Source organism: Canis lupus, chromosome 18, assembly GCF_011100685.1.
Source record: "Canis lupus familiaris isolate Mischka breed German Shepherd chromosome 18, alternate assembly UU_Cfam_GSD_1.0, whole genome shotgun sequence".
Taxonomy (NCBI): Eukaryota; Metazoa; Chordata; class Mammalia; order Carnivora; family Canidae; genus Canis; species Canis lupus.
In genome coordinates, this window is record NC_049239.1 from 10742 (window position 1) to 82830 (window position 72089).

General features: G+C 44.0%; 1 long non-coding RNA gene across 2 annotated transcripts; it reads right to left on the bottom strand.

The window, feature by feature from the left end:
* Positions 1-31005: 31005 nt before the first annotated feature.
* LOC119877212 lies at positions 31006-49628 on the bottom strand. 2 transcript variants are annotated; one of them, XR_005372878.1, is made up of 3 exons: positions 48521-49628; positions 32562-34526; positions 31006-31686 (listed from the first exon to the last, which is right to left on the bottom strand). It is a non-coding gene; the product is annotated as an uncharacterized LOC119877212 (long non-coding RNA). The 2 variants fall into 2 exon arrangements; XR_005372877.1 differs by lacking the exon at positions 48521-49628 and adding an exon at positions 35565-35726.
* Between the last annotated feature and the right edge of the window lie 22461 nt (positions 49629-72089).

Genomic DNA, 72089 nt, shown 5'->3' on the forward strand with positions numbered 1-72089 from the left:
ATCGAAAAAATCGATTTGAATGGAATAAAAAAGAATCAAATCGAATCAAATCGATTTGAAAAGAAAGGAATTTGAATCGAAAAGACTCGAATCGAAAAGAATCGAATTGAATAGAAAAAAATCGAATCGAATTGCACCGAATCAAAAGAATCGAATCGAATGGAAGTGAAAAGAATTGAATCGAAAAAATTGAATTGAATCGAATCTAAAAGAATCCAATCGAAAAAATCGATTTGAATGGAATAAAAAAGAATCCAATCGAATCAAATCGATTTGAAAAGAAAGGAATTTGAATCGAAAAGACTCGAATCGAAAGGAATCGAATCGAATAGAAAAAAATCGAATCGAATTGCACCGAATCAAAAGAATCGAATCGAATGGAAGTGAAAAGAATCGAATCGAATCAAATCAAATCGAATTGAATCGATTTGAAAAGAAGCGAATTGAATCAAATTGAATCAAAAAGAATCGAATCCAAATGTGTCGAATCGAAAAGGGTCAAATCAAAAAGAATCAAATCGATTCGAAAAACAAACGAATCAAAGGGAATCGAATTGAAAATAATCGCATCGAATTGAATCGAAAAGAATAGAAAAGTATCGATTCGAATCGAAAAGAATTGACTCGAATCGAATCGAAAAAAATCGAATTGAATCATATTGATCGAAAAGAATTGAATCGAAAAGAATCGAATCGAATCGGAAATAATCGAATCGAATCGAAAAGAATCAAATCGAATCGAATCAAAAATAACTAAATCGAATCAAATAAAAAAGAATCGAATTGAAAATAATCGAAGAGAATAGATTCATATCGAATCGAATCGAAAAGAATCAAATCGAATCGAATCGAAAAGAACTGAATCGAAAAAATAGAAAAGAATAGAATTGTAAAGAATCGAATAGAATAGATTCAAATCGAATCGAATCGAATCAAAAAGAATGGAATCGAATTGAAAAGGATCGAATCGAATCAAATTGAATATAAAAGAAACGAATCGAATCGAAATTGAATCGAATCGAATCGAAAAGAATCGAAAAAAATCAAATAAAGTATCGAATCGAATCAGAAATATCGATTGAATTGATTCAAATCGAAAAGAATCAAATCGAATCAAATCGAAAATAATTGAACCGAATCGATCGAATTGAATTGAAAATAATCGAATTGAATCGAACCGAATTGAATCGAAAAGAATCGATCAAATCAAAAATAATTGGATCGAATCGAAAATAATCGAATCGAATCAAATGGAAAATAATTGAACTGAATCGATCGAATTGAATTGAAAATAATTGAACCGAATTGAATCGAAAAGAATCGATCGAATCGGGGATCCCTGGGTGGCGCAGCAGTTTAGCGCCTGCCTTTGGCCCAGGGCGCGATCCTGGAGACCCGGGATCGAATCCCACGTCAGGCTCCCGGTGCATGGAGCCTGCTTCTCCCTCTGCCTATGTCTCTGCCTCTCTCTCTCTCTCTCTGTGACTATAATAAATAAATAAAAATTAAAAAAAAGAAACGATCGAATAAAAAATAATTAGATCGAATCGAAAATAATCGAATCGAATCCAATCAAATCGAATTGAAAATAATCAAATTGAATTGAATTGAATTGAAAATAATCAAATTGAATCAAAATTAATTGAATTGAAACGAATCGAAAATAAATCAAATCAAAAATAATCGCATCGAATCGAAATGAATTGAAAATAATCGATTCGCATCGAATCAAATCGAAAATAATCCAATCGAATTGAATCGACAATAATTGAATAGCATCTAAAATAATCCAATCGAATCGAAAAGAATCGAATCTATTCGAATCGAAAATAATCGAATCAAATTGAATCAAATCGAAAATAATCAATTCGCATCGAATGGAATCAAATCGAAAATAATTGAGTCGAATTGAATCGAAAATAATCGAATCGAATCGAATCTAAAAGAATCGAATCGATTCAAATCGAAAAGAATGGAATCGAAAATAATCGAAATGAATTGAACCGAAAATAATCAAATCGAATGGAAAATAATCGAATTGAATTGAAAATAATCGAATCGAAAATAATCGAATCGATTCGAATGGAAAATAATCAAAACGAATCGAAAATAATCGAATCGAATAAAAAATAATCGAATCGAATTGAAAATAATCAAATCGAATGGAATCGAATCGAATCAAATTAAAATGAATCGATTAGAAAATAATCGTTTCACAATGAATCGAATTGAAAATAATCGAATTGAATTGAAAATAATCAAATCGAATCTAAAATAATTGAATCGAATCGAAAATAATCGAATCGAAAAGAATTGAGTCAATTCGAATCACAAATATTGAAACGAATCGAAAAGAATCAAATCAAATTGAAAAGAACTGAATCGAATTGAAAAGAATCGATCGAATCGAATCGAAAATAATCGAATTGATTCGAATGTAATCGTATCGAAAATAAACAATTCACATCAAATCGAATCGGAAATGAATTGAATTGAAAAGAATCGAATCGAATCGAAAATCTCAACTAATCCAATCGAATCAAATCGAAAATAATCGAATCAAATTGAATCAAATCGAAAATAATCGAACCGAATCGAACCGAATTGAATCTAAAATAATCGAATAAAATCGAACCGAATTGAATCGAAAATAATCGAATCGAATCGAACCGAATTGATTCTAAAATAATCTAATCGAATCGAATCGAAATAATCAAATCAAATCGAATCGAATTGAATCGAAACTAATCGAATCGAATCGAATCGAAAATAATCGAACCTAGTCAAATCGAATTGATTCGAAAATAATCGATTCGAATCAAACCGAATTGAATAGAAAATAATCTAATCGAATCGAAAAGAATCGAATCGAATAAAAAATAATTGAATCGAATGTAAATAATTGAATCGAATCCAATCAAATCGAATCAAAAATAATCAAATTGATTTGAATTGAATCGAAAATAATCGCATCGAATCGAATTGAATCGAAAATAATCGATTCGCATCGAATCGAATCGAAAATAATCCAATCGAATAGAATCGAAAATAATAGAATCAAATCGAAAATAATCAAATCGAATCGAAAATAATCCAATCGAAAAGAATCGAATTGGTTCGAATCGAAAATAATCGAATAAAATAAAAAAGAATCGAATCGAATTGAAAATAATCGAATCGAATTGAATCGAAAATAATCGAATCAAAATGAATCGAAAACAATCGAATCGAATCGAAAATAATCGAATCGAATCAAAAAGAATCGAATCGAAAAGAATCAAATCAGGATCCCTGGGTGGCGCAGCGGTTTGGCGCCTGCCTTTGGCCCAGGGCGCGATCCTGGAGACCCGGGATTGAATCCCACATCGGGCTCCCGGTGCATGGAGCCTGCTTCTCCCTCTGCCTGTGTCTCTGCCTCATTCTCTCTCTCTCTCTGTGACTATCACAAATAAATAAAAATTAAAAAAAGTTGAAAAGAATTGAATCGATTCGAAACGAAAATAAACGAATCGAACTACAATGAATCGAATCAAATAAAAAATAATCGAATCGAATTGAATAAAAAATAATCGAATCTAATGCAATCAAATCGAATTGAAAATATTCGAATACAATCTAATTGAATTGAAAATAATCGAATCGAATTAAAAAGAATCGAATCAAATCAAATAGAAAATAATCGAATCAAACCATCGAATTGAGTCGAATCAAAAATAATCGAATCGAATTGAAAAGAATCAAAATGAATCGAATGGAATCGAATCGAGTTGAAAATAATCAATCCAATCAAAAAGAATCGAATTGAATCGAAAAGAATCAAATCGAATAGAATCGAATTGAATCGAAAAGAATCGAATCGAATCGAAAAGAATTGAATCGAATCAAATCAAAAAGAATAGAATCGATTAGAAAAGATTCGAATCGAATTGAATCAAATTGAAAATAATCGAATCTAATCGAAAAAATCTAATCGAATCGAAAAGAATCAAATCGAAACGAAAGATTTGAATCGAATTGAATCAAATCAAAAGGAATCGAATCGAAGAGAAAAAATCAAATCGAATCGAAAAGAATCAAATTGAATCGAATCAAAGAGATTCGAATCGAAAAGAATAGAATTGAATCGTATCGAAAGAATCAAATCAAATCGAAGGAAAAGAATCGATTCAAATCAATTTGAAAAGAAAGCAATTCGAATCGAACAAACTCGAATCGAAAAGAATCGAATTGAATCGAACCTAAAAGAATTGAATTGAAAAAAATCGATTCGAATGGAATCAAAAACAATAGAATCGAATCAAATCGATTCAAAAAGAAAATAATCGAATCGAATTGAAAAGAATAGGAAAGAACCGAATCGAATCAAATCGAAAAGAATCATATCGAATCATAAAGAATCGAATCGAATTAAATTGAAAAGAATCGAATCGAATCGAAAAGAATCGAATCGAATCGAAAAGAATAAAATCCAAAATAATCGAATCGAAGAGTCGAATCGAATAAAATCAAATCGATTCAAAAAAACCAAATCGAAGAGACTCAAAAAGAATCGAGTCGAATCGAATCAAAAATAATCAAATCGAATCAAAAAGAATCGAATCGAATCGAAAAAAATCGAATCAAATCACACCGAATCAAAAGATTCAAATCGAATGGAATTGAAAAGTATCGAATAGAAGAGCATCGATTTGAAAAGAATTGAATCAAATCAAATTGATAGAAAAGAATCGAATCGAATTGAATCGAAAAGAATCGAATCGAATCGGAAAGAATCGAATCGAATCGAAAAGAATCAAATCGAATCGAATCGAAAAGAACTGAATCGCATCAAATCGAAAAGAATCGAATAGAATAGATTCAAATTGAATTGAATCGAATCGTAATAATTGAATTGAATCGAAAAGGATGAATCGAATCAAATCGAAAAGAATCGAATCGAATCGAAATCAAATCAAATCGAATTGAAAAGTATCGAATCTAATAGATTCGAATCGAATCAAATCAAAAAGAATCGAATCGAATCGAAAAGAATTAAATTGAATCGATTCGAATCAAAAAGAATCAAAAGGAATCAAATCGAAAAGAATTGAATCAAATCCAATCAAAAAGTATCGAAACAAATTGAATGAAAAAGAATCGAATGAAATCAGAAAAATCGAATTGAACTGAAAAGAAAAGAATCGAATCGAATCGAAAAGAACCGAATCGAATCAAATCGAAAAGAATCGAATTGAAAGGAATCTAATTGAATAGATTCAAATCGAATCGAATCGAAAAGAATTTAATCGAATCGAAAAGAATCGAATCGAATCGAATCAAAAAGTATCGAATTGAATTGAAAAAAACGAATCGAATCTAATCTAAAAGAATCGAATCGAATCGAAACAAATTGAAAAGATCGTATGGAATCGAATAGAAAAGAATCGAATCAATTCGAATCAAATACATTCGAAAAGAAAGGAATTCGAATTGAAAAGACTCGAATCGAAAAGAATCAAATCGACGCGATTCGAAAAAAATCGAATCGAATCGCACTGGAATAAAAGAATCAAATCGAATGGAAGTAGAAAGAATCGAAAAGAATCGAATCGAATCAAAAAGAATTCAATCGAATCGAATCGAAAGATTCAAATCGAATCAAATTGAAAAGAAACAAATTGAAAACTATCGAATCAAATCAAAACAAATTGAATCGAATCGAATCTCATTGAAAAATATCCAATCGAATCGAATTGAAAAGAATTGAATCGAATCAAATCGAAAAGAATCGAATCGAATCGTTTGGAAAAGAAAGGAATTCAAATCGAAAAGACTCGAATCGTAAGATTCGAATCGAATCGAATCAAAAAGAAACAAATCAAAAACTATCAAATCGAAACGAAAAAAATTGAATCGAATCGAATCGAAAAGAATCAAATCAAATCGAAAAGGATCAAATTGAATCGTATCGAATAAAAAAGAACCAAATCAAATTGAAAAGAATGGAATCGAATTGAATCGAAAAGAATCAAAAAAATCTAATAGAAAAGAATCGAATCGAATCAAAAATATCGAATCGAATGGAAAAGAATCGAATCAAATCGAAGAGAATTGAGTGGAAAAGAATGGAATCGAATTGAATCGAAAGGAATCGAATCGAATCAAAAAGAATCTAATCGAAAAGAATCGAATCGAATAAAAAAAATCAAATCGAAAAGAATCGAATTGAATCGAATGGAATCGAAAAGAATAGAAAACTATCGATTCGAATCGAAAAGAATCAACTCGAATCGAATCGAAAAGAATCGAATTGAATCAAAAAAATCGAATTGAACCTTAAAGAACAGAATTGAATTGAAAAGAATCGAATCGATTCAAAAAGAACCAAATCGAATCAAATCGAAAAGAATCGAATTGAAAAGAATCTAATCAAATAGATTCAAATCGAATTGAATGGAATCGAATAGAATCGAATCAAATCGAAAAGAATCGAATCGAATTGAAAAAAATCGAATTGAATCCAATCTAAAAGAATTGAATCGAAAAAATCGATTCTAAAGGAATCAAAAAGAATCGGATCGAATCAAATCGATTCGAAAAGAAAGGATTTCGAATCGAATTGAATTGAAAAGAATCGAATAGATTGGAATCGAATCGAATCGAAAAAATTCGAAATGAATCTAATCAGATCAAATGGAAAAGAATCGAATCGAATCGAAAAGAATTGAATCGAATCGAACCGAATCGAAAATAATCGAATAGATCAAATCAAAAAGAATTGATCAGTTTGAAATGAATAGAGTAGAATCGAATCAAAGCGAAGTGAAAAGATTAGAATCGAATTGAAAAGAATCGAAATGAATCGAATTGAATCCAAAAGAATTGAATCGATTCGAAGAGTATCGAATCGAATCCAAAGAATCGAATCAAATTGAAAAGAATCGAATCAAAAAGAATCGAATCGAAACGAAAAGAATCCAATTGTATCGAATCAAATCGTAAACAATCAAATCGAATTGAATCAAAAAGAATCAAATTGAATCGAATCGAAAAGAATCGAATGGTATCGAATTGAATCGAAAAGAATCGAATCATATCTAATTGAATTGAAAAGATTCAAATAGAATAGAACCGAAAAGAATCAAATCGTATCGAATCGAATCAAAACGAATCGAATTGAAACAAGATTCGAATCGAATCGAAAAGAATCAAATTGAAAAGAATCTAATCGAATTGAAAAGAATCGAATGGGACCCCTGGGTGGCGCAGCGGTTTGGCGCCTGCCTTTGGCCCAGGGCGTGATCCTGGAGTCCCGGGATCGAATCCCACGTCGGGCTCCCGGTGCATGGAGCCTGCTTCTCCCTCTGCCTGTGTCTCTGCCTCTCTCTCTCTCTCTCTCTCTCTCTCTCTCTCTCTGTGACTATCATAAATAAATAAAAAATTAAAAAAAAAGAAAAGAATCGAATCGAAAAAATCGAATCAAAAAGAATCGAATCGAATCGTATAGAATTGAAAAGGATCGAATCAAATCGAAAAGAATTGAATCGAATGGAATCGAATCAAATAGAATTGAATCAAAAAGAATCAATCGAATCCAATTGAATCGAAAAGAATCAAATAGATTCGAATCGAAACGAATCGAAAAAATCGAAACGAATCGAATCATATCGAATGGAAAAAATCAAATCGAACTGAAAAGAACCGAATCGAACTGAATCAAAAAGAATCATATTGAATCGAATCGAATTGAATCGAAAAGAATCAAATCGATTCCAATCGAATTGAATCGAAAAGAATCGAATCGAACTGTATTGAATCTAATTGAAATGAATCGAATCAAATAATATCGAAAAGAATCGAAACAAAAACAATCGAATCGAATCGAATTGGAAAGAATCGAATCGAATCGAAAAGTATAGAATTGAAGCGAAAAGAATCAAATCGAATCAGAAGGATCAAATCGAATCGAATCAAAAAGAATCGAATTGAATCGAATCGAATCGAAAAGAATCGAATCTAATCAAATCGAATCGAATCGAAAAGAATAGAATTGTATAGAATCTAATTGAAAAGAACCGAATCCTTTTGAATTGAATCAAAAAGAATCGAATCAAATTGAATCGAAAAGAATCGAATCGAATCAAAAAGAATTGAATCGAATCGAATCGAAAAGAATCGAAACGAATCGATTCAAAAAGAATCAAATAGAATGAAATCGAATCGAAAAGATTTGAATCGATTCGAATTGAAAAGATCAAATCGAATTGAATTGAAATGAAAAGAATTGAATCGAACGAATCGAAAATAATTGAATCAAATTGAAGAAAAAATAATCGAATCGAATCGAATCGAAAATCATTGGAACTGAATCGAATCGATAATGGAATCAAATCAAATCAAGTCGAGTCAAATCGAAAATAATCGAATCGAATCAAATAGATTCAAAAACAATCGAATCAAATCGAATCGAATTAAAAATAATCGAATCAAATAATATCGAATCGAATCGAAAAGAATCGAATTGAAAAGAATCGAACCGAATCAAAAAGAATCGAATAGAATCGAATAAAAAAGAATCGAAATGAATCGAATCGAGTAGAATCAAATCGAAGCTAGGTGAAAAGAACCGAATTGAATCAAAAAGTATCAAATCGAATCGAATCGAAAAGAATTGAACCGAAGAGAATCTAATCGAAACGAAAAGAAACAAATCGAATCGGATTGAAAAGAATCGAAACGAAAAGAAACGAATCGAATTGAATTGAAAAGAATCGAATTGAATCGAATCAAAAAGCATTGAATCGAAAAGTATCGAATCGAAGCGAAAAGAATCGAATTGAATCGGAAAGATCAAATTGAATCGAATCGAATCGAAAAGAATCGAATCGAATCGATTCGACAGGAATCGAATCGAATAAAAAATTATCGGAAATAATCCAAGTGAATCCAAAAGAATTGGATCGAATCGAAATGAATAGAAAAGAATTGAATGGAGCATTATCGAATCGAATCCAAAAGAATCGAATCGAGTCAAATCATAAAGACTCGAATCGAATAGAATCGAATCAAAAAGAATCGAATCAAAGAGAGTCTAATCGAAACAAAAAAATCGAATCGAATCAAATCAAAAAGAATCGAATCGAAAAGACAAGAGTCGAATCGAATTGAATCAAAAAGAATCAAATTGAAAAGAATCTAATCGAATTGAAAAGAATCGAATCGAAAAAATCGAATCGAATCGAAAATAATCGAATCGAATCGAATTGAAAAGAATAGAAAAGAATCGAATCGAATCGAAAAGAATCGAAACGAAAAGAATCAAATCGAATCGAAAAGAATCAAGTCAAATTGAATCGAAAAGAATCGAATTGAATTGAAAAGGATCGAATCGAAAAGAATCGAATCGAAGAGTCGCATCGAAAAGAATCGAATCGATTTGAAAAAAAACCGAATTGATTCGAATCGACTCAAAAAGAATCAAATCGAATCGAATCAAATCGAAAAGAATCAAATCAAATCGATTAAAAAAGAAAGAAATTCGAATCGAAGAGACTCGAATCAAAAAGAATCAAATCGAATCGAATCGAAAAGAATCAAATCGAATCGAATCGAAAAGAATTGAATCAAAGAGAATCTAATCAAAACGAAAAGAATCAAATCGAATGGAATTGAAAAGAATCGAATCTAATTGAATCAAATCAAATCAAAAAGAAATGAATCAAATCGATTCGAAAAGAAACTCGAATCGAAGAGACTCGAATCGAAAAGAATCGAATCGAATCGAAAAAAATCGAATCGAATCTAATCGAATCAAAAAGAATTGAATCTAAGAGTTTCGAATCGATTCGAATTGAATTGAAAAGAATCTAATCGAATCAAAAAGATTCGAATAGAATCGAAAAGAAACGAATCAAAAAGAATCGAATTGAATCGAATCAAAAAGAATAGAATCTAATCGAATCGAAAAGAATCGAATCCAAATAAATCGAGTCAAAAGGAGTGGGATCGAAAAGAATTGAATCGATTAGAAAAAAATGAATCGAATTGAATCGAATCTAATCAAATCGAATCGAATTGAAAAGAATAGAAAAGAATCGAATCAAATCGAATCGAAAAGAATCGAATCGAATTGAATTGTAATGAAAAGAATCGAATCGAATCGAAAAGAATCAAATTGAATCGAAAAGCACTGAATTGAATGCAATCAAATCAAAAAGAATCGAATAGAATTGATTGAATCGAAAAGAATTGAATGGAATCGAATCACATCAAATTGAAAATAATTGAATTGAATTGAATAAAAAATAACCGAATCCAATCAAATCGAATCGAGAATAATTGGAATTGAACTGAATCGATAATCGAATCGAATCAAATTGAGTCAAATCAAAATAATCGAATCAAATCGATTCGAAAAAATCAAATCAAATTGCATCGAATCAAAAGTAATCGAATCGAATCATATTGAATCAATTCTAATCGAATCGAATCGAACCAAAAAGAATCAAATCGAATCGAAAAGAATCGAATCGAAAAGAATCAAATCGAAAAAAAAGAAAAGAATCAAATTGAATCGTAAAGAATTGAACCGAAAAGAATCGAATCGAATCAAATCGATTGAAAAGATTGAATCAAAAAATCAAAGAGAATCGAAACAAATCAAAACGAGTCGAATTGAATCAAATTGAAAAGAATTGCCTCAAATCAAATCTAAAAGAATCGAATCGAATCAGAAAGAATCAAATCGAATCTAAAAGAATCGAATCGAATGGAATCGAATCAAATTGAATTGAAAAGAATCAATCGAATCGAATTGAATAGAAAAGAATCGAAAAAAATCAAAACGAATCAAATCATATCGAATCGAAAAGAATCTAATCGAATCAAAAAGAATTGAATCGAACTGAATCGAAAAGAATCGAATCGAACAGAACCGAAAAGATTCGAATTGAAAAGAATCGTATCGAATAGAATCGAATTGAATCGAAAAGAATTGAATCGATTCCAATTGAATTGAATCATAAAGAATCGAATCGAACAGTATTGAATCTAATTGAAATGAATTGAATCAAATAAAATAGAAAAGAATCAAATCGAAACGAAAGGAATCGAATTGAATTGAATTGAAAAGAATCTAATTGAATCGAATCGAAAAGCAACGAATCGAAAAGAATCGAATCGAAATGGAAAGAATCGAATCAAATCGAAAAGATCGAATTGAAAAGAATCGAATTGAATCGAATAGAATCGAAAAGAATCGAATCGTATCGAATCGAAAGGAATCAAATCGAATCGAATCGAAAAGAATTGAATTGTATTGAAAAGAATCGAATCAAATCAAAAAGAATTGAATCGAATAGAAAAGAATTGAATCGAATGCAATAAAATCGAAAAGAATCGAATCGAATAGAAAAGAATCAAATCGTATTGATTGAATCGAAAAGAATCGAATCGAATCGCATTGAATCGAAAATAATTGAATTGAATTGAATAAAAAATAATCAAAACGAATCGAATCGAATCAAGAATAATTGGAATTGAATGGAATCGATAATCGAATTGAATCAAATCGAGTCGAATCGAAAATAATCGAATTGAATCAAATCGAGTTGAATCGAAAATAATCAAATCGAATCAAATCGATTCGAAAAAATCGAATCAAATTGCATCGAATCAAAAGTAATCAAATCGAATCGTATTGAATCGATTCGAATTGAAAAGAATTGAATCGAATTGAAAAGAATCAAATTGAATCGAATAAAAAAGAATCGAATCCAAAGAATCGAATTGTAGAGAATCTAATCGAAACGAAAAGATTCGAATCGAATCGAATCGAATCGAAAAGAATCGAATCTAAACAAAAAGAATCGAATCGAATCGAAAAGAATCAAATCGAATAGAAAAGAATCGAATAGAAAAGAATCAAATCGAATCGAAAAGAATTGAATCAAAAGGAATCCAATCGAATCAAATCAATTGAAAAGATCGAATCAAAAAATTCAGAGAATCAAAACGAATCAAAATGAATCGAATCGAATCGAATTGAAAATAATCGTATTGAATCAAATCTAAAAGAATGAAATCGATTCAAATCAAAAAGAATCGAATCGAATTGATTCACATCGAAAAGAATCGAATCGAATCGTATCGAATTGAAAAGAATCGAATCGAAGCGATAAGAATCAAATCGAATGGAATTGAATCGAATCGAATTGAATCAAAAAGAATCGAATCAAATCGAAAAGAATCGAATAGATTCTAATTGAAACGAATCGAAAAAATCAAAACGAATCAAATCAGATCGAGTGGAAAAGAATTGAATCAAATCGAAAAGCATCGAATTGAATCGAACTGAATCGAAAAGAATCGAATAGATCAAATCAAAAAGAATCGAATCGATTCGAAATGAATCGAGTAGAATCGAATCGAATTGAAAAGAATCTAATCGAATCGAAAAGAATAGAATCTAAACGAAAAGAATCGAATCGAATCGATCGAAAAGATCGAATTGAAAAGAATCGAATTGAATCGAATCAAATCGAAAAGAATCGAATTGAATCGTATTGAATCAAAAAGAATAAAATCGAATTGAAAAGAATAGAATCGTATTTAATTGAATCGAAAAGAATCGAATTGAATTGAATCGAAAAGAATCGAATCAAATCAAAACGAATCAAATCGAATCAAAAAGAATCGTATCGAATCGAATTGAATCGAAAAGAATCCAATCGAACATAATCGAATTGAATTGAAAAGAATCGAATCGAAAAGAATCAAATCGAAACGAAAAGGAATCGAATCAATAAGAATCGAATGGTATCATTGAATCGAAAAGAATCGAATCATATCGAACTGAACTGAAAAGAATCAAATTGAATAGAACCGAAAAGAATCGAATCAAATCGAATCGAAAACAATCGAATTGTATCAAATCGAATCGAAAAGAATCGAATCGAATCAAATCGAAAAGTATCGAGTTGAATCGAAAAGAATCGAATCGAATCAAAAAGAATCGAATTGAATAGCATGGAAATGAATCGAATTGAATCAAAAAAGAATCGAATTGAATAGCATCGAAACGAATCGAATCAAAATGAAAAGAATCGAATCGAATCAAAAAGAATCGAATTGAATAGCATGGAAATGAATCGAATTGAATCAAAAAAGAATCGAATTGAATAGCATCGAAACGAATCGAATCAAAATGAAAAGAATCGAATCGAATCGAATTGAAAAGAATCAAATCGTATCAAATGGAATCAAAAAGAATCGAATCATATGGAGTTGAATCGAAAAGAATCAAATCGAATAGAACCGAAAAGAATCAAATCGAATACAATAGAAAAGAATTGTATCGAATAGAGTAGAATTGAATCGAAAAGACTCGATTCCAGTCGAATTGAATCGAAAAGAATCGAATCGAACAGTACCGAATCGAATTGAAAATAATCGAATCAAATAAAATCGAAAAGAATCTAATTGAAACGAAAAGAATTGAATCGAATCGAATTGAAACGAAAAGAATCAAATCGAAAAGAATTGAATTGAATTGAAAAGAATCAAATCGAAAAATCGAATCGAAAAGAATCGAGTTGAGTTGAATCGAATAGAAAAGAATCGAATCGAATCGTATCGAATCGAAAAAAATCAAATTGAATCGAAAAGAATCGAATCGAATGGAATCGAATCAAATTGAATCAAAAAGAATCAATCGAATCGAATTGAATCGAAAAGAATCGAATAGATTCGAATTGAAACGAATCGAAAAAAATCGAAACGAATCGAATCATATCGAATGGAAAAGAATCGAATCAAATCGAAAAGAATCGAATTGAACTGAATCGAAAAGAATCGAATCGAACAGAATCGAAAAGAATCGAATTGAAATGTAACAAATCGAATCCAAATGATCGAATCGAATCAAATCGAAAAGAATCGAATAGAAACGAAAGAATCGAATAGAATTGAATTGAAAAGAATCGAATAGAATAGAATAGAATCGAACAGAATTGAATCGAACGAAAAGAATCTTATCGAATTGATTCAAAGTGAATTGAATCGAATGGAGAAGAATCAAATCGAATCGAATCAAAAAGAATTGAATCGAAAAGAATCGAATCGAAGAGAATCTAATCGAAACGAAAAGAATCAAATCGAATCGAAAAGAATCGAATTGAAAAGAATAGAATTGAAAAATTTGAATCGAATCGAATCGAAATGAATCGAATCGATTCAAATCGATTGAAAAGATCGAATCAAAAAACATCAAAGAGAATCAAAACAAATCGAAACGAATCAAATCGAATCTAATGGAAAAGAATCATATCAAATCAAATCTAAAAGAATTGAATCGAATCGAATCAAAAAGAATGGAATTGAATTGATTCGTATCAAAAGAATCGATTGAATCGTATTGAATCGAAAAGAATCGAATCGAATCAAAAAGAATTGAATCGAATGGAATCGAATTGAATCGAAAAGAATCAAATCGAATTGAATTGAAAAGAATTGAATCGAACATTATCAAATCGAATTGAAAAGAATTGAATCAAATCGAAAAGAATCGATTCGAAATGAAAAGAATCGAATCGAATTGAATTTGAAAGAATCGAATTGAATTGAAACAAGAAGAATCGAATCGAATTGCATCGAATCGAAAATAATTGAATCGAATTGAATAAAAAATAATTGAATCGAATCGAAAATAATTGGAATTGAATCGATAATCGAATGGAATCAAATCAAATCGAGTCGAAGCGAAAATAATCGAATCGAATCATATAAATTGAAAAGAATCGAATCGAATCGAAAAGAATCAATGGAATCGAATTGAATCGAAAAGAATCTAATAGATTCAAATAGAAACGAATCGAAAAAATCAAAATGAATCGAATCATATTGAATCGAAAAGAATCGAATCGAATAAAAAAGAATTGAATTGAACTGAATCGAAAAGAATCGAATCGAACAGAACTGAAAAGAATCGAATCGAAAAGAATCGTATTGAATCGAATGGAATTGAATCAAAAAGAATCGAATCGATTCCAATTGAATTGAATCGAAAAGAATCGAATCGAACAGTATCGAATCTAATTGAAATGAATCGAATCAAATAAAATAGAAAAGAATCAAATCGAAACAAAATGAATCGAATCGAATTGAATTGAAAAGAATCGAATCGAATCGAAAAGATCGAATTGAAAAGAATTGAATTGAATCAAATCGAATCAAAAAGAATCGAATCGTATCGAATTGAAAGGAATCAAATCGAATAGAATCGAAAAGAATAGAATTGTATTGAAAAGAATCGAATCGAATCAAAAAGAATCGAAAAGAATAGAATCGAATGCAATCATATCGAAAAGAATCTAATCGAATCGATTTGAAAAGAATCAATTCGAATTGATTGAGTCGAAAAGAATCAAATCAAATCACATCGAATCGAAAATAATTGAATTGAATTGAATAAAAAATAATCGAATCAAATCGAATCGAGAATAATTGGAATTGAATGGAATCGATAATCAAATCGAATCAAATTGAGTCGAATCGAAAATAATCGAATCGAATCAAATCAATTCGAAAAAAATCTCATCAAATTGCATCGAACCAAAAGTAATCGAATCGAATCATATTGAATCGAATCGAATCGAATCGAAAAGAATCAAATCGAATCTAATCAAAAAGAGTCAAATCCAAAGAATCGAATTGTAGAGAATATAATCGAAACGGAAAGATTCGAATTGAATCGAATCGAAAAGAATCGAATCTAAATGAAAAGAATCGAATAGAAAAGAATCAAATCGAATAGAAAAGAATCGAATAGAAAAGAATCAAATCGAATCGAAAATAATTGAATCGAAAAGAATCGAATCGAATCAAATCGATTGAAAAGATCGAATCAAAAAAATCAAAGAGAATCGAAATGAATCAAAACGAATCGAATCGAATCGAATTGAAAAGAATTGCATCGAATCAAATCTAAAAGAATCGAATCGAATAGATTCGCATCGAAAAGAATCGAATCGAATCGTATCGAATCGAAAAGAATCGAATCGAATGGAATTGAATCGAATTGAATCAAAAAGAATCAAATCGAATCGAATTGAATCGAAAAGAATCGAATAGATTCGAATTGAAATGAATCGAAAAAAATCAAAACGAATCGAATCAGATCAAGTGGAAAAGAAGTGAATCAAATCAAAAAGAATCGAATCAAATCGAACTGAATCGAAAAGAATCGAATAGATCGAATCAAAAAGAATCGAATCGATTCGAAATGAATCAAGTAGAATCGAATCGAACCAAAAAGAATCGAATCGAAAAGAATCGATTTGAATCGAAATGTAAAGATTCAAATCGAATCGAAAAGAATCGAATCGAAACAAGAATCAAATTGAATCGATCGAAAAGATCGAATTGAAAAGAATCGAATTGAATCGAATCAAATAGAAAAGAATTGAATCAAATCGTATCGAACAAAAAGAATCAAATCGAATCGAATTGAAAAGAATAGAATCGTATTTAATTGAATTGAAAAGAATGGAATCTAATTGAATCGAAAAGAATCGAATCAAATCAAAACTAATTGAATGGAATCGAAAACAATTGAATTGAATGGAAAAGAATCCAATCGAACATAATCCAATTGAATTGAAAAGAATCAAATCAAAAAGAATCAAATCGAAAAGAAAAGGAATCGAATCGAATCGAAAAGAATTGAATGGTATCATTGAATCGAAAAGAATCAAATCATATCGAATTGAATTGAAAAGAATCAAATCTAATAGAATTGAAAAGAATCAAATCGAATTGAATTGAAAAGAATCGAATCGAATACATTGAAAAGAATCGAAACGAATCGAAAAGAATCGAATAGAATCAAAAAGTATCGAATCAAAAAGAATCGAATCGAATCGAAAAGAATCAAATTGAAGAGCATCGAAACGAGTCGAATCGAATCAAAAAGAATCGAATTGAATAGCTTCGAAACGAATCGAATCAAAATGAAAAGAATCGAATCAAATCGAATCGAAAAGAATAGAATCGTATCGAATGGAATCAAAAAGAATCGAATCATATCGAATTGAATCGAAAAGAATCGAATCGAATAGAACCGAAAAGAATCGATTCGAATACAATTGAAAACAATCGTATCGAATCGAATTGAATTGAATCGAAAAGAATCGAATCGAATCTTATATACTCGAATCAAAAAGAATCGAGTCGATTCGAATTGAAAATATCAAACCGAATCGAAAAGAATCGAATCAAAAAGAATTGATTCAAATCGAAAATAATCGAATTGAATCAAAACGATTCAAATTGATACGAAACAAATCGAATCGAAAATAATAGAATCAAATCGAACCGAATCGAAATGAAAATAATCAAATTGAATCGAATTGAAAATAATCGAATCAACTCAAATCGAAAATAATTGAATTGAATCTAATCGAAAATAATCGAATTGAATTGAATTGAAAATAATGAAATCGAATCGAAAATAATCGAATTGAAAGTGATCTTATCGAATCCAAAATAATCGAATCAAATCGAAAATAATTGAACTGAATCGATCGAATTGAATTGAAAGTAATCGAATCGAATCGAATTGAATCAAAAATAATCGAATCGAATCAAATCGAAAATAATTGAATTGAATCGAAAAGAATCGATCAAATCAAAAATAATCGGATCGAATCAAAAATAATCGAATTGAATCCAATCAAATCGAATCGAAAATAATCAAATTGAATTGAATCGAAAATAATCGAATCGAATCGAAATTAATCGAATCGAATCAAATCGAATCGAATTGAAAATAATCAAATCAAATCGAAAATAATCGCATCGAATCGAATTGAATCGAAATCGAAAAAAAAGAAATATATTCTCATCGAATCGAATCGAAAATAATCCAATCGAATCGAATCGAAAATAATCCAATTGAATCTAAAATAATCCAATCGAATCGAAAATAATCTAATTGAAAAGAATCGAATCTATTCGAATCAAAAATAATCAAATCGAATCGAATCGAATCGAAAATAATCGATTCACATCTAATCGAATCGAATCGAAAATAATTGATCGAACTGAATCGAAAATAATCGAATCGAATCGAAAATAATTGAATCGAATCGAAAATAATCGATTCCCATCAAATCGAATCGAATCGAAAATAATCAAATCAAAATGAATTGAAAACAATCGAATCGAATCGAAAATAATCGAATCAAATCAAAAAGAATCGAATCAGAAAGAATCGAATTGATTCGAATTGAAAATAATCGAATCGAACCGAAATGAATCAAATCAAATCAAAAATAATCGAATCGAATTGAATCAAAAATAATCGAATCTAATGCAATCGAATTGAATCGAAAATATTCGAATAGAATCGAATTAAATCGAAAATAATCGAATCAAATCGAAAAGAATCGACTCAAATCGAATAGAAAATAATCGAAAAAAAAGAAAATAATCGAATCAAACCATCGAATTGAGTCGAATCAAAAATAATCAAATCGAATCGAAAAGAATCAAATAGAATCGAATCGAATCGAATTGAAAAGAATCGATCAAATCGAAAATTGAATCGAATCGATAAGAATCGAATCGAAAAGTATCAAATTGAATTGAATCAAATCGAATCCAACAGAATAGAATCGAATCGAATTGAAAAGAATCGAATAGAATCGAAAAGAATCGATCGAATCAAAAAGAATCGAATCGAAAAGAATAGAATAGATTTGACAAGATTCGAATAGAATTGAATCAAATCGAAAAGAATCGAATCGAATTGAAAAGAATCGAATCGAATTGACAAGAATCAAATCGAAACAAAAGATTTGAATCGAATTGAATCGAATCGAAAGGAATCGAATCGAATCGAAAAAAACGAATCGAATTGAAAAGAATAGAATCGAATCAAAGGGAATCGAATCGAAGAGAATAGAATCAAATCGTATCGAAAAGAATCGAATCAAATCGAATGGAAAAGAATCGAATCGAATCGAAAAAAATGGAGTCAAATTGAAAAGAATCGAATCGAATTGTAAAGAATCAAATTGAATCGCATCGAAAAGATTTGAATCGAATCGAACTGAAAAGAATCGAATCGAAACGAATCAAATCAAAAAGACTCGAATCAAATCGAATCGAAAAGAATCGAATCGAATCAAATTTAATCGAATAGAAAAGAATCTATCGAATTGAAAAGAATTGAATCGATAAGAAACGAATTGAAAGAATTGAATCGAATCGATTTGAATCGAAAAGAATTGAATCGAATCAAATCCCTAACCCTAACCCCTAACCCCTAAACCCTAACACTAAACCTATCCTAACCCTAACCCTTAACCCTAACCCTAACCCTAACCGAAAACCTAACCCTAACCCTAACCCTAACCCGAACACTAAGCCTAAACTTAACCCATACCCTAACACTAACAGGTACCCTAACACTAACCTGTACCCCAACCCTAACCCTAACCCTAACACGTACCTAACCCTAACCCTAACCCTAACCCCTAACCCTAACCCTAAACCCTAACCCCTAACCCTAACCCTAAACCAATCCTAACCCTAACCCCTAACCCTAACCTTAACCCCTACCCCTAACCCTAACCCTAACATGAACCCCTAACCACTAACCCTAAACCTAACCCTAACCCTTAACCCTAACCCTAATCCCAACACTAACCCAAACCCTAACCCTAACCCTTAACCCTAAACTTAACCCCTAACCTTAACCCTAACACTAACACTAACCCTAACACCTAACCCCTAACCCTAGCCCTTACCCCTAACCCCTAACCCTAACCCTTAACACCAACCCTTAACCCTAACCCTATGCCTAACCCCCTAAACCTAACACTTAACCCTAATCCTAACCCTAACCCTAACCTAACCCTAACCCTAACCCTAACCCTAACCCCTCACCCTAACACTAACCCTAACCACTAACTCTAAACCTAACCCTAAACCTAACCTGAAACCTAACCCATACACTAACTTATACCCTAACCCTAACACTCACCCATAACCTAAACCTAACCGTAACATGTACCCTAACTCTAACCCCTACCCTAAACCTAACCCTAAGCCTAAACTGTACCCTAACCAGTACCCTAACCCTAACCCTATCCTGTACAGTAATCTAACCCTAACCCTTACACTAACCCTAACCCGTACCCTAACCCTAACCCGTACCCTAACCCTAAACCATACCCTAACCCTAACCCGTACCCTAACCCTAACCCATACCCTAAACCTAAACCTGACCTAACCCATACCGGTACCCTAACCCTAACCCTATCCTGTGCCATAAACCTAACCCGTACCCTAACCCTAAACCGTACCCAAACCCTAACACATAACCTAAATCTAACCCTGACCCTAACCCAAACAATACCGTAACGCTAATCCTAACCCGTGCCCTAACCCTTACGCTAACCCCAACCCTAACGCTAACCCGTACACTAACCCTAAATGGTACCCTAACACTAACCCTAACCCGTACCCTAATCCTAACCCTAAAACTAACCCGAACCCATGCCCTAACCCTATACCGTACCCTACACTAACCCTAACCATAACCCATACCCTAACACTAAAACCACCCCTAACCTAACCCTAACTCTAATCATAACCCTAACCCTATCTCTAAACCTAACCCTAGCCCTAACCTAACCATAACCCTCACCCTAACCCTATCCCTAACACGTAAATTAACCCTAACCCTAACCCTAGCCCATAAACTAAACCTAACCCTAACTCTAACCCTAAACAGTACCCTAACCCTAACGTGTACCTTAACCCTAACCCTAACCCTAAACCTAACCCTAAAGCATACCCTAACCCTAAACCTAACCCAAACTCTAAACCTAAATCCTAACCCTAACAGTAACCCTAACCCTAACCCCTAACCCCTAACCCTAACACTAACCACTAACCCTAACCCGAACCCGAACCCCTAAACCCTAACCCTAACATTAATCCTTAACCCTAACCCTTAAACCTAACCCTTAAACCTAACCCTAACCCTAACCCAAACCCTAACCCTAACTCCTAACCCTAACACTACCCCTAACCCGTACCCTAACCCAAAACCGTACCCTACCCTAACCCTAAGCATAACCAGTACCCTCACACTAAAACTACCCCTAACCTAACCCTAACACTAATCACAACCCTAACCCTATCTCTAAACCTAACCCTAACCCTAACCTAACCCTAAACCTCACCCTAACCCTATCCCTAACACGTAAACTAAACCTAACCTTAACCCTATCCCTAAATAGTACCCTAACCCTAACCCTAACGAATACCTTAACCCTAACACTAACCCTAAACCTAACCCTAAGCCATACCCTAACCCTAACCCTAACCCAAACCCATGCCCTAACTCTAACTCTCCTGTACCTTAACCCTAGCCCATACCCTAACCCTAAACCTAATCCGTACCCTAAGCCATACCGTAACCCTAAACCTAACCCGTACCCTAAACCTAACCCTAACCCCAACACTAACCTGAACCCTAACTCTAACCCATACCCTAACCCTAAACCATAACTTAACCTGTACCCTAACCCATACCCAAACCCTAATCCTATCCCGTTCCCTAACCCGAACCCTAACATTAACCCTAAACCTAACCCTATCCTGTACCCTAACCCAAACCCTAAACCTAACCCTAACCCGTACCCTAAACCTAACCCAAACCCTAACCGTTACCAGTACCCTAACACATACCTTAACCCGTACCGTAATCCATACCATAGCTCTAAACCATACCCTAACCCTAACCCTAACCCTAACCCTAATCTGTACCCTAAACCTAAGCCTAAACTGAACCCTAATCATAACCGTAACACTAACCCTAACCCGTAGCCTAACCCTAACCCGAACCCTAAACATAACCCGAACTCTAACACTAACCCGTACTCTAACCCTAACCATAACGCTAACCTGTAACCTAACCCTAACCCTAACCCTAAGGCTAAACAGTACCCTAAACCTAAACCTATCCCATACCCTAACCTTAAACCTAACCCTAAACCTAACTCTAAACCTAACCTTAACCCGTACCCTAACGCTTACCCTAACCCTCACCCGTACCCTAACCCAAACTCTAACCCGTACCCTACCCTAACCTTACCCCAACCCTAAACCTAACGAAACCCAATCCCTAATCCTAACCATAAGCCTAACCCTAACATAATCCTAACCTTAACCCTTACCCTATCCCTAACCCTAACCCGTAACCTAACCCTAACCCTAAACAGTACCCTAACTTTAACCCTAACCCGTACCCTAACCCTAACACTAACACTAACCCGTACCCTAAACTGTAACCTAACCCATACCCCAACCCATAACCTAAACCGTAACCTAACCCGTACCCTAACCCTAATCCTAAACCGTAGCCTACACCTAATGCTGAAACTACCCCTAACCCTAACATGAACCCTAACCCTAACCCTAACCCTAAGCTTAAACAGGACCCTAACCCTAACCCTAACCCGTAACCTAACCCAAACTTTACAGCATTGGAAGTCAGGTCGTTCCATGAATAAAGCTCTACTGCACCTGGAGACACAACCTTGAAGCCTGCAGCTTGGCCCTTGCATCCCATGAGCGTCTGACAAACATGTCTAGTGAGGATGTTCGTAACTCCATCTGCAGGCAGTGTGGAACTGGGAAGGACCGCGTGTCAGCTCATCTTGCAGAAGGAAGTTCCCCAGAGAGACAGCTTTCAACCAGGTACTCAGGTTGGAAGTTAGTATGTAGCTCCCTTCTGAGGGAGGAATTACTCAGAAGTCGTTGGATTCGGCTAGGAGACACTTGCCTCTCACAAAACTTGTGTCCCGTATCGAACGACGTCCTTTCGAAGTGAAAGGTACAGGCGGTCAGCATGTGGGAGGAACAAGCCATAAGCTCATCCAAAGGAGTGTGCAACACTTGGAGGCAGGTGTCCAGTAGTCGTGAAACTGACAATGCAGACACTTGGTTCTCACTCCGCTACTGTCCCGCATAGAACGGAATGCTGTGGAAGCGATCCGTACAGGCCATCAGATTGTGGGAGGTACAGGCCATAAGCTCAACTCTGAGAAGCGTGTATGCCTTGCAGGCAGATGTCTGCTAGCCACTCTTTTATGGGAGTTAGAACCCAGCTACAGTTTAATTGAACAAGGCTGTTGGAAATCGCTGTATTGAACTCAGTTACACGTGACTACAAGCCTGAAACGTCTAAATGCTTTTCACAACCTCTTCCAGCACCTAACATGGTTAGGACCTATGTCTACAGGCAGTCAGGTTGCACGAGAGTCCTGCCCTCACCTCAAATCTCACAAGGAAGCATGTCTAGAAGCCAGCTTTCAACTAGCTGCATTCTTCTGGCCCTCAGAACGCAGCAGTATTCTAACTCAGGAGGTTCCAAGAATACCACTCTACTCCACCTGGAGACACCTTCCAGGCCTGCATTATTCCACTTCGTCTCACAAGCTTCTGGCAAGCATCTCTGGTGAAGACATTGGAAACACATTCTGCAGTCAGTGTGGAACTGTGAGGGACTGCGTGTGAGCCCAACTCTCGGATGTAAGTTGCCGTTGGATGCAGGGTTCAATTAGCTAGTATGGAACTTAGTATGTAGCACCAGTCTAAAACAGGAATTACTAGGAAATCGCGGGATTGAGCTTGGAGGCACTACTCTTGTGGGCCTCACCTGGACGAGGTGACTGGTTCCCACCTGGGACTCACCTGGACCTGATAACTTTGCTCCACACTTTGGCCTCACCTGGCCCTGATGACTCTGGGCCCCACCTAGGCCTCAATCTGGACCTTGTTACTGTGGTCCCACCTGGGTCTCACCTGGACCTGGTGACTCTCGTTCCCACATGAACCACACCTGGACCTGGTGACTGTGATGTCCTTCTAGCCTCACATTTACCTGGTGACTCCGGTCCCCACCAGGGCCTCACCTGGACCTGGTGACTCTGGCCTGCAGGTTGGCCTCACATGGACCTGGTGAGTGGGGTTACCAACTGGGCCTCGCCCACACCTGGTGACTCAGGTCCCCACGTGGGCCTCACCTGGACCTGGTGAATCTGGTCCTTACCTGGTCCTCACCCACACCTGGTGACTCAGGTCACCACCTGGGCCTCACCTGGACCTGGTGAATCTGGTCCCGATCTCGGCCTCACCCAGTCCTGGTGACTTTGTTCCCCACCTGGACCTGATTGCTGTGGACTCCTTCTTGGCCTCACCTGGAACAGATGACTCTGATCTTATCTGGGCCACACCCAGATCTGGTGACTCCGGTCCTCACCTGGGCATCATTGGGACCTCGTTACTCTGTTCCACACCTGTGCCTCACCTGGACATGATGACTCTGCAACCCCTCTGGGCCTCACCCTGACCTGGTGACTCTGGTCCCCATCTGGACGTCACCTGGACCAGGAGATTCCAGTACCCCTCTAGGCCTCAACCAGACCTGATGACTGGTCCTCAACTGGGGCTCACCTGCACCTAGTGAATATGTTCCCCACGTGGGCCTCATCTGGACCTGGTGACTCTGGTCCCTACCTGGGCATCATCGGGACATGGTTACTATATTCCCCACAGGGACTCACCTGGATCTGGTAACTCAGTCCTCACTTTGACCTCTTCTGTACCAGGTGACTCTGGCCCCACCTGGGCCTCACCTGGAACTGGTGACTCTGATCCTCAGCATGGCGTCACCTGACCTGGTGACTGTGGTTCCCACCGGGACCTCACCTGGACCTCATGTCTCTGGTGCCCACCTCGGCCTCACCTGGACCTGGTGTCTCTGTTACCCACCTGGGTAGCATCAGGACATGGTTACACTGTTCCCTAACAGGGACCCACCTGGACCTGTTACCTCTGGTCTTCAGCTGGGCCACACCTGGATGGTGACAATGGTTCCCACCTGGGTCTCAACTGGACCGGGTGAGTCTGATCCCCACCTCGACCACACCTGTAACTGGTGACTCTCATTACCACATGGACCTCATGTGGACCAGGTGGCTACAGTGTTTCTAGCTTCTAATGTACCTGGTGACTATGGTCCCCACTAGGACCTCACAGGGACATGGTGAGTGTGGTTGCCACCTGCACCTCATCTGGACCTGGTGAATCTGGTCTGTACCTGAGACTACCCTGGATATGGTGACTGTGGTCCCCACATGGGCCTCACTTGGACCTGGTGACTCTGATCCCCATCTGAGCCTCACCTGGCCCTGTTGACCATGATCCTCAACTGGGCATAATTGAGACCCGGTTACTGTGTTCCACAACTGGACCTCACCTGGACCAGGTGACTCTGGTCCCCCTTGGGGTCTCACTCTGACCTGGTGACTGTGAATTCCACTTTGGCCTGACTTGGACCTGCTGACCCTGGTTGCCACCTGTGCCTCACCTTGAACAGTTGACTCTGGTTCTTTCAAGGCCCTCCCCTGTACCTGGTGATCCTGGTCCCAACCTGGGACTCACCTGGACCTGGTTACTGTGTTCCACACCTGGACCTCACGTAGACCGTTGTCCTTGGTCCCCAGCCGGCCTCACATGGACCTTTGCCTCTGGTCCCCACCTGGGCCTCACGTGTACCTGGTAACTCTGGTACTCACCTGGGCCTCATCTGTTCCTGGTGACTCTCGTCCCCACCTGGGCTTCACCTGGATCTGGTGACTCTGGTCCCCACCTGGACCTCTCCTGGACCTGGTGACTCTCTTTCCAACATGGACCTCACCTGGATCTGGTGACTCTGGTCCTCAGTTTGGCCTCACCTGGACCTGGTGACTCTCATCCCCATTGTGACCTAACTCAGACCTGGTGAATCTTGTCCCCACCTAGGCCTCACCCAGACCTGGTGACTCTTATCCCCAGTTGTACCTCAATTCAACCTGGTGTATCTTGTCCTCACGTGGGCCTCACATGGACCTGGGACTCAGCTGGATAGAGTGGCTCTGGTTCCGACATGGGGCTCACCTGATACTGGTGACTGTGGTCTCCTTCTATGCCTCACCAGGACCTGGTGATTCTGATCCTCATCTGGGAATTGCATGGCCCTAGTGACTCTGGTCCTCACCTAGGCATCATTGGGACCTGGATACTCTATTTGACACCTGGGCCTCACTTTGATCGGGGACCTCTGGTCCCACTCTGGGTCTCAAACTAAACTGATTACTCTGGTTCCCTTTCTAGGACTCACCCTTACCTGGTGACTCTGGTCCCCCCCTGGGCTTCACTTGGACCTGGTGAATCTAGTCATTACCGGGCCTCACCTGGACCTTGTGATTGTGGTCTCCACCTGGACCTCACCTGGATCTTGTGGCTCTGGTTCCCATATGGGGCTCTCCTGGACCTGGTTCCTGTGGTCTCCTTCTGGCCTCACCTGGAACAACACGACTCTGATCCATATTTGGGCCTCACCTGGACCTGGTGAGTGGGGTTGCCACATGGGCCTCACCCATACCTGGTGAGTCAGGTCCCCACGTGGGCCTCACTTGGACCTGGTGAATCTGGTCCTTACCTGGTCCTCACCCGGACCTGGTGACTCTGATCACCATCTGGGCCTCACCTGGACCTGGTGAATGTGGTCTCCAACTGGGCCTCAACCTGTCCTGGTGACTTTGTTCCACACCTGGACCTGATTGCTGTGGCCTCCTTCTTGGTCTCACCTGGAACTGGTGACTCTGATCCTATCTGGGCCTCACCTAGATCTGGTGACTCTGGTCCTCACCTCGGCATCATTGGTACCCGGTTACTCTGTTCCACACCTGAGCCTCACCTGGACATGATGACTCTGGAATCCCTCTGGGCCTCACACTGACCTGGTGACTCTCGTCCCCATCTGGATGTCATCTGGACCAGGTGATTCTAGTACCCCTCTAGGCCTCAACCAGACCTGGTGGCTCTGGTCCTCAACTGGGCCTCACCTGGACCTAGTGAATATGCTCCCCACCTGGGCCTCATCTGGACCTGGTGACTCTGGTCCCTACCTGGGCATCATCAGGACATGGTTCCTCTATTCCCCACTGGACCTCAATTGGAACGGGTGACTCTGATCCTCAGCAGCATGCCTCAAATGCACCTTTCCACTAGCTGCATTCTTATGGCCATGAGAATGTAGCTACATTGTAAGTCAGGAGGTTCAATGTATACCACTCTACTGCACCTAGAGACACAAGTATTGAAGCCTGCAGCTAGCTCCTTTTGTCCTATGAGCTTCTGACCAACACGTCTAGTGAGGATGTTCGAAATTTCATCTGAAGGCCGTGTGGAGGGGGATCCCTGGGTGACGCAGCGGTTTGGCGCCTGCCTTGGACCCGGGGCGCGATCCTGGAGACCCGGGATCGATTCCCACGTCAGGCTCCCGGTGCATGGAGCCTGCTTCTCCCTCTGCCTGTGTCTCTGCCTCTCTCTCTCTCTCTCTCTCTCTCTGTGTGACTATCATAAATAAATAAAAATTAAAAAAAAATAATTTGAAGGCCGTGTGGAACTGTGAGGGACTGAGGGTGAGCTCAAGTCTCAGAAGAAAGTACCCTTTGGACACTGCGTTCCACTAGCTTCCCATGTATGGAACTTAGTGTGTAGCACCAATCCTAGAGAGCAGTTCCTCACATATCTCTGGATTGGGCTTGGAGACACTAGTCGTGTGGGCCAGCGCCTTCCACTAACCTCTCACAACCCTTCAGTCACGATTCAAGCCTAGGCCTGATAGGAGCAAAGTGTACCTGCAGTCAGCATGTGGGAGGTACAGGGAATAAGTTCAACTCTCAGAAGTGTGTATGCTTTACGGGCAGATGTCTGCTAGACAGTTATTGATGGGAGCTAGAACCGAGGTATACTCTAATTGAACAAGGACATTGGCAATCGCTGTATTGAACTCAGATACACGTGAGTACAGGCCTGTCACTTCCACATGCTTGTCACACAACCTCTTCCAGCACCTAACATAAAGATGCTAGGACCTAAGTCTACAGGCAGTCAGGAGGTGGGACGGTCCTGCCCTGACCTCAGCTCTTACAAGGAAGCATGCCTAGAAGTCAGCTTTCAACTAGCTGCGTTCTTATGGCAGTGAGAATGTAGCAGTATTCTAATTCAGGAGGTTCCAAGACTACCACTCTACTGCACCTGGAGATACCTTCCAGGTCTGCATTGTTCCACTTGCGTCTCATAACCTTCTGACAAAAGTCTATGGTGAAGATGTTTGATACTCATTCTGCAGGCTGTATCAGACCGTGAGGGACTGAGTGCGAGCTCAACTCTCAAAACTAAGTTGCTTTTGGAAAAGGTGTTCAGCTAGCTTCTCACCTATGGAACTTAGTATGTAGCACCAGTCTAAAACAGGAATTACTAGGAAATCGCTGGATTGACCTTGGTGGCACTAGTCTTGTGTGACGGGACATTCCACTTACCTCTCACCACACTTCCGTCACGCATCGAGTCTAGGCCTTTTAGAAGCGAAGTGTACCTGAAGGCAGGATGTTGAGGTAGAGATCATAAGCTCAATTCTCAGTAGTGTGTATGCCTGGGAGGCAGATTTCTCCTAACCCCTCGTACATGGGAGTTAGAACATAGCTACACTCTGATTGAAGAAGTCCGTTGGATATCGCTGTATTCAACTCAGATACACGTGAGTTCAAGCCCGACGCTTCCACATGCTTTTCTCACAACCTCTCCTAGCACCTAACACAAGGATGTTAGCAGCTATGTCTACAGTCAGGCAGGATGCGGGAGGGTCCTGCCCTGAGACAGCTCTCAAAAGGAAGCATGCCTCAAAGCCAGCTTTCTACTAGCTGCGTTGTTATGGCCTTCAGAATGTAGCACCACTGTAAGTCAGGACGTTCCATGTATACCACACTACTGCACCTGGAGAGACAAGCATTGAAGCCAGCAGCTAGCTCCTTGTGTCCTATGAGCTTCTGACAAACATGTCTAGTGAGGATGTTCAAAATTCCATCTGAAGGCTGAGTGGAACTGTGAGGGACTGGAGGTGAGCTCAAGTCTCAGAGGCAAGTACCCTTTGGACACTGTGTTCAACTAGCTTCTCATGTATGGAACTTAGTATGTAGCACCAATCTAAGAGAGCTGTTCCTCACATATCTCTGGATTGGGCATGGAGACACTAGTCGTGTGGGCCGGGACCTTCCACTAACCTCTGACAAAACTTCTGTCACGCATCGAGCCTCAGCCTGATAGGAGCGAAGTGTATCTGCAGTCAGCATGTGCGAGGTACAAGGCATAAATTCAAGTCTCAGAAGTGTGTATGCTTTGCAGGCCGATGTCTGCTAGACATCGAGGGGAGGTATATCCGAGCTACACTCTAATTAAACAAGGACGTTGGCAATCGCTGTATTGAACTCAGATTCACATAAGTACTGTCCTGACACTTCCACTCGCATTTCTCCAACCACTCCCAGCACCTCACGTAAAGATGTTAGCAGCTATGACTATGAGCAGGCAGGATGCGGGAGGGTCCTGCCCTGAGCTCAGCTCTCACAAGAGAGCATGCCTAGAAGCCAGCTTTCAACTAGCTGCCTTCTAATGGCCGTGAGACCATAGCAGTCTTCTAACTCAGGAGGTTCGAAGAATACCACTCTACTGCACCTGGAGACACCTTCCAGGCCTGCAGTATTCCACTTGCGTCTCACAAGCTTCTGACAAACATCTCTGGTGAAGATGTTCAAAACTCATTCTGCAGGCAGTGGGAACTGTGAGGGACTGGGTGTGAGCTCAACTCTCAGAAGAGAGATGCTTTTGGACTCGTGGTTCAGCTAGCTTCTCACGTATGGAACTTAGTATGTAGCACCTGTCTAAGACAGGAATTACTAGGAAATCGCTGGATTCAGCGTGGAGGCACTAGTCTTGTGTGCCTGGCACTTTCCACTTACCTCTCACAACACTTCAGTCACGCATCAAGCCTACGCCTGTTAGCAGCGAAGTGTACCTGCAGGCAGGATGTGGGAAGTACAGGCCATAAGCTCAACTCTCAAAAGTGTGTACGCCTGGGAGGCAGATGTCTGCTACCCACTCGTACATTGGAATTAGAAACTAGATACACTCTTTGAGGAAGGCCGTTTGAAATCGCTGTATTCAAATCACATAAGCGGGAGTATAGGCCTGACACTTCCACATGTATTTCCCGGCCTTCTCCCAGCACCTAACATAAGGATATTAGCAGTTATGTCTACGGGCAGGCAGGATGCTGGAGGGTCCTTCCCTGAGCTCAGCTCTCACAAGGAAGCAGGCCTAGAAGCCAGCATTCTACTAGCTCCTTCTGATGGCCGTGAGAACGTAGCAGCATTGTAAGGCGGGACGTTCCATGAATACCGCTCTACTGCACCTGGAGACACAATCATTGAAGCCTGCAGCTGGGCCTTGCGTCCCATGAGCTTCTGACAAACATGTCTAGTGAGGATGTTCGTAACTGCATCTGCAGGCAGTGTGGAACTGGGAAGGACTGCGTGTCAGCTCATCTCGCAGAAGGAAATTCCCCAGAGAGAGAGCCTTCAGCTAGGTACTCAGGTTGGAAGTTAGGATGTAGCTCCCATCTGAGGGAGGAATTCCTAGGAAGTCACTGGATAGAACTAAGAGACACTTGCTTCTTGCAAAACTTGCGTCCTGTATCGAACGAAATCCTTTGGAAGTGAAGCGTACAGGCGGTCAGCATGTGGGAGGTACAAGACATAAGTTCAATCCAAAGGAGTGTGCATGCCTTGGAGGCAGCTGTCCGCTAGGCACGAAATTGACAAGGCAGACACTTGGTTTTCACTCCGGTACTGTCCCGCATACAATGAAATGGTGTGGAACAGTAACGCACAGGCAGTCAGGATGGGGGAGGTACAGGCCACAAGCTCAACTCTCAGAAGTGTGCATGCTTTGCAGGCCTATGTCTGCTAGACACTTAGCGAGGCGAGGTATACCCGAGCTACACTCTAATGCAACAAGGACGTTGGCAATCACTGTATTGAACTCAGATACACGTGAGTGCAGTCCTGACACTTCCACTTGCATTTCTCCAACCTCTCCCAGCACCTAACATAAGGATGTTAGCATCTACGACTACGGGCAGGCAGGATGCGGGAGGATCCTGCTCTGAGCTCAGCTTTCAAATGGAAGCATGCCTCGAAGCCAGGTTTCTACTAACTGCGTTCTGATGGCCATGAGAACGTGGCAGCATTGTAATTCAGGATGCTCCATGAATACCGCTTTACTGCACCCGGACACACAACTTTGAAGCCTGCAGTTTGCCCCTTGCATTTCATGATCTTGTGAAAAACATGTCTAGTGAGGATGTTTGTAACTGCATCTGCAGGCAGTGTGGAACTGGGAAGGACCACGTTTCAGTTCATCTCCGAGGGAGAAGTTCCCCAGAGAGAGAGCTTTCAGCTAGGTACTCAGTTTTGGAAGTTAGTACGTAGCTCCCATCTGAGGGAGGAATTCCTCAGAAGTTGCTGGATTGAACTAAGACACATTTGCCTCTCGCAAAACTTCTGTCCCGTATCGAACGATATCCTTTGGAAGCGAAGCGTACAGGCGGTCAGCATGTGGGCTTTACAAGCCATAAGCTCAACCAAAGGAGTGTGCATGCCTTGGAGGCAGCTGTCCGCTAGGCGTGAAATTGACAAGGCAGACACTTGGTTCTCACTCCGCTACTCTCCCGCATACAATGAAATGCTGTGGAAGCAGAACGTACAGGCAGTCAGGATGGGGGAGGTACAGGCCATAAGCTCAACTTGCAGAAGTGTGTATGCTTTGCAGGCCGATGTCTGCTAGACACTTAGCGAGGCGAGGTATACCCGAGCTACACTCTAATTGAACAAGGACGTTGGCAATCGCTGTATTGAACTGAGATACACGTGAGTACAGTCCTGACACTTCCACTCGCATTTCTCCAATCTCTTCCAGCACTTCACACAAGGATGTTAGCAACTATGAGGCTGGGCAGGCAGGATGCGGGAGGGTCCTGCCCTGAGCTCACCTCTCACAAGAGAGCTTGCATAGAAGTCAGCTTTCAACTCGCTGCATTCTAATGGCCGTGAGACCATAGCAGTTTTCTAACTCAGGAGGTTCGAAGAATACCACTATACTGCACCTGGAGACACCTTCCAGGCCTGCATTATTCCACTTGGGTGTCACAAGCTTCTGACAAACGTCTCTGGTGAAGATGACCTAACCCTCGCCCTAACCCTAAACCTAGCCCTAACTTTAACTCTAACCCCTAACACTAACCCCTAACCCTAAATCACACCCTAACCCCTAACCCTAACTACAAACGTAGCCGAACCCTAACTCTAACCATAACCCAAACCCCAACTCCTAACCTCCTGCCATAATCCCTAAAGTCTAAACCCTAACCCTAACTCTAACTCCTGTCCCTAACCCAAACCCCCATCCTAACTCCTAACCACTGACCCTTACCCTTATCCCTCACCCTAACCTCTAATCTGTAACCATAAGCATAATCACTAACCCCTAACATCTAACCTAAGCCTAACCACAAACCACCTCCCCTCCCCTGACCCTACCATTCATTCTACCCATTCACTTACCCTATGGTTCTGAGGAGTCCCTTCTGACATGGACGTGGCCCCCAACGTCGCCTCCAGAGTCCTCCAGGGGGTCCTGAGGAAGCCGGGCTCCTGTGAATGCGGACGTGGCCCCACGTGTTCCAGAGTCATAGTCAGTGGGTCCTGAGTACTCCGGGTCTCCTCTCAACGTGGAGTATGCCTCCTCTGGAAGGAGGAGGAACATCCTTCTGGATGCCTCACATCCTCTGGAAGCCTCACAGCAGGTTCTCAGGAGGCCGGGGGGTCCTGTCAGCCTGGACATGGCCCCATGTCCCCTGAAAACTCACCGCGGTCCTGAGGAGGCTGTGGGTTCCTGTCAGCCTAGACGCAGCCTCATGTGTCCCGAAGACAAAGTGCAGGTCCTGAGGAGGACGCGGGTCCTCTCAGTCTTGACGTGGCCCCACATTTTCCACAGCCTCACCATAAGACCTGAGGAGGCTGGGGGCTCTTGTCAGAATGGACGTGGCCCCAAATCATCCGAATCATTCACAGCGTGTCCTGAGGAGGCTGGAGACTTCTGTCAGTGTGGATTCGGCATCCACATTTTTCTTAGGCCTCACCACAGGCTCTGACAAGGCTGGGGTCTTCTGTCCGCATGGACGCATCTCCATATTTCCCGAAGTCTACACCGGGGGTCCTGAGGACATCAGCGTCTGGTTGTGTGGACATGGCCCCACGTCCTCCCGAAGCATCACTGCAGGTCCTGAAGCGGCCCTCTGAGGTGGCCGAGGCTCCTGTCACTGTGGATGCGGCCCCCAGCTTCCAGAAGACTCAACTTATGTCCTGAGGGGCCAGTTAGCTCCTGCCAGAGTGGACGCGGCGCACCATCTTTCAGAAGCCTCCCCACATGTTCTGAGGCGGCCCAGGGGCTCCTGTGAGGGTGGATGGGGGCCCACATCTTACTGAAGCCTCCCCGCGGGTCCTGAGGCAGCCCAGGGGCTCCTGTCAGGGTGGGTGCGGGCCCACAATTCCCTGAAGCCTCCCCGCAGGTCCTGAAGCAGCCCAAGGACTCCTGTCAGGGTGGATGTGGGCCCACATCTTCCTGAAGCTTCACCGTGTGTCCTGAGGAGACCGGGGCTCCTGTCAGCGTGAACGCTGTGCAATATCCCCCTGAAGACTCCCCGCACATTCTGAGGAGGCTGTGGCTCATCAGCATGGACATGTCCCCACATCTTCCTCAGGCCTCCCCAGCACAGGCTGGCTCATGTTAGTGCAGGGAGGCGAGGCCTACTGCACATGTCTGCCCCTTGGGCGGTGCCTGGGCTTGGGCGCCCCCTGCGGGATCCTCAGGCACTACAGGAGGCTGTGAAGGAGGCACGTGCTCATCCCGGGGCCCACCTCTGCCTCCTACCAGGCTCCATCTGTGGCCTGTTAGATTCGGAAATGTCTGACTGAAAAGGAGCCCAACACACAGCTTCCCCAAAAATACTTAAGGATAAAGAATTGGAGCCCAAAAGACGCAAAATGAAATGTGGACCAGACTTTTACCACGTCCTGTAAAACTCACTCAACCCTCTTCCACTGTGGGCGGGACGGCGGGCTGGTGCAGACACCATGGAAACAGTGTGGAGGCTCCTCCGGAAGTTACAAATAGAGCTGCCCTGCGACCCGCATGTGTAAAGCCTGGAGCTCACTCCGAAGATACAGATGCAGTGAGACGTGGGACAACGGCACCCCAATGTCCACAGCAGCCAGGTCCACAGTAGCCACAATATGGGAGGACCCTCGGTGCCCTCTGGCAGATGATGGATAAAGAGGATGTGAGATAGATGATGGCCATAGAGAGCGGAATGGTACTCACCTATCAAAGAGCAGGAAATCTTGCCATTTGCAATGACGTGGGTAGAAGTAGAGGGATCATCTTAAGTGAAATAGGTCAGTCGGAAAAGAGAATGACCGTGTGGTGTCATTCATAGGTGGAATTAAAGAAGCAAAGCAGATGAACATCTGTGAAGGGAAGAAAAAACAAATAAGATGAAAACAGATGCAGGAAATACAGACTCTTAATTATAGAAAACAAACTGAGTGTTGCTGCAGGGGAGGGGACAAGGGAGAGGATAACAGGGGACTGGCATGAAGGAGGGCACGTGGTGTCACGAGCACTGCGGTTTTCTCCAACTGGTGAATCCCTGAATTCTTCCTCTGAAAGTATAATACACTATACGTTAATTAATTGGGTTTAAATTAAATTAAGTTAAAAAATCAGTTGTATCAGAGCACGTTTCCTTCTGGACTCTCGGTTCTGCTCTTTCAGCTTATGCTGGGACCAACCCTCGTGGGTCTGGTTTGTTTAAGTAGGCATCAGGCCTCATCCATGGACCAGCCCAGGGCTAGAAATAACGACCCCGAGATCAGGACCAGAGGTGAGGTCAGGAGTCGGATGCTTAACCGACGGAGCCAGGCGGGGTCCCGAGGACAACACTGCTTTATCCTGTGTCTCTGTGACATCGTTTGAAATAGGAAAGTGCTGCGTCCCACTCTGTCCTGCTTCTCCAATACTGATTTGCTCTCCGGGGTCATTTGTGGGGGCGGATAGATGTTATGGGTTTTTTTTTTCCTATTTATAGGATCTGCCACCATGATTTGACAGGAATGACATTGAAAGAGAGGGTGGCTTCAGGAACTGCGGACATTTTCACAAGATGAGGCTCCCAAACCACGAGCCCAAGATGGCCTCCCAGAGCCTGGTATGGCTCAGTGCACAAGTCTTCTGCTCCTTTGGTTCAGTCTCATTATTTATTCTCTGTGATGCTCCTGAGAAAGGAGTCACATCCGTCATTTCCTTCCTGAGTGCTCATTGTCAGGACACAGCAAGCCCCAAAATAGAATAAAAACTGAGCCCAGGCCAAATGCAGGAAGCCCCTATTAGAACAGATCTCAATGCCCTTGAAGGCCCCATATCAAAATGTAAACAGAACTTGAGGAATTGCTCCAGCCCTTCGGGAGTTCCCCGAGACCAGCCCTTAAAACTAAGCCAAAACCCACCTCGGGGTCCAAGTCCCTGCTCCATTGTGTCGGGTATACATGGACACAAGCTCGAGCTTGTAAATAAACCCTCGTGTGTTTGCATCAGTGTCAGCTTCTCGGTGGTTTCTCGGATTCGCAATCTTGGGCACAACAGTCTGAGATACAAAACCAAAACCAAAAGAAGCTCAGACGCAGGTAGAGTGAACGTAGGGTTCTGAGAGAAGCGGCGGAGACCCGGGGGCTTGGGGGCTCTTCTGTGGAGGCCCCAGCAGACTGGGGGGCAGGATGCTCAGCCCCAGAGCCAGAGGACCTAGAGACCCCACCCGCATCCCGCCCATCAGGGCCTGGTCTCAGGGAGCAGCACAGCGCCACCTGCTGGAGCCCAGAGGCGATGACGCCCACCCCGCCTCTGACCCCCACAGGTGCAACTCCCAGGCAGATGTGCACCTGACAATCAGCGCCAAGGCCCATGCCCAGACCCCACACAGACCATTTGATGCCACCAAGTTGTCAGACCAGAGAGGCTGCAGAGCTTCAGCTTTGCCTCGAAAGTAGAGTCTAGATTCCTTTGTAGTTTGTGCTCTTTTTTCATTTATTTTCTTTGATTCTATTTTATTAATTGCCTTATTTTAACTTTTATGTATGTACCTTATATATTTCTTATTTTTACTTTCATGGTACTTTAATTGTGTTTCTTATTTTGGGATTTAGAATCTTTTAACGAGCAGGCCAAAATAATCTGGGGTTTTTTTGGGGGGGAGGGCAGTTGTTATTGTTTGTCTTGGTTTTTCTTTTTCTTCCTTCTTTCTTTTCTGGAATAAATAATGAGATGGAGAAATTCTCCTCCATAAAATAACATGAGGTAGTACTCACAGCCAGGAAGTTCATCAATACACATATATGATATCTAACTACAGTTTAAAACAATGATTATAAAGATAGCAGCTGGGCTGGAAATAGAGCACAGAAGAAAACTAGAGAATCCCTTACTGTAGAAATAAAAGAACTAAAATCTAGTCAGGCCAACGTTAAAAATGCTATAACTGAGATGCAGTCCCAAGTGGAAGCCTTAAAAACAAGAAACGTTATGGACCATAGAGGCAGACATAGGGAACTCAGCCACTTATTAAAACAATAACATTCATATCATAGGAGACTCAGAAGATGAAGAGAGAGAAAAGGTGGGCCTTGCTCAGCCATTAGAAACAACAAATACCCACCATTTGCTTCAAGGTGGATGGAACTGGAAGGTATTATACTGAGTGACGTAACTCAATCGGAGAAGGACAAACATTGTATGTTCTCATTCATTTGGGGAATATAGATAATAGTGAAAGGGAATATAAGGGAAGGGAGAAGAAATGAGTGGGAAATATCAGAAAGGGAGACAGAACATAAAGACTCCTAACTCTGGGAAAAGAACTAGGGGTGATTGAAGGGGAAGTGGGCGGTGGGTGGGGGTGAATGGGTGACGTGTACTGAGGGGGGCACTTGACGGGATGAGCACTGGGTGTTATTCTGTATGCTGGCAAATAGAACACTAATAAAAGGTAAATTTATTATTAAAAAAAAGAAAGAAACAAAGAGTGGCACCTGGGTTGCTCAGTCAGTTAAGCTTCTGTCTTAGGCTCAGATCATGATCCAGGTCCCAAGGTAGGCTCCCTGTTCATCTGGGAACCTGCTTCTCTCTCTCCCTCTGTCCTGCTCGCTCATGCTTTTTCTCTCCTTACTCTCTCAAATAAATAAATAACATCTTTGAAAAAAATAATCAAACAAACCTAGAGGGAAGAGAAATCTCCCATGTAGAAGAATTTCAAACAATTTGTGCAGACATTCCACCGTCAAGTTCATGAGCATAGCTTTCCACTCTAATGTGTGCAATACACATAGTAACTTCCTTCTACAAAATATATTATGAAAAACTTAAAATAATAATGATAATATAATAATAATAATAATAATAATCAGTTTACTACGGAGAAAGCTGACAAACCCTACTTCAGCAAAATGACCAGAACGATGCCAAGACTGATAAATCATGTAGATAGTATCTATTCTTTGTATGATATAATGAAAATGGCAGTATATCTCTGTATATAATCTACAGAAATATTTCAATCATGATATAAACAACAGACATGTCCCAACTGAGGGAAATTTTACAAAATACTCTACTTCTCAAAGTGTTCCAGTTCAACAAATCAAGGAAAGCCTGAAAGACTGTCACAATCCAGAGGAGCCTAAGAAAATAGGAGGACAAATAGAATGTCATATGAGGGGTGGTAACTTAGCAAAAACTAAGGAAATCTGAATAAAGTATGGTCTTTGGTTAATGCGAATATTTTAATATTGATTCATTAGCTAATATTTGTACCATACTAATATAAGATATCAATAATTGGAGAAATTGAGTGCAAGTGCATGCGAATGCTCTGTACTATCTTCTCAATTTTCCTATAAATCTTTGTTTTTTTCCTAATAAATAAGATTTATTTTGAAAATTGACTAAAATGAATCAGGCTCCAAGTGTGAAGACATTTTAAGAATCGTTGAATTAATTTTGCCTTATTCTTAAAGAGTTCCTTCCATGGGAACAAAGTAAGAATTTTAGATCAGAAGGAAAGAAAAACACTTAGGAACACGTATAATGCCTCCTCAACCTGAAAAGCAGGAACGGATAATAAATAGCAAAAATCAGATAAAAATAATTCTAGTATAATAGACACCATATTGCAAGTGTGTTTAAAATTAGCAATGTATAACATTTATTTCCCTGACATTTGTCTTCCAGAGAGTTCACAGTGTTTCAGTGTCAGTTGAAAAAGGGGAAGAATCTCAGGGAAGAATCCTTCACATAATAATAGGACCATTGGTAATAATGTCTCTCAGTTCTTTCCAAATCCATAAAGATGCATTTCCTGATGAGTGACTGTGCTGTGAAGAAAGAGAAGACATTCCCTCATCCCTCTGATTTACTTGTGTCAGAATATTTTAACCATAGTACTACGGATAGTAAATTATCCTTATTAACAGGAAATACATCTCAGATTGGAATCTGAGCAATCAGAAGTGCAGAGAAAAAACACTTTGACTCGCTCTTCATCTTATAAAGACAACGGACAGCTTTTCTATGTACAAAGTCAGTTGTCAAGATAGCCTCAGGGAGTAAGAGTCTGCAGTATCGAATCCCGCTGCAGAACTGGGACGCCCAGGAGCCAGGTCTTCCTGATTCCAAATCCCAGGGCCTGTCCCCCAACACACGCTGCCAGGCTGAGGTCATTTGCAATTGCTTTCTTAGGAGCTCCTGGGAAGGGGGTAGGAGCTAGCTAGGATGGGAATGGATACAAGGAGGCCGAGAAAATGAAGGCCTTTCCACTTTAAGTTCAGCGTTCGAAAATGTCAAGCCATCCCAGGCCCCTGTGAAGAAGAGCTGAAATTTACATTACTTCAGTTGCAGGAAAAAAACAAAAGTTTACAGCTTATTGCCCTGGAAAGCCCCACAATAGAATAAGAACTGAGCCCACGCCAAGGGCTGGAAGCACCTATTAGAATGAGAACAGAGCTCAATGCCCTTGAAAGCCCCATATCAAAATGTAAACAGAACTTGAGGAATTGTTCCAGCCCTTCTGGAGGTCCCTGAGACAAGCCCTTAAAACTAAGCTAAAACCCAACTCGGGGTCCAGGTCCCTGCTCCACTGTGTTGGGTTCGTGTGTACTTGAACACAAGCTCGAGTTTGGAAATCAACCCTCATTTGTTTGCATTGGTGTCAACTCTGTAGTGGTTTCTCAGATTCGCAATCTTGGGCACAACACCCCATGTCCCCTCCCCACCTGAGCTGAACCCCTATGCCCTCCAACCCAGGCTGTCCCTCAGTCACCTCCCCGCCCACTACAGCTGGGCACAAGCCCTCACGCAGTTCCACGGGCACGGTGGGCACTCCCACCATTCCCGGCCTCCCAGAGGAAGGAAGGAGGTTTCTGCAGGACACACTCCCATGGTTGCCCCAGGGCTCCCTGACCAGCAAAGCAGCTCATGACAGGTCAGGGTCTGTATCCCTGATGCCTGCTCCTCCTCCCCGGTTTTCCCACAGGAAATGAAGGAGGAGGCCCTGGTACTCCTCCTAGGAAATCACGCAGGTAGACCTGGACGTCAACAGGACATTCAGCAGTCACATCATGTTTTGGTACTACTACAGGGTAGGGTGAGGCTGAGGGGCCAGGGGGGATCGGGCTCCGGGTGAGGACCAGGGGCTTCTGGGTCGGGAACACAGGGCTTCCGAGGCTGGGAGAAGAACAGCAACAGCAACACACAGCTGCATGGTAAGGTGCTGGTGATGTACACCGTGCCCCCTCCCCCGGGTTCTCAGGGATGAGGAGGCCACTAGGATGGGGCCTCCAGGGGTTGCCATGTGAGCTGAACCCCAAAGGTGTGAGGGACGATCCTCTGAAAAGCAGGGTGCAGGCCGTGGGGGGCAGTAAGGGGACCTGGGGGCTGGGTGTATGGCTGTGACTGGAGGAGGACACACATCGATCCGATGAGGGTCAGATGGGTCAGGGTGACACCCCCTCTCAGTGCTTTATATATTTCTAAATTCTATGCATTTAATTTGAGACAATTTGCAATTTGTAAACATACATAGTATGATGACCCGAGATATTGCCCCCAGTCCAGCCAGGGCCCTGCACTGACCACACGGGGACCCAGGAGCAGGTGTCACAGCAAACCCCAGACTGGGGTCGCCTTTATCTGTAGACGTCTCCCCATGCATCTTAGAGAAAGGGTTTACCGGGTGTCTGCCAGCCCCCCACCCCATCCCCCCATTTCCCAGAAACACATCATCCCCCTACATCATCATCCCCCATGGCCTTGCCCCTACACCATCCCCCTCACACACACAAAGCCCCACACAATCCCCACCCACACTATACCTCAACACTATCCCCCCTACACCAGCCCCCAACTCCACCACCATCATACACATGCCCCCACATCATCCACCCCCACACCATCGGCCCTGAGCAAGGAACCGGTGCAGCTGCCCCCTGTGGGACATGCTCAGCCTCCCCGGGGTTCTTTGGATACCCTGCTCCCATCAGAAGCCTGGGTGTCCCATAAAGTACCCAGGGGTTGCAGGGAGGAGGGAAGACAGGGAGCCCCCGAAATGGTGTGTTCAGGTGAGTGGTGCAGAGGACCCACTGTGCCCTGCCTCCGCCCACTGTCCCTCCTGGAGCGTGGCACACCCTGCACAGGAACCAGCCCCTAACCTAGAGGGACCTGGGCTGACTGGGCACCAGGCTCTGGGGAGCTGGGTTGATTTGAGCCCCCACGAGGCCCAACACAAAGACTAATGGGATCCAGCCCCCCCATGGCCGTCGCCAGCCCTGGATTCTGGCCCCGGGCTGAGCGAGCCTTCTCACAGTTGAATGTGGCCTTCTGGGCACTGGGCGAGCCCCACAGGTCCAGGTCGCTGACCTAGGGCAGACCGGGGGATCCCGGGACACCCCAGGGTGGGGAGAGCAGGGGTAGGCCGGTGGGCCCCACCCATACCCACACCAGGAGGCAGGCTCCTACAGGTGTTGGGGCCCCAGGGGTCCCAAGGCCGGGGTCCAGCTGCCCTGCAGGGACCCAGCACAGGAGCCCATGAGCTGCAGTTCCAGGTCAGCTCTGCTGTCCTCAGAACCGTCACTCAGGCTGAAGCCTCAGGACACACGCCCCCAACCAGAGTCCACACATGCTTCCAGGTGGGGGACTCCAGCACTCACCCCCCCCAACCCGTGTGATTCTTGCCCTCCCCTAAAGACTAAAAGGTCTCCTTCCCCAGGTGAAGGCGCGCACCCTCTGCTCTGAGCCCATTTGCTGTACAAATTCAATAAAGTGTTGTGGTGTGAAAATGCACAACCAGCCCGTTTCTGTGTCTCCCAGAACTCTGAGTATAGGGCGTGGAGAGACCCCCAGAGAGGAGGAGGGGGCACCACCGAGGCCCCAACCAGCCCATGCAGGGGCGCCGCTAGGCACACACAGCTGACGTCCCACGTGCCATCCAGGAGTGGCCGGACGCCAGGGTCAGGCCTCACAGACTTTACTGGGACTCAGCCTGTGCCCTGTGCGCCAGAATGGGCGGGACAGAGTGACAGCCAGGGAGCCTCAGGTCACCAGGGTCTGTGCAAAGTGACCTGAGAGGTCACTGCTCCCTCTGTCCAGGGGGCCGGGCCTGGCCGGGTTCCAGGGGCACTTCCTCCCCTCCCCGCATCTCCGTGCCTGGGTGCCTTGGGCACAGAGGGCCTGCGGGGCGGTCAGCGTGGCCGTGGAAGTGATATCAGGACAGCAGGCCCTTGTGCTGTGCCCAAGATTGCGAATCCGAGAAACCACCAAGGAGCCGACACCGATGAAACTCCTGAGGGTCTCTTTACAAGCTGGAGCTTGGGTCCAAGTGCACCAGACACATTGGAGCAGGGACTTGGACCCTGAGACTAAGAGGCGAGGCAGCTCGTGGACCAGTGGACCATGGGATACGCAGAAAGTTGCACAATCATGTCGGTCCACATGTAGTTGGCCGACTGAATTACACCTTACCCTATAGTATCCACTTGAGCTGGTCTATTACTTTGGTCAGAATTGGTGCATGATTTTGGCGGGCACAAAGCAGGGTTACCTTGTTATGAGCTGATTTCCAATTAGGGTGTGCCCAGCGGCCTGACTAGGGTGGGGCAGCGCCTTAAGCCATAAGTAGACCATTTGGGGGTCATAGGGGAGGTGGCAGATGTAGCACAAAATGGAATGAGCCCTGCTCTCTTTGTCCAGGGGTAGGGGATTTTTGTTAAATTTCCTGGTTCCCACACTTACAGCTCATGCACCTGGGCCACCCTCACCAGGTGGACCCAGCATGCACACCTTGTGGTGCTGGATCTCTCATACCAACGTGTGGAGGGCACCCTCCTTGCCCGAGTGAGTAAGGGGTGGGTGAGCATGGGGCTCGGCCTGAAGGCCAGTCAGGACAGGGGACCGACAACCCCAGCCCCATCCCCACCCTGACTCCCACATACAGGCAGCCACATGGCTCCCCACCATAGGCAGCTGGCTCCTCAGGAGCTCCCCCCAAGGGTGGCCCGAATGTCTGGCTCCCTGCTGGAGAGGCATTGGGGAGAAGAGAAGCAGCAAGCGCTTGGCAGGACCCACTGCCGGACATGGGAATGTGGCCGAGCCGGACCTTCCAGCTCAGCTGACCCTCCAGCAGAAAGACACTGCATGAGCGAGCCCCGGGGGGGACAGGAGAGCCCAGCTAGCCACCCAGCGCCAGCACCAGAAATGAGGTTTTGCCAACCATTTCGGGGTTTTGGGTTACCCAGCCATAGGATCCAATAGGTGCACATGATAGCTGCATGTCATAGAGACACACACACCCCAAAACCAACAAAAGTCGGAATGCCCCCAATGTTGTCAAACAGCAGCCAGATGGTTACATACAAGTCGCTGTGATCCCCAATAGGATACATGGAAGACGCTATAAACCATGACTGCAGACGTGCTGGAGGCATGGAGATGTGCCTGCTGGGTTCCAACAAGGAGCACAGAGGGGAAGGATGCATCCTACGGACAGGGGGCACCTCCTAGGAAAGGACACCAGGTCCCTGTGAAGGCTACAGAGGGTGAAATCTCTCCTCTTCTCTTTGTGCTTCTGGTTTTCCTCCTACATGACATTGTCCTCAATCATATTAGAAAGAAGTTATTTTATGTTTTTAAATTTCTTTTTATTGGAGTCCAATTTGTATGAATTCTTTCTTCAGCAAGGGTGTCATTCAGGAGAGAAGAAGAGAGAAAGATTTTCCTAGACAGGCAACATAAAAAGGAGTTCATGACCACTTAACCAGTCCAGTAAGGAATTTTAAGAGGGACTCTTCTAGTGGGGGAAAAAAGAGAACAAAAGAAACAAAGACTAGAAAGAACCAGAGAACGTCACCAGAAACACCAACTCTTCCGGAAACACAAAGGCACAAAGTTCATATCTTTGAATAATCACTCTGAATGCTGATAGACTAAATGCTCCAATCAAAAGATACAGGGTATCAGAGTGGCTTAAAAAACAGGATCCGGGATGCCTCGGTGGCTCAGGGGTTGAGCCTCTACCTTTGAATCAGGGTGTGATCCTGGAGTCAGGGATCGAGTTGCATATTCTGCTCCTGGTGGGGAGCCTGCTTCTCTCTCTGCCTAATTTTCTAGCTGCCTCTCTCTCTCTCTGTCTCTCTCTCTCTCTCTCATAAATAAAATCATTATTTAAAAAACAAGATCCATGTATGCTGCCTACAAGATGCTCACATTAGACTTATAGACACCAGGAGATTGAAAGTCAGGGAATGGAAAGTCATCTATCACGCTAATGCATATCAAAAGAAAGCTGGAGGACCCATACTTATATCAGACAAAGGAGATTTGAAACCTAACCCTGGGGGATACCTGTTGGCTCAGTGGTTGAGCATCTGCCTTCGGCTCAGGGCTGATCCTGGGATCCCAGTATCGAGTCCCACATCGGCCTCCCTTTGTGGAGCCTGCCTTTCCCTCTGCCTATGTTTTGCCTCTGCTTCTCTGTGTATCTTTCATGAATAAATAAATAAAATATTTAAATTTCAAAAAGAAAGAACAAATAGTATAAGAAGAGATGAAGAAGGGCATTATTTCATAATTAAAAAGACTCTCTATCAAGATCAAACAACTAAATATTTATGCTGCCAACATGGGAGTACCTAAATATAGAAACCAATTAACAGCAAACGTACAGGAACTCACTGATAATAATACAGTGACAGGGGATTTTAACACCCACTTATGGCAATGGACTGATTGTCTATACAGAAAATCAACAGGGGAACAATAGCCTTGACACACTGAACCACAGGGACTCAACAGATATAGTCTGAACATTTCATCCTAAAGCAGAATACACATTCCTTCCTTTCTTTATTATTTATGATAGTCACAGAGAGAGAGAGAGTGAGAGAGGGGCAGAGACATTGGCAGAAGGAGAAGCAGGCTCCATTCACCAGGAGGCCACCGGGGGATTCGATCCTGGGTCTCCGGGATCGCAACATGGGCCAAAGGCAGGCGCTAAACTGCTGCGCCACCCAGGGATCCCTACACATTCCTTTCAACTGCACATGGGACATTCTCAAGAACAGATCATATCATGGCCCACAAATCAGCCCTCAACAGGTACAACAGGTACAAGAAGGTTGATATCACACCCTGTACATTTTTGGACCACGACGCTATGAAACTTGAAGTCGACAGTAAGAAAAAAAAATTGGACAGACCAAAAATACGTGGAGATTATGAACATCCTACTAGAGAATGAATGGAGCAACCAAGAAATTAAATAGGAAATTTAAAACAAATGAAAATGAAAACATGTTTCTCAAAACCTCTGGGATGTAGCAAAGGCAGTCCTAAGAGGGAAGTACATAGCAATACAGGCCTACCTCAAGAAACAAGAAGTCTCCAATACACAACCTAACCCGACACCTAAAGGAGCTGGAAAAGGAATAGCAAACATAGCCTGAAGCCTACAGAAGAAGGGAAAAAATAAAGATGAGAGAAGAAATAAACAATGCAGAAACAACAAAACAGAATGGAATAACGAAACTAAGAGCTGGTTCTTCAAAATAATTAATAAAATAGACAAAGCCCTAGCCAGCCTTATCAACGAGAAAAGAGAAAAGACCTATATAAATAAAGTCACAAATGAGAGAAGAGAGATCACAATCAACACCAGAAAAATAAGACAATTATAAGGGAATACTATGAAAGATTATACGCTAACAAACTGGGAGACCAGGAAGAATTGGAGAGATCCCTAGAAATGTGCAAACAATCAAAACAGAAATAGGAAGAAATAGAAATGTGAACAGACCCATAACTAGCAAAGGAATTGAATCAGCAAGGTACCTGGGTGCCTCAGTGGTTGAGCATCTGCTTTGGCTCAGGTCACGATCCCAGGATCCTGGGGCATCAAGTCCCACATCAGGCTGCCCACATGGAGCCCCATTTTCCCTCTGCCTATACCTCTGCCTCTCTGCATCTCCCATGAATACATAAATAAAATGTTTAAAAAAGAGAAAGATATAAAGATGAGAAAGGACCCAAATAAAATCACAAATGAGAAAAGAGAAATAACAACCAACACTACAAGTACAAACGTTTATAAGAGAACATTATGAAAAATTATATGCCAGCAACCCCGAACCTGGAAGAAATAGATCAATTCCTAGAAATATATAACATAGCAAAAATGAAAAAGGAAGAAATAAGAAACTTGAACACACAGATAACCAGCAGAGAAATTGAATCAGCAATCAAGAATCTCCCAACAGGAGACGCTTAGATCAATAGAATAGAATGGAAAGCCGAAACAAGATACAAACCTGTAACTCTATGGTCCATTAATCGACAACAAGGCAGGAAGGAATATCCAATGGCACAAAGACAGTCTCTTCAACAAACCCTAACCCTGACCCCAGGATAAGAACAAATGGTGTTGGGAAAACCAGGCAGCCACATGCAGAAGAATGAAACTGGACCACTTTCTTACACCATCTATATAAAAAATGAATTCAAAATGGATGAAAGACCTAAATGTGAGACCTGAAACCATACAAAGAAGAAAAGATAGGCAGCAACATCTTTGACATTGGCCATTGGATCTTCTTTCCAAATATGCATCTGAGGCGAGTGAAACAAAAGCAAAAATCCTATTGGGAGTTCATCAAATTGAAAAGCTTCTGCAAAGTGAAGGAAACAAGCAACGCTAAAATGCAACATACAAAATGAGAGGAGATATTTGTAAGCAACACATCCAATAAAGAGTTAGTATGCAAAATACGTAAAGCAAATATAAATCTCAGCATCCTAAACACAAATTATCCAACTGCAGATGGGAAGAAGACATGAATGGACTTTGTCTCTGTCAAGACATCCAGATGGCCACCAGACACACGGACAGACACTCAGCGTCACCCATCATCAGGGAAATGCAAACCAAAACCACAATGAGATGTCACCTGACAGCCGACAGAATGGCTAAAATTAACAACACAAGAAACAACAGATGTTGGTGAGGCTATGGAGAAGGGGGAGCCCCCTTACACTCCTCGTGGTCATGTGAACAGGTGCAGCTACTGTGGAAAACAGTGTGGAGGGTCCTCAAGAAGTTAAAAGTACAAATACCCTATGATTCCAAAATTGCACAGCTAGGTATTTTTCCCGAGGATATAAAAGTAGTCTCTTAGATTCAAAGAGGGACACGCAGCCTAGAGTTTGTAGCGGCGTTATCAACAATAGCCAAACTGTGGATATAGCCCAGATGTCCATCGACAGATGAATGGGCAGAGACGATGTGGTAAATATACACACTGCGACATCACTCGGTCATCACAAGGGATGAAATGAAGCCATTTACAATGACCTGGGAGAATTGTAAAGGACTTATGCTCAATGAACTCAGTCAGAGAAAGACAGATAGCAAATACCATACAATTGCATTCACATGTGAATTTTAAGAAACCAAACAAATTGGCAAGGGGATCGATAGGGTGGGATGAGAGAAGCAAACCAAGAAACTCACTCTTAACCACAGAGAATAAAATAATAGATACCAGAGGAAGGTGGGGGGGGGATGGGGAATCAGGCGATGGGGATAGTGGAGGGCACCTGTGACCAGTACCAGGCGTTGCATCCAAGGGTTGAATCAGTATGTGGCAAACCTGAAAATATATCATACTGTGTTTACAAACAGGAATTCAATAAAAGTTTAAAATAATAATTGTTAGTATCGAAGAAACATGTGCGCACAAGAGATAAAATCAGAAAGGCAACTGAAAATCCAAATAAAGAGTATTTAGAGCCACAAATCCCCTCCTTAGCTCAGCTCGGGAGAAGCCTGCCATGTCTTTTCTGACCCCAGCAGAAGCCTGTATTTTGATTCTCTGGGGAGGCCACTGACTTGTTGGAATCAAGCTATCTTTGAACCCAAAACCTAAATAGTGTGCATAAAACTAAACTGCCCAAGATACTAGGAGTCCCAGTGCACGCACAGGCCAAGACCCAAACTCTAACCATACACAGACATATCCCTAACCCTACACTTAAGCCTAATATTAACCTAAACCTTAAACAAGACCTATCACTAATCAAAAACCAAACACAAACCCCAAGACCGAAACACATTCACTGAACCTACCTGCCAAGCCTCACCCTAACTCCTAAACCTATTCTTAGGTTTCCTTAACCCTGACCCCTACCTTAAATCTAACCCTAACCCTAAACTCTAACCCTAACCTTAACTTAATGTATTCAAATCCTATTCTTAACCTTATCCTGTACCCTAACCGTAACCCTCTAATACTAACCCTATCTCATACCCCAAACCGTACCCTAACCCGTACCCTAAAACTAACCCCTAACCCACTGCCTAACCCTATCTCTTACCCTTTTCCAAAACCGTACACTGACCCTACCCTGACCCTGACCTGACCATTACCCCTAACCAAACACTAACCCTAATCCTAACCCCTATCCTAACCCTCCCGCTCACCCTAACTCTAAACCTAGCCCTAACTTTAACCCTAAACCCTAACCCTAACAACTAACCCTAACTCACGTCCTAACACCTAACCCTAACTGCAAACCTAATCACAACCCTAACACTAACCATAACCATAACCCCAACTCCTAACATCCTGTCCTAATCCCTAAGCCTAAACCCTAACCCTAACTCTAAATCCTGTCCCTAACACTAACCCTAACCCCTTTCATTAATCCCTAACCCCCATCCAACTCCTAACCACTCACCCTTACCCTTATCCCTCACGCTATCCTCTAATCCGGAACCATAAGCATAATCACTAACACCTAACATCTAACCTAACTTAACCACCAACTGCCTCCCCTCCCCTGACCCTACCACTCATTCTACCAATTCACTTACCCTGTGGTTCTGAGGAGTCCCTTCTGATGTGGACGTGGCCCCCAATGGCGCCTCCAGAGTCCTCCAGGGGGTCCTGCGGAAGCCAGGATCCTGTGAGTGTGGACGTGGCCCCACGTGTTCCTGAGTCATAGTCAGCAGGTCCTGAGGACGCCGGGTCTCCTGTCACTGTGGACTATGCCTCACATCCTCTGGAAGCCTCACAGCAGGTCCTCAGGAGGCCGAGGGCTCCTGTAAGCCTGGACATGGCCCCATGGCCCCCAGAAAACTCACCGCGGGTCCTGAGGGGGCTGTGGGCTCCTGTCAGCATAAACACAGCCCCATATATCCCGAAGCCAAAGGGCAGGTCCTGAGGAGGCCAGAGACTCCTGTCAGTGTGGATTCGGCACCCACATCTTTCTTATGCCTCACCACAGGCCCTGACAAGGCTGGGGTCTTCTGTCTGCATGGAAGCATCCCCATATTTCCCGAAGTCTACACCGGGGGTTCTGAAGACGTCAGCGTTGTGGTGTGGGCGTGGCCCCATGTCCTCCCATAACGTCACTGCGGGTTCTGAGGAGGCCAGGGCTCCTGACACCGTGGATGCGGCCCCCACCTTCCAGAAGCCTCAACTTATGTCCTGAGCGGCCCGGGAGCTCCTGCCAGAGTGGAAGTGGCACCACAGCTTCCTGAAGCCTCCCTGCAGGTCCTGAAGCGGCCCAGGTGTTCCTGTCAGGGTGGATGCGGGCTCACATCTTCCTGAAGCCTCACCGCGGTTCCTGAGGAGACCGGGGCTCATCAGCGTGGATGCGTCCCCATGTCCTCCTCAGGCCTCCCCAGCACAGGTGGGCTCCTGTTATTGCAGGTGGACGAGGCCTACTGAGCCTTCCCAGCCCTTGAGCAGGGCCTGGGCTCGGGCGCCTCCTGCAGGACGCTCAGGCACTGCAGGAGGCCATGCAAGAGGCAGCGTCCCCGTACACGGGACCACACCTGCCTCCTTCCAGGCTACAGCTGAGGCCTATGAGCTTCGGAAATGACTCACTGAAACAGAGCCCAATACCTGGCTTCCCCAGAAATACTTAAGGACAATGATTAGAGCCCACAGGACACAAAAAGAAATGTGTACCAGACTTTAACCACGTCCTGCAAAACTCACTCAACCCTCTTCCTCTGTGGGCGGGACCGCAGGCTGGTGCAACCACCCTGGAAACAGTGTGGAGGCTCCTCAGGAAGTTATAAATAGTGCCGCCCTATGACCAGCAGGTGCACGGCCTTAGCTCACCCCGAAGATACAGATGCATGAGACTCGGGGACACCTGCACCCCAATGTCCAGTAGCCACACTGTGGGAGGAGCCTTGGTGCCCTCAGGCAGATGATGGATAAAGAAGATGGAAGATAGATGATGGTCATAGATGATAGATAGTTAGATGATAGGAATGGTACTCAGCTATCAAAGAGAAGAAAATATTGCCATTTGCAATGACGTGGATAGAACTAGAGGGATCTTGTTAAGTGAAAAAAGTCAGTCAGGAAAGAAAATTACTGTATTGTTGCATTCATAGGTGAAATTAAAGAAGCAATGCAGATGGGCATCTGTAAAGGGAAGGAAAAACAAATAAGATGAAAACAGACATGGAGGAAAAAGACTCCAGGAAGGAGGAAACAAACTGAGGGTTGCTGGAGGGGAGGGGAGTGGAGGGACAGGGTAAGTGGTAGACGGGCATGAAGGAGGGCACGTGATGTCATGAGCCCTGGTGTTATCTCCAACTGGTGAATCCCTGAATTCTACCTCTGAAAGTATAATACACTATACTCTTAATTAATTGGGTTTAAATTAAATTAAGTTTAAAAAACAGTTGACGGTATCGGAGTGCATTTTCTTCCAGGCTCTCTATTCTGCTCCTTCAGCTTATGCCAGAACCACACCCCTGTGGGTTTGGTTTGTTTAAGTAGGCTCCATGCCTCGTCCACAGTTCAGCACAGGGCTAGAATTCATGACCCCGAGATCAAGACCAAGGGTGAAGTCAGGAGTCGGATGCTTAACCAACGGAGCCAGCCGGGGCCCGAGAACCACACTGCTTTATCCTGTGTCTCTGTGACATTGTTTGAAATAGGAAAGTGGAGGGAGGGGCAAGATGGCAGAAGAAGAGGGTCCCCAAATCACCTGTCCCCACCAAATTACCTAGATAATATTCATCATCCTGAAAATCTCTCTCTTTAAAAAGAGAGACCAGCTGGAATGCTACAGTGAGAAGAGTTCACACTTCTATCAAGGTAGGAAGAGGGGGGAAAAGAAATAAAGAAACAAAAGGCATCCAAGGGGGAGGGGCCCCACGAGGTGCCGGGCTAAGGCTGGGGCGAGTGCCCCCAGGACAGGAAAGCTCTGTCCTGGAGAAGCAGGAGCTTCACCAATCTTCCTGGGTGGAAAGGCACCCGCAGGGAGTTGGAGCAGGATGCCAGGATGGCGGGGATGCCCTCGGGCTCCCTGGAACACTAACAGACACCTGCGCACCCAGGAGACTGCACCATACCCCGCGGCCGAGCTCCCTAAAAGACTGCAGGGCCCATGGCTGGACCCGGAGCAGCTCGGAGGGGCTCGGGCGGCGGCTCCGCATGGAGGGGGCTGCGAGGCCAGGAGCAGCTCGGAGGGGGCTCCAGCAGAGGAAGAGGATCCCTGCGGAGAGGGCTGCGGGGCTCTGGGACCAGCTCAGAGGGGCTCGGGCAGCAGCGCCGCGGAGGCGGCTGTGTGGCCGGGAGGGGGAATCCAACAGCGCAGGCACTGGAGCACAGGGTGCCAGGACACAGCCCAGGATTTGGCCTCCCCCTGGGACAGGCAGAGCCCGGGAAGGCCCACGACAGCTAGGACGCTTCTGCCCAGAGCTGAGCAGATCAGCGTCCCTGCCTTGGCACCTCCAGGTCCTGCAGAGGGAGAGCTCTATAGTTACTGTGGGAGCTGAATCCAGGGCTCCAGAGCTGCTGGCGTCACTGGAATGGTTCCTCCTGGGGCCTCACGGGTTAAACAACCCCCACTGAGCCCTGCACCAGGCAGAGGGCGGAGCAGCTCCCTCAAGAGCTAACACCTGAAAATCAGCACAACAGGCCCCTCCCCCAGAAGACGAGCTAGACGGACAAGTTCCAGGGGAAGTAAACGGACTTAAAGTATACAGAATCGAAAGATACTCTCCCGTGGTTTTTCTTTTCTTTTCTTTTTTCTTTTCTTTTCTCTTCTCTTCTTTTCTTTTCTTTTCTTCTTTCTGATTTGTTGCATCCCCCACCCTTTATTCCTTTCTTTCTTTTTCTTTCTCTTTTTCTTCTTTTTTCTTTTTTTTTCTTCCTTTTCTCTTTTTCTCTTTTCTTTCCTTCTTTCTCTCCTCTCTTTTTCTCCTTTTCCCAATACAATTTTTTTGGCCACTCTGCACTGAGCAAAATGAATAGAAGGAAAACCTCACCTCAAAAGAAAGAATCAGAAACAGTCCTCTCTCCTAAGAGTTACAAAATCTGGATTACAATTCAATGTCAGAAAGCCAATTCAGAAGCATGATTATACAGCTACTGGTGGCTCTAGAAAAAAGCAGAAAGGACTCAAGAGACTTCATGACTGCAGAATTTAGATACAATCAGGCAGAAATTAAAAATCAATTGAATGAGATGCAATCCAAACTACAAGTCCTAACGACGAGGGTTAAGGAGGTGGAAGAACGAGTGAGTGACATAGAAGACAAGTTGATGGCAAAGAAGGAAACTCAGGAAAAAAGAGACAGACAATTAAAAGACCAGGAAGACAGATTAAGGGAAATAAACAACAGCCTGAGGAAGAAAAACCTACTTGTAATTCGGGTTCCCGAGGGCGCCGACAGGGACAGAGGGCCAGAATATGTATTTGAACAAATCCTAGCTGAAAACAATCCTAATCTGGGAAGGGAAACAGGCATTCAGATCCAGGAAATAGAGAGATCCCCCCCCTAAAATCAATAAAAACCGTCCAACACCTCGACATTTAATAGTAAAGCTTGCAAATTCCAAAGATAAAGAGAAGATCCTTAAAGCAGCAAGAGACAAGAAATCCCTGACCTTTATGGGGAGGAGCATTAGGGTAACAGCAGACCTCTCCACAGCGACCTGGCAGGCCAGAAAGGGCTGGCAGGATATATTCAGGGTCCTAAATGAGAAGAACATGCAACCAAGAATACTTTATCCAGCAAGGCTCTCATTCAAAATGGAAGGAGAGATAAAGAGCTTCCAAGACAGGCAGGAACTGAAAGAATATGTGACCTCCAAACCAGCTCTGCAAGAAATTTTAAGGGGGACTCTTAAAATTCCCCTTTAAGAAGAAGTTCAGTGGAACAATCCACAAAAACAAGGACTGAATAGATGTCATGATGACACTAAACTCATATCTGTGGATAGTAACTCTGAACGTGAACGGGCTTAATGACCCCTTCAAAGGCGCAGGGTTTCAGACTGGATAAAAAAGCAGGACCCAACTATTTGCTGTCTACAAGAGACTCATATTAGACAGAAGGACACCTACAATCTGAAAATAATGGGTTGGAGAACCATTTACCATTCAAATGGTCCTCAAAAGAAAGCAGGGGTAGCCATCCTTATATCAGATAAACTAAAATTTACCCCGAAGACTATAGTGAGAGATGAAGACGGACACTAAATCATACTTAAAGGATCTATCCAACAAGAGGACTTAACAATCCTCAATATATATTCCCCGAATATCGGAGCTGCCAAATATTTAAACCAATTAATAACGAAAGTGAAGAAATACTTAGATAATAATTATCTTATACTTGGTGACTTCAATCTAGGTCTTTCTACCCTTGATAGGTCTTCTAAGCACAACATCTCCAAAGAAACGAGAGCTTTAAATGATACACTGGAGCAGATAGATTTCACAGATATCTACAGAACTTTACATCCAAACTGAACTAAATAAACATTCTTCTCAAGTGCACATGGAACTTTCTCCAGAATAGACCACATACTGGATCACAAATCGCGTCTGAACCGATACCAAAAGATTCAGATCGTCCCCTGCATATTCTCAGACCATAATGCCTTGAAATTAGAACTAAATCATAACAAGAAGTTTGGAAGGACTTCAAACACGTGGAGGTTAAGGACCATCCTGCTAAAAGATGAAAGGGTCAACTAGGAAATTGAGGAAGAATTAAAAAGATTCATGTAATCTAATGAGAATGAAGATACAAACGTTCAAAATCTTTGGCATGCAGCAAAAGCAGTCCTAAGGGGGAAATACATCACAATACAAGCATCCATTCAAAAACTGGAAAGAACTCAAATACAAAAGCTAACCTTACTCATAAAGGAGCTAGAGAAAAAAACAGCAGCTAGATCCTACACCCAAAAGAATAAGAGATTTAATTAAAATTTGAGCAGACCTCAAGGAAATTGAGACCACAATAGATGTGGAACAGATCAACAAAACCAGGAGTTAGTTCTTTAAAAGAATTAATAACATACATAAACCATTAGCCAGTCTTATTAAAAGGAAGAGAGATAAGACTCAAATTAATAAAATCATGAATGAGAAAGGAGAGATCACTACCAACACAAGGAAATACAAACGATTTTAAATAGCGTTAGTAAGTACTTAATAAATATTTTCTGGTGGCCATAACGGCCTGGAGCCAGGCTTCCTGAGTTCGAATCCTTTAGTTGGCCCATCAAGATAACAGTATCTGCCCATAGGGTTGTTGGAGGATCCCATGAGTTCTTTTATGTGAAACATGACACAATTCTTGGCACATAATATGTGCCATATGAATGTTAACTTATATTAGTAATAAAGAAATCCTACAACAGTCCAATGAGGTGTTTAGAAATTATTCTATAGCTTTTAAGGGAATTGAAATTCAAAAAGAACCTAAATGCCTGTCCGTGTTTACGTAGCTAACCAGTTCATTATCTGAAACCCAAACTCACAATTTCTGATTTTAACCTCACTCCAAGAGGCCTCCTCAAGCCCGAGGAAAAATTGCCTTCTTGGGATCTCAGGGAAGAATCCTTAATCTAATAATATGACCATTGGTAATAATGTCTCTTGGTTCTTTCCAAATCCATAAAGATGCATTTCCTGATGAGTGACTGAGCTGTGAAGAAAGAGATGAGAAACCCTCCTCCTTCTGAATTACTTGTGTCAGAATATTTTAACCATAGTACTACCGATAGTAAATTATCCTTATTAACAGGAAATATGTCTCAGTTTGGAATCTGAGCAATCAGATGGGCAGAGAAAAACTGCTTTGACTTGCTCTTCATCTTTTAAAGACAAAGGAGAGCTTTTCTATGTACGAAGTCAGTTGTCAAGGTAGCCTTAGGGAAGAAGAGTCTGCAGCATCGAATCTGGCTGCACAGCCTGGATGCCTGAGCTCCAGGTCTTACTGATCCCAAATCCCTGGGCCTGTCCCCCAACACAGGCTGCCACCAGAGGTCATTTGCAATTGCTCTCTTAGGAGCTCCAGGGAAGGGGGAAGGAGCTAGATAGGAAGACGGGATGCGTGGAGGCCGAGAAAATTAAGGCCATTCCACTTTAAGTCCAGTGTTAGCACACGTCCAGCCATCCCATGCCCCTGCTGAAATTTCCATTACTTCAGTTACAGCAAAAAACCAAAAGTTTACAGCTTAATGTCTTTGAAAGTCCCACATTAGCATAAGAACTGAGCCCAGGCCTAGGGCAGGAAGCCCCTATTAGAATGTGAACAGAGCTCAATGCCCTTGAAGGCCCCATATCAAAATGTAAACAGAACTTGAGGAATTGCTCCAGCCCTTCTGGAGGTCCCGGAGACCAGCCCTTAAAACTCAGCTAAAACCCACTTCGGGGTCCAACTCCCTGCTCCGTTGTGTCGGGTGTACTTGAACGCAAGCTTGAGCTTGTAAATAAACCCTGGTGCATTTGCATCGGTGTCCGCTTCTCAGTGGTTTCTCGGATTCGCAATCTTGGGCACAACAGTCTGAGATAAAAAAACAAAACCAAAAGAAGCTCGGACGCAGGCAGAGTGAACGCAGGGTTCTGAGAGAAGCGGCAGAGACCCGGGGGCTTGGGGGCTCTTCTGTGGTGGCCCCTGCAGACTGGGGGGGCGGGATGCTCAGCCCCAGAGCCAGAGGACCCAGCGTCCCCACTCGCATCCCGCCCATCAGCGCCGAGTGTCAGGGAGCAGCACAGCGCCACCCGCTGGAGGCCAGAGGCGCTGACGCCCACCCCGCCTCTGACCGGGCAGATGTGCACCTGAGAATCAGCGCCAAGGCCCATCCCCAGACCCCGCACAGACCACTCGCTGCCACCAAGTTGTCGGACCACAGAGGCTGCAGAGCTTCAGCTCTGCCTGGAAAGTAGGGTTTAGCTTCCTTTGTACTTTGTGCTTTATTTTCATTTATTTACTTTCATTCTTTTTTATTAATTGCTTTATTTTAATTTTTATGTATGTACCTTATATATTTCTTATTTTTACTTTCATGGTACTTTAATTGTGTTTCTTAAATTGGGATTTAGAATCTTTTAACAACCAGGCCAAAATAATCTGGTGTTTTTTGGGGGAGGGCAGTTGTTATTGTTTTTCTTGGTTTTTCTTTTTCTTCCTTCTTTCTTTTCTGGAAAAAATAATGAGATGGAGAAATTCACCTCCATAAAATAACATGAGGCAGTACTCACAGCCAGGAAGTTCATCAATACACATATATGATGTCTAACTACAGTTTAAAACAATGATTAGAAAGCAGCTAGGGATCCCTGGGTGGCGCAGCTGTTTGGCGCCTGCCCTTGGCCCAGGGCGCGATCCTGGAGACCCGGGATCGAATCCCACATCGGGCTTCCGGTGCATGGAGCCTGCTTCTCCCTCTGCCTATGTCTCTGCCTCTCTCTCTTTCTCTCTCTGTGACTATCATAAATAAATAAAAATTAAAAAAAAAAAGAAAAAAGAAAGATAGCAGCTGGGCTGGAAAAAGAGCATAGAAAAAAACTAGAGAATCCCTTACTGTAGAACTAAAAGAACTAAAATCTAGTCAGGCCAACGTTAAAAATGCTATAACTGAAATGCGGTCCCAAGTGGAAGCCTTAAAAACAAGAAAGGTTATGGACCACAGAGACAGACTGAGGGAACTCAGCCACTTATTAAAACAATAACATTCATATCATAGGAGACTCAGAAGATGAAGAGAGAGAAAAGGGGGTAGAAGTTTTATTTGAATGAATTATGTAAACTTCTATAACCTGAGGAAGGACACAGACACTGAAATCGAGAGACAGAGAACTCCCAATAAATTCAACAGAAGCTGACCATCACCCAGGCACCTCAGAGTCAAAGTCACAAAATACACAGACAAGAAAAGAATCCTGAAAGCAGTGGAGGTGGGGCTTGGGGGAGGTAGTCCTTAACCTACAAGGGAAGATGAATCAGTTTGCAGCAGATCTGTCCACAAACTTGGCAAGCCAGAAGGAAGTGGAAGGAAATATTCAATATGCTGAATGGGAAAAGTATGCAGCCAAGAATTCTTTGTTTTGTTTTTTTTTTTTTGTTTTTTTTTTTGTTTGTTTGTTTGTTTTATAATTTTTTTTTTATTTATTATTTATGATAGTCACAGAGAGAGAGAGAGAGAGAGGCAGAGACATAGGCAGAGGGAGAAGCAGGCTCCATGCACCGGGAGCCTGACGTGGGATTCGATCCTGGGTCTCCAGGATCGCGCCCTGGGCCAAAGGCAGGCGCCAAACCGCTGCGCCACCCAGGGATCCCTGTTTTGTTTTTTTTAAGAATAATCATCAAAATTTATTTAATCTCCCTAGGAAGAAATTAAAAATTTCTGAACATAAAATGCCATTTTCCTCAATCATAATAGCAAAAATTTATTTTATGTTTTTAATTTTTTTTAAATTGGAGTTCAATTTGTAAGAATTCTTTCTTCAGCAAGGCTGTCATTCAGCATAGATGGAGAGATAAAGAGTTTCTCAGACAGGCAAAAACTAAAGGAGTTCATGACCACTAAACCAGTCCAGTAAGGAATTTTCAGAGGGACTCTTCTAGTGGGGGAAAAAAAGAGACCAAAAGCAACAAAGACTAGAAAGGACCAGAGAACATCACCAGCAACACCAACTCTACAGGTAACACAAAGGCACTAAGTTCATATCTTTCAATAATCACTCTGAATGCTGATAGACTAAATGCTCCAATCAAAAGATATAGGGTATCAGAGTGGCTTAAAAAACAGGATCCGGGATGCCTGGGTGGCTCAGGGGTTGAGCCTCTGCCTTTGACTCAGGGTGTGATCCTGGAGTTTGGGATTGAGTCCCATATTGGGCTCCTGGTGGGGAGCCTGTTTCTCTCTCTGCCTAATTTTCTGCCTCTCTCTCTCTCTCTCTCTCTCTCTCTTAAATAAAATCTTTATTAAAAAAACAAGATCCATCTGTATGCTGCCTACAAGATGCTCACCTTAGACCTATAGACACCAGCAGATTGAAAGCCAGGGGATGGAAAATCATCTATCACGCTAATGGACAGCAAAAGAAAGCTGGAGGACCCGTACTTATATCAGACAAACTAGATTTGAAACCAAACCCTGGCGGACACCTGGTGACTCAGTGGTTGAGCATCTGCCTTCGGCTCAGGGTGTGATCCTGGGATCCCAGGATCGAGTCCCACATCGCCCTCCCTTTGGGGAGCCTGCCTCTACCCCTAACCCTAACTGCAAACCTAAGCCCAACGCTAACTCTAACCATAACCCTAACCCCAACTCCTAACCTCCTGCCCTAATCCCTAAAGCCTAAACCCTAACCCTAACTCTAAATCCTGTCCCTAACCCTAACCCCATTCCCTAATCCCTAACCCCCATCCTAACTCCTAACCACTGACCCTTACCCTTATCCCTCACGCTAACCTCTAATCTGTAACCATAAGCCTAATCACTAACCCCTAACACTGACTTAACCCTAACCACTAACTGCCTCCCTTCCCCTGACCCTACCATTCATTCTACCCATTCACTTACCCTGTGGTTCTGAGTAGTCCCTTCTGATGTGGACGTGGCCCCCAACGGCGCCTCCAGAGTCCTCCAGGAGGTCCTGAGGAAGCCGGGCTCCTGCGAGTGCGGACGCGGCCCCATGTGTTCCTGAGTCATAGTCAGCGGGTCCTGAGGACGACGGGGCTCCTGTCACTGTGGACTATGCCTCACATCCTCTGGAAGCCTCACAGCAGGTCCTCAGGAGGCCGGGGGCTCCTGTCACCCTGGACATGGCCCCACGTCCCCCCGAAAACTCACTGCGGGTCCTGAGGAGGCTGTGGGCTCCTGGCAGCATAGACGCAGCCCCATATGTCCCGAAGCCAAGTGCATGTCCTGAGGAGGACGGGGGTACTGTCAGTGTTGACGTGGCCCCACATTTTCCTCAAGCCTCACCATAAGACCTGAGGAGGTTGGGGGCTCCTGTCAGCATGGACGTGGCCCCAAAGCTTCCCAAAACTTCAGAGGGGGTCCTGAGGAGGCTGGAGACCTGTCAGTGTGGATGCGGTCCCCACATCTTTCTTAGGCCTCACCACGGGCCCTGACAAGGCTGGGGTCTTCTGTCCGCATGGACACATCCCCATATTTCCCGAAGTCTACACCGGGGGTCCTGAGGAGGTCAGCGTCCTGTCAGTGTGGACGTGGCCCCACATCCTCCCGAAGCCTCACCGTGGGTTCTGAGGAGGCCGGGGCTCCTGTCAACATGGATGTGGCCCCCATCTTCCAGAAGCCTCAACTTGGGTCCTGAGGAGCCCGGGAGCTCCTGCCAGAGTGGACGCGGCGCCACATCTTCCTGAAGCCTCCCTGCGGGTCCTGAGGAGGCCCAGGGGCTCATGTCAGCGTGGATGCGGGCCCACATCTTCCTGAAGCCTCACCGCGGGTCCTGAGGACACCGGGACTCCTGACAGCGTGAACGCGGCCCAATGTCCTACTGAAGCCTCACCGCGGGTCCTGATGAGGCTGGGGCTCATCAGCGTGGACGCGACCCCACGTCCTCCTCAGGCCTCACAAGCACAGGTGGGCTCCTGTTAGTGCAGGCGGAGGAGGCTTACTGCGCATGCATGCTCCTTGGGCGGGGCCTGGAGTCGGGCGCCATCTGCGGGACACTTACGCACTGCAGGAGGCCATGCAGGAGGCGGCCTCCCCGTCCCTAGGGCCGCACCTGCCTCCTTCCGGGCTCCAGCTGAGGCCTGTGAGCTTCGGAAACGTCTCACTGAAATGGAGCCCAACACCCGGACAGAGTCACCAGGTCCGGGTGAGGACCAGGCAAGGACCAGAATCACCAGGTCCAAGTGAGGTCCACGTGGGGACCTAAGTCACCAGGTATGGGTGAGGCTCCGGTGGGGACCAGAATCACCATGTCCAGGTGAGGTGCTGGTGGCAACCACACTCACCAGGTCCCAGTGAGGCCCAGGTGGGGACCAGAAGCACCAGGTACAGGGGAGACCCTTGAAAGAACCAGAGTCAACAGTTCGAGGTGAGGCACAGGTGGCAACCAGAGTCAGCAGGTCCAAGTCAGGCCAAAGTGGGGTTCACAGTCACCAGGTCAGGGTGAGACCCAGAGGGGAACCAGAGTCACCTGGTCCAGGTGAGGTCCAGTTGTGGAACACAGTCACCGGGTCCCAATTATGCCCAGTTGAGGACCATGGTCAACAGGGCCAGGTGAGGCCCAGATGGGGATCAGAGTCACCAGGTCCAAGTGAGGCCCAGGTGGGGACCACAGTCACCAGATCCAGGGTAGTCTCAGGTGCCGACCAGAATCACCAGGTCCAGGTGAGGCCCAGGTAAGGACCAGAGTTACCAGGTCGAGGTGAGTCCCAGGTGGGGAACACAATAACCATGTCCCAATGATATCCACCTCAGGACCAGAGTCACCAGGTCCTCTTGAGGACCAAGTGGGGACCAGATTCACCAGGTCCAGGTGAGGCCCAGGTGGAGACCAGAGTTACCAGTTAAAGGTGAGTCTAGAAAGAGCACGGTCACCAGGTCTAGGTGTGGTCCATGTGAGAACCAGATCACCAGGTACAGGTGAGGCGCAGGTGGGAACCAGAGTCAGCAGGTCTGGGTGAGGCCAAGGTGGGGACCACAGTCACCAGGTCCAGATGAAACCAAGCTGAGGAACAGAGTCACCAAATCCAGGTGAGGCCCGGGGGGAGTGGGACTGGAGTCACCAGGTACAGGTGAGGCTAGAAGAACAGCAGAGACACCAGGTCCAGGTGAGGTTCATGTGGGAAACAGAGTCACCAGGTCCAGGTGAGGCCCAGGTGAGGACCAAAGTTAAATGTTCCAGAGTCTCACTTGGGAAACAGACTAAACATATCCCGATAATGCCCAGGTGGGTACAAGAGTCACCAGGTCCAGGTGGGGTGCACGTGAGGACCAGAGTCACCAGGTCCTGGTGATACCCAGGAGGGGACCAGATTCACCAGGTCCAGGTAAGACCCAGGTGGAACTCAGTCACCTGGTCTGGGTGAGGCCCAGGTGGGGACAAAAGTCACAAGACCAGTTGAGGCCCAGGTGGGAACACAGTCACCAGGTCCAGGTGAGGCCAAACTAAGTACCAGAGGCACCAGGTCCAGCTGAGGCCCAGTTGGGGACTGGAGTGACCAAGTATAGATTAGCTTAGAAGGACACCACAGTCATAAAAACGCAGCTAGTTGAAACCTGGCTTCTAGGGATGCTTTCTTGTGAGAGCTGAGCTCAGGGCAGGACCCTCCTGCATCCTGACTGCCTGTAGACATAGCTCCTATCATCCTTAAGTGAGGTGCTGGAAGAGGTTGCGTGAAAAGCATGTGGAAGTGTCAGGCCTGTACTCACGTGTATCTGAGTTTAATACAGGGATTTCCAACAGCCTTGTTCAATTAGAGTCATGCTACGTTTTAACTCCCATGAACGAGTGGCAAGCAGACATCTGCCTGCAAGGCATACACATTTCTGAGAGTTGAGCTTATGGCCTGTACCTCCCCCATCCTGACCGCCTGTACAATCTACTTCCACAGCATTTCGTTGTATGCGGGACAGTAGCGAAGTGAGAACCAACTGTCTGCCTTGTCAATTTCGCGCTAGGGGACAGCTGCCTCCAAGGCATGCACACTCCTTTGGATTGAGCTTATGGCTTGTACCTCCCACATGCTGAACGCCTGTACGCTTCGCTTCCAAAGGATTTCGTTCGATACGGGACGCAAGTTTTGTGAGAGGCCTGTGTCTCTTAGCTCAATCCAGCGACTTCGGAGGAATTCCTCCCTCAGAAGGGAGCTACATACTAACTTCCAAACCTGAGTACCTAGTTGAAAGCTGTCACTCTGGGGAACTTCCTTCTGCGAGGTGAGCTGACACGCGGTCCTTCCCAGTTCCACACTGCCTGCACATGGAGTTATGAACATCCTCACTAGACAGGTTTGTCAGAAGCTCATGGGACGCAAGGGGCAAGATGCAGGCTTCAATGGTTGCGTCTCCAGGTGCGGTAGAGCGGTATTGACGGAACGACCTGACTTACATTGCTGCTACGTTCTCACGGCCATAACAACGCAGCTAGTGGAAAGCTGGCTTCGAGGCATGCTTCCTTGTGAGAGCTGAGGTCAGGACAGGACCCTCCCGCATCCTGACTGCCTGTAGACATAGGTCCTAGCATCCTTATGTTAGGTGCTGGGAGAGGTTGTGAGAAAAGCATGTGGAAGCGTCGGACCTGAACTCACGTGTATCTGAGTTGAATACAGTGATTTTCAATGGCCTTCTTCAGAGTGTAGGTAAGCTTTTTTTTTTAATTTTTATTTATTTATGATAGTCACAGAGAGAGAGAGAGAGAGGCAGAGACACAGGCAGAGGGAGAAGCAGGCTCCATGCACCGGGAGCCCGATGTGGGATTCGATCCCGGGTCTCCAGGATCGCGCCCTGGGCCAAAGGCAGGCGCTAAACCGCTGCGCCACCCAGAGATCCCAGTGTAGGTAAGTTTTAACTACCACGTACGAGTGGGTAGCAGACATCTGCCTCCCAGGCATACACACTTCTGAGAGTTGAGCTTATGACCTGTACCTCCCACATCCTGCCTGCAGGTACACGTCGCTTCTAAAAGGCCTAGGCTCGATGCGTGACTGAAGTGTTGTGAGAGGTAAGTGGAATGTCCCGGCACAGAAGAGTAGTGCCTCCAAGCTCAATCCAGCGATTTCCTAGTAATTCCTGTCTTAGACTGGTGCTACATACTAAGTTCCATAGGTGAGAAGCTAGCTGAACGCCTTGTCCAAAAGCAACTTACTTCTGAGAGTTGAGCTCACCCTCAGTCCCTCACAGTTCCACACTGCCTGCAGAGTGAGTTTCGAACGTCTTCACCAGAGACGTTTGTCAGAGGATTCTGAGATGCAAGTGGAACAATGCCGACCTGGAAGGTGTCCCCAGGTGCAGTAGAGTGGTAATCTTGGAACCTCCTGACTCAGAATACTGCTACATTCTCACTGCCATACGAACGCAGCTAGTTGAAAGCTGGCTTCTAGGCATGTTTCGTTGTGAGAGCTGAGGTCAGGGCATGACCCTCCCGCATCCTGACTGCCTGTAGACATAGGTCCAGGCAACCTTATGTTAGGTGCTGACAGAGGTTGTGTGAAAAGCATGTGGAAGTGACAGGCTTGTACTCTCGTGTATCTCAGTTCAATACAGCGATTGCCAACGTCCTTGTTCAATTAGAGTGTAGCTCGGGTTCTAGCTCCCATCAATAAGTGTCTAGCAGACATCTGCCTGCAAAGCATACACACTTCTGAGAGTTGAACTTATGCCCTGTACCTCCCACATGCTGACTGCAGATACACTTCGCTCCTATCAGGCCTAGCCTCAATGTGGGACAGAAGGGTTGTGAGAGGTTAGTGGAAGGTGCCGGCCCACACGACTAGTGTCTCATATCCCAATCCAGAGATATTTGAGGAACTGCTCTCTTAGTTTGGTGCTACATACTAAGTTCCTTACATGAGAAGCTAGTTGAACGCAGTGTCCAATGGGTACTTGCTTCTGAGACTTGAGCTCACCCCCAGTCCCTCACAGTTCCACACAGCCTTCAGATGGAATTTTGAACCTCCTCTCTAGACAAGTTTGTCAGAAGCTCATAGGACACAAGGGCCTAGCTGCAGGCTTCAATGCTTGTGTCTCCAGGTGCAGTAGAGCGGTGTACATGGAACCTCCTGACTTACAATGCTGCTACGTTCTCATGGCCATAAAAACGCAGCTAGTAGAAAGCTGGCTTCGAGGCATGCTTCCTTTTGAGAGCTGAGCTCAGGGCAGGACCCACCCGCATCCTGCCTGTCTGTAGACTTAGCTGCTAACATCCTGATGGTAGGTGCTGCGAGAGGTTGTGAGAAAAGCATGTGGAAGCGTCAGGCCTATACTCCCGTGTATCTGAGTTGAATACAGCGATTTCCAACGGCCTTCTTCAATTAGAGTGTAGCTAGGTTCTAACTCCCATGTAGGACTGGGTAGCAGACATCTGCCTCCCAAGACTGATAAATCATGTTGATAGTATCTATCCTTTATATGATATAATAAAAATGGCAGTATATCTCTGTATATGATCCACAATCACAGTTCAATCATGAGATAAACAACAGACATGTCCCAACTAAGGGAAATTTTACAAAATACTCTACTTCTCAAAGTGTTCCAGTTCAACACCAAGAAGAAAAGGCTGAAAAACTGTCAAAATCCAGAGGAACCTAAGAAAACATGATGACAAGTTTAATGTGATATGAGGGATGGTAACTTAGCAAAAAAAAAAAAAAAGGAAATCTGAATAAAGTACGGTCTTTGGTTAATGCGAATATTTTAATATTGATTTTTTCGCTAATATTTGTACCGTACTAATATAAGATATCGATAATTGGAGAAATTGAGTGCGAGTGCATGAGAATTCTCTGTACTATCTTCTCAATTTCCCTATAAATCTTTGTTTTTTTTTTTTCTAAACAATAAGATTTATTTTGAAAATTGACATAAATGAATCAGGCTCCAAGTGTGAAGACATTTTAGAATAGTTTAATTAATTTTTGCCTTATTCTTAAAGAGTTCCTTCAATGGGAACAAAGTAAGAATTTTATATCAGAAGGAAAGAAAAACACTTATGAGCACGTATAATGCCTCCTCAACCTGAAAAGCAGGAAAGGATGATAAATAGCAAATATCAGATAAAAATACTTCTTTTATATTAGACACCATATTGCAAGTGCATTTAAAATTAGCAATGCATAACATTTATTTCCTGGACATTTGTCTTCCAAAGAGTTCGCAGTGTTTCAGTGTCAGTTAAAACAGGGGAAGAATCTCAGGGAAGAATCCTTCACATAGTAATAGGACCATTGGTAATAATGTCTCTCAGTTGGTTCCAAATCCATAAAGATGCATTTCCTGATGAGTGACTGAACTGTGAAGAAAGAGATGAGAAACCCTCATCCCTCTGAACTACTTGTGTCAGAATATTTTAACCATAGTACTACGGATAGTAAATTATCCTTATTAACAGGAAATACGTCTCACATTGGAATCTGAGCAATCAGATGGGCAGAGAAAAAATGCTTTGACTGGCTCTTCATCTTTTAAAGACAAAGGAGAGGTTTTCTATGTACAAAGTCAGTTGTCAAGATAGCCTTAGGGAATAAGAGTCTGCAGCATCGAATCCCACTGCACAGCCACCCAGGACGACCGCACTCCAGGTCTTCTTGATCCCAAATCCCTGGGCCTGTCCCCCAACACATGCTAGCACCAGAGGTCATTTGCAATTGCTCTCTTAGGAGCTCCAGGGAGGGGGGCATGAGCCAATAGGATGGGACGGGATGCTTCGAGGCTGAGAACATTACGGCCATTCTACCTTTAGTTCAGTATTAGCACAGGTCCAGCAATCCCAGGCCCCTGTGAAGAAGAACTGAACTTTGCATTACTTCACTTACTGGAAAAAAACAAAAGTTTACAGCTTAATGTCTTAGAAAGCCCCACAATAGAATAAAAACTGAGCTTAAGCAAAGGGCTGGAAACCCCAATTAGAATGAGAAGAGAGCTCAATGTCCTTGAAGGCCCCATATCAAAATGTAAACAGAACTTGAGGAATTGCTCCAGCCCTTCTGGAGGTCCCCGAAACCAGCCCTTAAAAGTAAGCTAAAACCCTCCTCCGGGTCCAAGTCCCTGTTCCACTGTGTGGCGTATACTTGAACCCATGCTCGAGTTTGTAAAACAACCCTCGGGTGTTTGCATTCATGTCGGCTCCTTAGTGGTTTCTCGGATTCGCCATCTTGGGCACAACACCCCCAGGACCCCTCCCCACCTGGACTGACCTCCTGTCCCCTCCCACCCAAGCTGACTCTCACTCACCTCTCCGCCCACAACTGGGCACAGGCCCTCACACAGTTCCACGGGCACGGTGGGCACTCCCGCCATCCCCAGCCTCCCAAGGGAAGGAAGGAGGTTTCGGCAGGACATACTCCCATGGTGGCCCCAGGGCTCCCTGCCCAGGAGAGCACCTGGTGACAGGTCGGGGACTGTGTCCCTGATGCCAGCTCCTCCTCCCCGGTTTTCCCACAGGAAATGAAGGAGGAGGCCCTGGTCTCCTCCAGGGACATCACGGAGGTGGACCTGGACGTCAACAGGACGTTCAGCAGTCATATCATATTTTGGGACTACTACAGGATAGGGTGAAGTTGAGGGGCCAGGGGGGATCAGGACCCAGGAGAGGACTGGGGGATTCTGGGTAGGGAAAACGGGGCTTCTGAGGCAGGGGGCAGAACAGCAGCCAACAACACACCGCTCAATGGTAGGGTGTTGGGGATGACCTCTGTGCCCCCACCCCCGGGGCCTTGGGGATGAGTAGGCCACTAGGATGGGGACTCCAGGACTTGCCATGGGAGCTGAACCCCAAAGGGGAGAGGGACGACCCCCTGAGAAGCAGGGGATGGGTTGGTGGCATGGGGGACAGGAACCGGACCTGGGGGCCAGGCGGAATGGGTGCTGCTGGAGCAGGCCACACTTCTATCCCATGAGGGTCGGACGGGTCAGAGTGACACCCACTCTCGGTGCTTTACATGTTTCTAAATTCTATGCATTTAATTTGAGACAATTTGCAATTTGCAACCACACATAGTATGATGAACCTCAGATAATGTCCCCGGTCCAGCCAGGGTCCTGCGCTGATGACACCGTGCCCCAGGGGCAGGTGTCACAGCAAACCTCAGCCTGGAGTCGCCTTTAAGTGTAGACGTCTCCTTGTGCATCTTAGAGGAAGGGGATGCCCTGTGTCCGCAGGCCCACCACGACATCCCACTCATTCCCCACACCCACTCCATCCCCCTACATCATCATTCCCCATGGCATCCTACCTACACCATCCCCCTCAAACCCACACAGCCCCACACAATCCCCACCCACACTATACCCCAACACCATCCCCCCTACACCGTCCCCCACAATCCAACACTATCATACGCCTGCCCCCACACCATCCACCCCCACACCAACGACCCCCAGCAAGGACGCAGTACAGGTGCCCCCTGTGGGACATGCTCAGCCTCCCCGGGGTTCTCTGGATACCCTGCTCCCATCAGAAGCCCGGGTGTCCCATAGAGTACCCAGGGGTTGCAGGGAGGAGGGAAGACAGGGAGCCCCCAACAGGGTGTGTGCAGGTGAGTGATGCAAAGGATGCACTGTGCCCTGTCTCCGCCCACTGTCCCTCCTGGAGTGCGGCACACACTGCACAGGACACCAGCCCTTAACCCAGGGGGATCTGGGCTGGCCTGGCCCCGGGCTCTGTGAGGGCAGGGGGGGTTAGAGCCACCACCCCAGGCCTAAAAAAAGACTAATGGGATCCAGCCCCCCATGGCCCTCTCCAGCCCTGGATTATGGCGCCATGCTGAGTGAGCCCTCTCACAGCTGGATGTGGCCTCCTGGGCTCTGGGCGTACCCCACAGATCCAGGTCGCTGACCTAGGGCAGCCCTGGGGATCCCGGGACACCCAAGGTTGAGGAGAGCAGAGGTGGGCCGGTGGGCCCCACCCACACCCACACCAGGAGGCAGGCTCCTCCAGGTGCTGGGGCCCCAGGGACCCCGTGGCTGGGGTCCAGCTGCCCTGCGGAGACCCAGCTAGGAACCCATGAGCTGCAGGTCAAGGTCAGCTCTGCTGTCCTCTGAACCGTCTCTCAGGCTGAAACCTCAGGACACACGCCCCCACCCGAGGTCCACACGTGCTCCCAGGTGGGGGACTCCAGCACTCGACCCCCAACCTGGAGACCCGGGATTGAATCCCATGTGGGGCCCCCGGTGCATGGAGCCTGTTTCTCCCTCTGCCTGTGTCTCCGCCTCTCTCTCTCTCACTGTGTGCCCATCATAAATAAAAAAAAAAAAAATTTTTTTAAATAAAAATAAAACAATAACATTCATATCTTAGGAGACTCAGAAGATGAAGAGAGAGAACAGGTGGGCCTTGCTCAGCCATTAGAAACGACAAATACCCACCATTTGCTTCAACATGGATGGAACTGGAAGGTATTATCCTGAGTGACGTAAGTCAATCGGAGAAGGACAAACATTGTATGTTCTCATTCATTTGGGGAATATAGATAATAGTGAAAGGGAATATAAGGGAAGGGAGAAGAAATGAGTGGGAAATATCAGAAAGGGAGACAGAACATAAAGACTCCTAACTCTGGGAAATGAACTAGGGGTGATTGAAGGGGAAGTGGGCGGTGGGTGGGGGTGAATGGGTGACGGGCACTGAGGGGGCCACTTGACGGGATGAGAACTGGGTGTTATTCTGTATGCTGGCAAATAGAACACTAATAAAAAGTAAATTTATTATTAAAAAAAAAGAAAGAAACAAAGAGTGGCACCTGGGTTGCTCAGTCAGTTAAGCTTCTGTCTTAGGCTCGGATCATGATCCAGGTCCCAAGGCAGGCTCTCTGTTCAGCTGGGAACCTGCTTCTCCCTCTCCCTCTGTTCCGCTCGCTCATGCTTTTTCTCTCCTCTCTCTCTCAAATAAATAAATAACATCTTTGAATAAAAACAATCAAACAAACCTAGAGGGAAGAGAAATCTCCCATGTAGAAGAATTTCAATTTGTGCAGACATTACACCGTCAAGTTCATGAGCATATCTTCCCAATCTTATGTGTGTAATACACATAGTAACTTCCTTCTACAAAATATATTATGAGAAACTTAAAATAATAATGATAAAATAATAATAATAATAATAATAATAATAAAGAATCAGTTTACTACGGAGAAAGCTGACAAACCCTACTTCAGCAAAATGATCAGAACGATGCCAAGACTGATAAATCATGTAGATAGTATCTATTCTTTATATGATATAATGAAAATGGCAGTATATCTTTGTATATAATCTACAAAAACAGTTCAATCATGAGATAAACAACAGACATGTCCCAACTGAGGGAAATTTTACAAAATACTCTACTTCTCAAAGTGTTCCAGTTCAACAAAAACAAGGAAAGGCTGAAAGACTGTCACAATCCAGAGGAGCCTAAGAAAACAGGAGGACAAATAGAATGTCATATGAGGGGTGGTAACTTAGCAAAAACTAAGGAAATCTGAATAAAGTGTGGTCTTTGGTGAATGCGAATATTTTAATATTGATTCATTAGCTCATATTTGTACCGTACTAATATAAGATATCAATAATTGGAGAAATTGAGTGCAAGTGCATGCAAATGCTCTGTACTATCTTCTCAATTTCCCTATAAATCTTTGTTTATTTCCTAATAAATAAGATTTATTTTGAAAATTGACTTAAATGAATCAGGGTCCAAGTGTGAAGACATTTTAAGAATCGTTAAATTAACTTTTGCCTTATTCTTAAAGAGTTCCTTCGATGGGAACAAAGTAAGAATTTTATATCAGAAGGAAAGAAAAACACTTAGGAACACGTATAATGCCTCCTCAACCTGAAAAGCAGGAACGGATAATAAATAGCAAAAATCAGATAAAAAATAATTCTAGTATAATAGATACCATATTGCTAGTGCATTTAAATTAGCAATGCATAACATTTATTTCCCTGACATTTGTCTTCCAAAGAGTTCACAGTGTTTCAGTGTCAGTTGAAAAAGGGGAAGAATCTCAGGGAAGAATCCTTCACATAATAATAGGACCATTGGTAATAATGTCTCTCAGTTCTTTCCAAATCCATAAAGATGATGAGTGACTGAGCTGTGAAGAAAGAGAAGACATTCCCTCATCCCTCTGATTTACTTGTGTCAGAATATTTTAACCATAGTACTACGGATAGTAAATTATCCTTATTAACAGGAAATACGTCTCAGATTGGAATCTGAGGGAATAAATAAATAAAATCTTTAGAAAAAAAAAAGATTGGAATCTGAGCAATCAGAAGTGCAGAGAAAAAAACACTTTGACTCGCTCTTCATCTTATAAAGGGAAAGGACAGCTTTTCTATGTACAAAGTCGGTTGTCAAGATAGCCTCAGGGAGTAAGAGTCTGCAGCATCGAATCCCACTACACAGCTGGGACGCCCAGGAGCCAGGTCTTCCTGATTACAAATCCCTGGGCCTGTCCCACAACACAGGCTGCCAGGCTGAGGTCATTTGCAATTTCTCTCTTAGGAGCTCTGGGGAAGGGGGAAGGAGCTAGATAGGATGGGAATGGATGCAAGGAGGCCGAGAAAATGAAGGCCTTTCCACTTTAAGTTCAGCGTTCAAACACGTCAAGCCATCCCAGGACCCTGTGAAGAAGAGCTGAAATTTACATTACTTCAGTTACAGGAAAAAAACAAAAGTTTACAGCTTATTGCCCTGGAAAGCCCCACAATAGAATAAGAACTGAGCCCACGCCAAGGGCTGAAGCGCCTATTAGAATGAGAACAGAGCTCAATGCCAATGAAGGCCCCATATCAAAATGTAAACAGAGGGATCCCTGAGTGGCGCAGCGGTTTGGCGCCTGCCTTTGGCCCAGGGCGCGATCCTGGAGACCCAGGATCGAATCCCACATCAGGCTCCCGGTGCATGGAGCCTGCTTCTCCCTCTGCCTGTGTCTCTGCCTCTCTTTCTCTCTGTAACTATCATAAATAAATAAAAATTAAAAAAAAAAAACAAAAACAAAATGTAAACAGAACTTGAGGAATTGTTCCAGCCCTTCTGGAGGGCCATGAGACAAGCCCTTAAAACTAAGCTAAAACCCAACTCGGGGTCCAGGTCCCTGCTCCGCTGTGTTGGGTTCGGGGGTACTTGAACGCAAGCTCGAGTTTGGAAATCAACCCTCATGTGTTTGCATTGGTGTCAACTCCGTAGTGGTTTCTCAGATTCGCAATCTTGGGCACAACACCCCATGTCCCCTCCCACCTGGGCTGAACCCCTATGCCCTCCCACCCAGGCTGACCCTCAGTCACCTCCCCGCCCACAACAGCTGGGCACAGGCCCTCACACAGTTCCATGGGCACGGTGGGCACTCCCACCATTCCCGGCCTCCCAGAGGAAGGAAGGAGGTTTCTGCAGGACACACTCCCATGGTTGCCCCAGGGCTCCCTGCCCAGCACAGCAGCTCGTGACAGGTCAGGGTCTGTATCCCTGATGCCTGCTCCTCCTCCCCGGTTTTCCCACAGGAAATGAAGGAGGAGGCCCTGGTCTCCTCCTAGGACATCACACAGGTAGACCTGGACGTCAACAGGACATTCAGCAGTCACATCATGTTTTGGTACTACTACAGGGTAGGGTGAGGCTGAGGGGCCAGGGGGGATCGGGCTCCGGGGGAGGACCAGGGGCTTCTGGGTCGGGAACACAGGGCTTCCGAGGCCGGGAGAAGAACAGCAGCCAGCAACACACAGCTGCATGGTAAGGTGCTGGGGATGAACCCCGTGCCCCCTCCCCCGGGGTCTCAGGGATGAGGAGGCCACTAGGATGGGGCCTCCAGGGGTTGCCATGTGAGCTGAACCCCAAAGGTGGGAGGGACGGCCCTCTGAAAAGCAGGGGGCGGGGTTGCGGGCCGTGGGGGGCAGTAAGGGGACCTGGGGGCTGGGTGTATGGCTGTGACTGGAGGAGGACACACATCGATCCGATGAGGGTCGGACGGGTCAGGGTGACACCCCCTCTCAGTGCTTTATATATTTCTAAATTCTATGCATTTAATTTGAGACAATTTGCAATTTGTAAACATACATAGTATGATGACCCGAGATATTGCCCCCAGTCCAGCCAGGGCCCTGCACTGACCACACGGGGCCCCAGGGGCAGGTGTCACAGCAAACCCCAGACTGGGGTCGCCTTTATCTGTAGACGTCTCCCCATGCATCTTAGAGAAAGGGTTTGCCGTGTGTCTACCAGCCCCCCACCCCATCCCCCCATTTCCCAGAAACACATCATCCCCCTACATCATCATCCCCCATGGCATTGCCCCTACACCATCCCCCTCACACACACAAAGCCCCACACAATCCCCACCCACACTATACCTCAACACTATCCCCCCTACACCAGCCCCCAACTCCACCACCATCATACCCATGCCCCCACACCATCCACCCTCACACCATCGGCCCTGAACAAGGACCCGGTGCAGCTGCCCCCTGTGGGACATGCTCAGC